The sequence below is a fragment of the Nelumbo nucifera genome, chromosome 3 (assembly GCF_055504915.1).
Source record: "Nelumbo nucifera cultivar China Antique chromosome 3, China Antique-T2T, whole genome shotgun sequence".
NCBI classification, from domain to species: Eukaryota; Viridiplantae; Streptophyta; class Magnoliopsida; order Proteales; family Nelumbonaceae; genus Nelumbo; species Nelumbo nucifera.
Window position 1 is genome coordinate 14,886,838 of NC_142651.1, and position 50,559 is coordinate 14,937,396.

The 50,559-nt window shown below is 38.3% G+C and overlaps 1 protein-coding gene and 1 long non-coding RNA gene across 2 annotated transcripts; one reads left to right on the plus strand and one right to left on the minus strand.

Moving 5' to 3' along the window:
- Positions 1–8,933: 8,933 nt before the first annotated feature.
- LOC104597496 (zinc-finger homeodomain protein 11) lies at positions 8,934–11,012 on the minus strand. The gene has a single exon (XM_010259078.3). It carries the CDS (start codon positions 10,729–10,731, stop codon positions 9,829–9,831), a length of 903 nt encoding a protein of 300 aa, XP_010257380.1. The 5' UTR covers positions 10,732–11,012; the 3' UTR covers positions 8,934–9,828.
- Positions 11,013–37,301: 26,289 nt separating this feature from the next.
- LOC148800969 (uncharacterized) lies at positions 37,302–43,346 on the plus strand. The gene is made up of 2 exons (XR_016083490.1): positions 37,302–41,269; positions 42,996–43,346. It is a non-coding gene; the product is annotated as an uncharacterized LOC148800969 (long non-coding RNA).
- Positions 43,347–50,559: the final 7,213 nt, after the last annotated feature.

Here is a 50,559-nt window from a genome sequence, read left to right on the forward strand (position 1 = left end):
TATAAAAAACTTTAGGGGAGATTTAAGCATTTTACCCTCTTTTCAGTAAGCTTTTGGCTTTGTAAAGTGGGCCCATCAAGATAATTCATACGCAATATTTTGTGAAAAACCCGAAAAAACCCAATTTTGTTGTTGTCAGTCCAAAAGAAGAAGGAAGAAAGGACGATTCAGCCCAGGGTCAGAAATGTGCATTGGGCTTGTTCGTACTTTTTCGAAAGAAAAAAGGGCTTTTTCCTTGAAACTTCTTCGATTGGCCAGACTCTCCAAAGCAGCTCAACCAAAACGAGTAGCAGCAGCAGCATCGTAGTTCACGGCTCCAAACCTAGTTGCATGCATACATGTCCAACCGCAACGAAAGACAAAGAGGAGGAGAGGTTGAAACTTAGCATGTTCCGGTCAGCAAATAGGAAATAGCCAAATACTGATGGTTGATTCTGTAGAGCGGCTCAGAAACCGTCATCTCTAACAAGTTATAACGGGTCTGACTCTCACTGAGCTCTTCTTCTCCCACTGGCGCTATCATTTATCAATACCATGGTTACTGCGCAAACGGATACGGACAGCTAGCAAAGGAGCCAAGTATTTTGCAGAGTTTCAGCCAAGCCCATTAGCCCAAGGCAATCTGAAATTACATCAATTCTCCTGTTCTAGCTGTGTCAGTCCCGCTGGAGCCTGGAGCAGGAGCAGTACTACTGGCCACTGGCATTTGTAGCAACAACACGCCAAAAGGAAAGGAATTATCGGACTTTTGGCAGTAGGGGGGGAGGGGCTTGATATCAAATTTACTTACTTCCATTAAGCTAAATCAGCACCTAGCTAGGTTTAATTAAGAGTGGCCACTAAATTAATTTCCGTCAAAAATGCTGGAGCTGGAGTGGGGGTACGGGTACCCACCACTCCACTTTGATGATATTGATGATCCTACTACACCTACAGCATTTTAATAAATGCCTGAGCGGAGCGGAGAGACCCTGGTTAGGCTAATACTACGATTCTTATTATGTTGTTTTTGTGAACGACTTGACCCAACCCCAATATTTATATATATAATGAACCAAGAAATCTCACCCTAGAGTTCTTTTGCAGATCCTATATATTTAGATTTATAATTGAGCGTCACTATCGTAGCATGCAAGCTGGGAGCCTGGGAGCGTCACCAACGTCACTCCTACCAGGCACCAGCAATTGCTCAATAATGGGTGCCACATCACTAATTTAGAAATCAGTGATTTTTCTTCTATTTGATTGACCCATTATACAGATTTCTGGGAAATCAATAGAAAATTGATCCCTGAAATCAAAGCTGAGCGAGGGATCACCACTTTGGGTGATTTCCGGACTTTCTTCCGATTTCAATTTTTTAGGATGATGTAGCATCATACGTGGCAAGGGAGAGAAGTGATTTGATGCTTCTGGGATTCACAAGTTGAAAACAAAACCCCTAATTCTATAATTCACAACCATAGTCGAAGGTTGGAGAGTACTGAGTGGAGACGCCGCTGCCCAGGAATGTCTCAAACCTGCAGAAACATCACCCATCAGTTTAAATAAATGCCGGTAGCTATGGTTAAAATGACTTTTTGTTGTAGGTTTTTTTTCATCTTTAAATGGGGTGAGACACCACTGCAATGGATGGTCGGCGGCTCCCCCGTTAACAATTTCTGCTATTTTCAGGTTCTGGATTTTTATTAAACGTGACTATTTTGGACAATCCTCCTCCGCCTGTAAGTTTCAATTTTTTTAATCCTTTGCAGTTTGCTGTTATTTTAGTCTTTGAATCATTAGCCCCTGTATTTAGGATTGGATACATGATAGTTGCTGTGAGTTTTCTTCTTTCCAGCTAACACAAGTCTTCATGATATAATGCTGCTGATACAAGTTTTCTCTCTTATAAGAGTCATAGTAAATGCTAGATTTATCATACAATGCTGATGCAAGTTTTATTGAAGAAGTGCATGCTTTAACTTTGTTCAAACTTCAAATACACTTTTAGTTATTTTATTATCAGCATCAAATGCACTTCCATCATAAACCCAGTTCTTTCTATTTCAAATACCCATGTACAATTTTCTCAGCCGCAACTATGTTTATTTGTAAAACTGTATATTCAGATTGAATCAAGCAAAATTCAGATTCAATCTGATTAAAAAACAGATCACACTTTTAAACCAGATCCAATCAGATTATAGTTAAACAAATATCTGAATTCAACTAAAATGAATCAGAATTGAATTTGAATTGGAATAATTCAGATCCATTTGCAGCCCTATTCAAAGTACATCATGATGAAAGATAATGGAGAAAGTGCCAGGAGGAGAGAGTTATTTAGGACACAATAATGAAAAGGAAATACATCAGCAAATATAATTCTAACCTCCTACGCTATTCCTCTTTAGAAGACAGAATTGCTTGAAGTCATTTCAAAAGATTCTCCCAGGGGCATTCTTCCTTGATTGACTTAGAAGGAGTTGTTCCTCAATTGTGGCTGGAATGTGTTGCATTATAACTAGTGGCAGTATTCACCCTGAACAGAAAAATCAAAGAAATAAAAATTAGCCAAAGACCTTACCATCAATATTCTAATCTAATGATGGATTAAAATAAGTGCAGAACCATATAGGACAGCATCATGCAGGTTACCTAAAACAGAAGTTTACAAAAAACAATGAAAGCGACATAGGACCAGAAATGAAATAGGCATCTTGAAAGATAAATTAAGTAAAGTGTGACATGCCAAATGAGCTAGCAAGTCCAGGAGATTTACTGGATTTCACAACTTTAGGCATCCAATAATACATTTCACATACAAATCACATGAAACAAGTCAAAAGAAAACTATAAGAATACACCTAGTAAATAAGCCACAAAACCATACTGCCAGAGCATTTTGGTGAGGTTGTATAGCATGTCTAACATGTCCTTCCTTCCGTCTAACAATCTGTTATGTTCCCATGATCTGAGAATCCTAGCCATACAGTTGAGTGTCCTATGACATCAACATCAATAGCTTGCAACTCCAGTAACTAATTAAATTCTCACAAAGGATTTAATTCAAAGCAAATACAAAAGTAATAATTGCAAATACAAGCTTCTTAAGTTCAATATGGGGTTCTTCAATTTAGTTTCTATCTTTTAACTTGTTCAGCTGCATGCACTATGACACTTCCGTAACAAACCCTTAGAACTACTTCATTCAAAGCAAGAAGTACATATACTACCTTTAACACCAAACAACAACTACTACAACTACAACAAAAATAGTAGAGAATGACTTAGTAAATTAAAGAGGCACACCTTAATCCTTGTCAATATTGTTACAACCACACATATGTAACAAAATATAGCTGAATAGGACAGTCACACATAACTCATATGCTTGGTTCCACCATCATACCTCTTCTTGCAAGCATGCTTGCTGTTAAGCACTTTCCAAGAGTGGCTATCCATCATAAAATGAAAAACCCCATATCTTATTTTTTGTGAACTCACTTGTGAACATAGAATTGATAGGATCTCTTGCTATTGGTTTATCAGCCACGTGGACTTATTTAGAGGAGGAAACATTTATCAAACGGATGATGGAGATGGTGAAGGTTAATAATAGGACTACATTAAGCTTTAACAATGATGGACTCGTATTAGAGACAACTTCAAAAAGGTCCATAATAAGAGTTACACTCATTTGCAATTCAACAACAAATACAATCACTTGCACTAATGTGTGCAACACTACCAAAAAATTTGTTCCCACACCGGTGTCACGATAGACCAACTAATTAAGAAGCCAATTGCCAACGAGGATGTATGCCAAAACATATTCGGCGTAAGTACATCATTGTACCCGATATAGCGTCCATGTTGTATTGGTATGAATCTTGACTGTATGTTAATATATGCAAAAGTACAAGAGGGCAAAGAAGTTTAGGATGAAGAATTACTGGTTTTGGGATGAGTTAGAATATATCTTTGATTGAATACAAGCAACCGGTAGTAGGCACTATTCAGCCATCTAGGACCCTGAATAAGTGCTTGATTCCACCCAACAAACAAATATTGCTCATATTAATTTTCTTGTTGACTATGACACGCCATACATTCGAGAGTCACTAACAAATCCCCAATTTGTTGACCTCAATGATGACACCATACCAACTAAAACCCCCAAGCGTCTAACAAGAGTTGGAAACCTGCCAAACTCCTTAAAGAAAGGAAAAAAACCATTGCATTCATGGCATTGACCATGCCGTTAGTTCATGGGTAGAGTCAAAGAAGTCACGAATAGATGGTGCTATCAAAATCAAAGAGAAGGAAAGGAGCTGCAAAAATAGATGAAGCTGGAGAAAGAATAGAGGGAGATGATTAGGGAGAAGGAGTGAGAGGAGAGGATGGTAGCTAGGGAGAGGGAGAGGGAACAACAAGAGCTTGCAGGTATTCAACGGTGTATTTTGGTTATCAATGAAATTTTCGAAACCTCACAATTCCCTTACTATTGTTATTTCAAAGCAATTGAACTATTCCATGATGTGAAGTGGAGGGAGTCTTTCCTCACAATGACACTGAAACTAAGGCTTGCTTGGTTGCATGCCTTAATGGGCAATAGACCGCCAAGCAATTAGTTTGTGTAGTTGATTTATTCCTCTCCTTTGTTAATTTGCACTACAGTAGTATTGGTTTAGGTCTCTATGTTAAACTTTAATGTTTGATGACTTTAATCATTGGTTTATGTGGCACCACATACTTTGAACGAATTTTAGATTGAGACATCTATGTTAAAGTTAACTTGATAGTTTATTGTTGAATTGTTGCTTTTTTGCATTATATCCATCCAACCATGTTTACAATTGATGATATTTGTATGAATTTATACATGGCCTTACAAATGAGATTAACTTGGATGTTCTTGAAAATGTATATGTATGTTTTAATGCAGAAAAGATGTATTCAAGTGACGATAGTTTTGAAAATTCATCCTTATTGGATGAAGAAATGATGATGTGTTGTGCATTCCCTCTAGTACCAGAGTTATATAGCGCACAGATTACTAAACAACCATGTATGACATCTTCTATAAATGGACACACATATGTTCGAAACCAAGTCCTAAATGGCGTAGGACACGCATATAGATGTTATAATTCATTTAGGATGGAGAGACATGTGTCCAAAAACTTAGTAAATCTTATTAGGCGGAGGGGATATCTAAAAGATACATGAAACACCATAGTTGAGGAGTCCCTTGTATACTTCCTGTTAACAATTAATTAGAATGAAAGAAACTGTATGATAGGTGAGCGTTTCCAACATTCTTATTGGACAACGAACACATATTTGAAGAAGGTTGTTATAGCGATCTGTAAGTTAGGGAGAGAGCTTGTAATTCACCATCATTCACTGAAGTTTCGATATTTATTAGGAGTTCAGAGAGATATTACCCGATGCTTAAGGTAGTTGTCCCATTTGAGATTGATTAACTGGTTCATTATTCAATTTCTTCCATACAATACTACAATTATGTTGGGTTATGGTATTAAGATTGCTTGGGGGCTATGAATGACACACATGTTTCAACTAGTGTGCCGGTTGCAAAGCAAATTCGTTATAGAGGTAGGAAGAAGGATTACACTTCAAATGTATTAGCAATATGTGATTTTGACATGCTATTCACATTTGTATACATGAGTTGGGAAGGCTCAGCACATGACTCTAGGATATTGGCGGAAGCCATTGATAGGCCAAATGTAGGGTTTTTGATGCCTCCACCAAAGTGATTGAAATTAAAAGATTGAGTCATTTTCACATATTCGCTTATTTCATTATTCTCACCACTAGAACAAAATACTAGTAAATATTACCTTGTTGATGTTGGTTTTGCTAGTGCACCTGGTTTCGTCACTCCTTATACCGGTCACAAGTACCATTTATCTGATTTTTGAGGGCACAATAATAGGTCCAAGTCAAAGGAGAATTTGTTTAACAACACACACCCACACACTCGTTATGCAATGTAATCGAGTATTACTTTGGGGACAATGAAAGGAAAATTCCCCATTGTGAATAACATGTTCTTCTATGACCTAGATATGCAATGATACATTAAAAAGAGATGCACATATCGATGCACACATTGACCATTGATGGAGAATAGACATGTCATTATATCGTGAAGCTTTGAGCCAACAATATGTTCCTTCATCTTCCAATTCTAACACAGAGATAAATGCAATCGGATATAGTATTGCGGATGCTTTATGGGAGAGACACTTGAGTCATAATCATTAGATTTGCTGACATTATTGCCAAAGACTTTTGGAAATTTTACATTCCTTCTTGAATTTCATTTCGACACGACATTTCATTATTGCATTATTCTGATATGACAATGATTGAGCAGATATTGTTTTCTACAAAATTCTATTATTTTCTACAATTTTTCAGTATAAAGTCTACTATTTCTCTTCAAAATTCTGGATTTTGTGCATTTTCTTGCTATGTTAAGCAAGCTTTTACAGATTTCTGCAATTTTCTATCAAAATATGCAAATATTTCTTGACAAAAATCTGCAATTCTTCTGCAAGATTCAGGATTTTCTGCAATTTTCTTATATTTAACCAAATTTCTACAATTTTATGTGACATTTTACAAGCTTTTGCAATAAATTTGCAATTGTATGCTATTTTTCTGTTATTTTCTGCCATTTTCTACAATTTTTCATAAAATTTTGTTATTTTCTGCAATATTCCTGCAAAAAAATCTGCTGTTTTCCTTAAAATTGTGGATTTTCTGCATTGTATGCTATTTTCTACAAAATTTTGGATTTTCTGAAATTTCCTACTATTTAACAAAATTTCTACTCTATTTTGCAAAAATCTGCAATTGTATGCCATTTTTATGTTATTTTCTGCAAAAATCTGCAATTATATGCTATGTTTATGTTATTTTCTGCCAATATCTGCAATTTTCACAACATTTTGTTATTTTCTGCTATTTTCCCATATTTTTTTTATTTTCTGCAAAAATTGCTAATTTTGCTATTTGACCAAAATTTTGCAATTTTCTGGAACATTATACAAATTTTTGCAATAAAAATCTAATTTTTATTATTTTCCACAAGGTTTTGTTATTTTCTGCAATTTCCTGTAAAAATCTGCTATTTTTTTTACAAAAAGTCTGAATTTTTCTGTTATTTTCTATATTTATGGAGAACTTTTCTGCAGAAATACTATTATACATAATTTAGACCATTAGATGTGGATCTACCATTTATACCGTTAGATGGTATCTAAATTATGACAGTGTGGCACATGGAATAATCACTCTTAATAATCAATGTCAAACTGAAAAAAAATCAGCTGGCATGGAGGAAATGATACCAAATAATCAAAAAGGGTGCTTTTTTCAAAAATCGCTGATTTTTAAAAAATCAGGTGTGAAGAATCAGCATTGATGCCAAACATCTTGTAAAGAACCCAACAAGGATCAGCACAGGGTCACCTTTTAATGAGCTGCTCCACTATCGTCAAAGTCATCAGTCATCGTCAACATAGTCCAGTCTAGAAGAAATTCGGACTAACTGAACGCCAGTAATAAATTTATAGCCAGCCCCAGTGCCCCACCGTAAAAGATGCGGGTCCAATGCTTTTAAATACTTACGTAGAACCTTATCAGTTATCACAGCCAGCCTTGCTCGTCTAGAAGCACATAAGAGAGGTCCGACTAGAATACGAATTAGTTAAGGCCTGGGACATCCATTCCTTATGGTATTTTTTGTCTGTCCACTCATCTACTGTAGCCCGTCCAAAACCCTAAACAGAGGGTAGGGTCTTTTCAAACGGGAAAAGAAAAAGCAATGCAAACAAACAGTAAATTTTAGGGTAGTAAGAAGTAAAAAGTAAAAACTATGTACCTCTAAGGCGGGACTCATGTATTGGGAACATCTCCCGATGTGAACTCGAGGGAGACAAATACAATACAACCCACTTTGTGGGCCCTGGTCTTCCTAATGCCATATGGACCCCATTCCGGAAGCGGACTGACTGACAGGTCCTAGAAACTTATGAAGGGCAGAAGAAATAGTGGTAAGCCCACTCCCTCCCCAGGCACTGATGGGCCAGGCGCAGGTTGACCATCACCCGAAAGAAAAGGAATCCCATGCTTTCAATTGGTCAGAAAATTAATTTACACAAATAATAAAAAGGTACCGTCGGGATCGAGTTGATACGGCTTTGCCACATGGGCCCCGCCTGTACGGCCAAACAGTATGGAGGATAGCAAAAGTCGTGTCCACAGCGTATTTGTAAACCCATTAATTAAAAAAAAAAAAAAAATGATAGAGTTCGGATTTGTTTCTTCGGTCCCTTCAAGCTACAACTTACACGTGAGTGAGGCGAGCTCTGTGTCTCAGCTTCGGCTAAACACATTTAATTAGCACACAGTTTAACGTGTGATTAAGAGAAGCTTAGAAGTTAGAACCACGTCAACAATGACAACCACAACCCCCACCACCGCAAAGAAAGAAACGAAAAAAATAAAGCAAGACTAAATAATACGAAGGAAATCCAACTCCCAGACCTAACTAAAAGGAGGAAAGGTGTACACTGTTCTTGCTTGCTTCCGTTAAAAGGAAGCGAAGACCAAATCAACTTTGCAGTTTGCAGGAGGAAACTGATGAATTCATTAAATACCACTGTTCATCATCATCAGACAATAAATTTTCAAACAGATTTGAGGGCTCTCCCTTCTTTTCTCCCAAATCTACCTCCACCAACCTCCCATACTCCATTTATCCCGACATGATTGTATAGTATAGTAGAATTGTTGAAAGCACCAAATAGATAGAAACCGGAACAAATTAAAAACACTGTGCACTCAAGGAAAGAAAAAGAGAAATGAAACCAAATAAATGGAGCAAGTTGGATGGGAGTTGACAACATTGATAGAGGTACAGTCTCTCAATTTGGACAGTCGAAAATGATGGCATTGAACAGAGCAAAATAATATCAAATACCAAAGAACATGAGAAAGAAAAACAAAAGAAAATCCAAACTGTAGCAACCAATTGAATTGCTACTAGAAATGGAGGAGAAGAATCAAGGCAGAACAATTTGTAAGGTTACAACGATTGTTAAGCATTCAAGCTTCACCCAATCAAAGTAGATTAAAAATAATTAATAACTCAAGAAAGAAAAATTCTGCTACTAATTTGTGCTCCTCCCTAATAAAGAAAATAAGAGACATAAATTAAACGATTATAAACTTAAATTTGAATCTCTCTCTCTCTCTCTCTCTCTCTCTCGTTCTGTTTGTGTATCTATATGTGTCTCAACTTTTATTTGTTTCAGAAAAGGGAGTTATTAACGATGGAAACAAGAAGAAAATGAACAAAAGAAACGATGAAGTTTCCAAGAACACAACCAATCTTTCACCAAAAATTTCCCACAAAACGCATTTCAAAAAATTCTTCTTTTGTGTAATAAAACGAAGACCAAAATGGGAAATACCAAAAGCCCAGGACATATCCTTATCAAGAATTGAGTTAACAAAACTTGTAAATAAATTGGAATCAATAGAAAACTGAAAATCGAGAAATACCCAACACACCCATCTCATAAATCCAACAGATTTAATAAAACTGAAAAAAAAAAAAAAAGTAAACCACAATTGAATTCCAAAATAAATTCCCTTTTTTTTTTCTGTTTTACTCTTCCCTTCTTCTCTTCTAGAATTGAACAAAAGTATTCAGTAATCACCAAAAGAAAAGAAGGAAAAAAACTAGTCCCTCTCATTCTAATAGTTTCTGGACAATAACAACAAGAAGAAAAAGGAAAAGGTTCAGGATGATGAGGAAGAACCATTAGTGGTAACATGAGCACTACTATCATTGTGGTGACTGTGGTTGTGGTTGGTGTCTGGGCTACTTCTACTTCCATTTGCGTCTCTCTTGCCGAAAGTATGTTTGTTATTATGCATCCATACCTTCAAGACGCCTTTCCCCACCCCAATCTCATTGCAGAACTCCTCCACTACCTCTTCGTCAGTCTTCTGCATCTTCCACCCGAGCCTCTCTGAGAACGCATGCATCTTCTCCTTCTGTTCCTGGCTGAATTTCGTCCGAAACCGCTTTCTTCCATTTGGGTTTGTTGTCGTCATCGTTACCGTCGCGGCTGTTGTTGCTGCCGCAGTGGTGCTCACATGATTTTCCGGCGCACCCGATAAGCCGGTGCTCAGTGCTAGCAACATGTGGGGTGCAGATGGGTAGTACGAAGACAAGAGAGGTGGCGGGGAGGCTGAATTTGGGCTCCTGCCGCGAGCTACTATGGGTTGGTGAGGATGGTGCTGCAGTTGCTGGTGATGATAGTCAACCGTGTGGGTACCCTCATCAGGTTCACGGCGATGAAAGTTGCGGTGGCAACCGCAAGCAGCACATTTTAGGGAAGTTGGGTCGGTTGGGGTGGCAGATGGGGAGGGCATGAACTCTCCGCACCCATCTAAGGCATGGCCTCCTATGCTTGCCGCGTGGTTCTTGAGACATTCCTTGTAACTAACCACCGCCGCAGGGGTGGTCGGGGTGTGATTCTGGTGGTGGTGGCGCTTGAGTACGCCGTTGGAGAAGGATAAAGGCTTGGAAATGTGATGTTCGTTGAGCTTGGCTGGTTGGGTCGGAGATGGTGTCTCGCCGTCGGTTTCCTGGGTTTTCCTTGTGCTGTTGGGGGTTGTATCGGTGGCTAAGTCCATGGTTGGAACATTTAAGCTGGACTTGTAGACGCTTTGAGAGTTAGGGTTTTGGTGGATGGGTAAAGGAGGGCCTTCTCCTTCGTGAGAAACGGTCGGAAGGTAGAGAACAAAGATGGGGAAGGGAGGATGGTGAACAAGAGAGAGAGAGATGTTGATGATGACGACGATGATGATGATCAGTGATGAGTGATGAAAAAATCTGGGCTTTGTGGATGACGGGAATACAGAACACAACTATACAAGTGTCCTTCTTAAACACTAGTTTTCAACCCTGGTTCTAATCTCTGGTTAAGTTTCTCAACCCTTCAAGTTAGATGTGGTGTAAATTTGCAATAAATTCGTGTCTCAGATATTTATTACCTAAACTCGGTCGATTGACTCGTGCATTCGCACGAGTTAATATTGTCACAGCCCTCCATTAAGCCTGCAGAACGAGTTCCCCTCGTTCGATGACCGCGTTGACCCGGTAGTATTATTTAATATTACATGATGTGAGATTAAACATTTAAACCAATAAAATTACTTTTTGTTTTGTAATTAATCGAAGTAGAAATAATCCACCTTCTGCACCCGCATGGTTCTGAATTTGATTTCTTTGATAGCAGTAATAAACAACCGTTTATTTTTTATTTTTCTTTTTTTACTTTTTTAGTTTTATGACCAGAAACTAGCAATTGGTTGTCTGGTTGAGACTTGAGAAGTTGAGAGAGACCTGGGACCCTTCTGTTTTTAGAAAATTTCGACCGGTTTATTTGTTTTCGGACAAATAAAAAAACTTTTGAAAAATGGAGTGGCCTTTTTGTCAATTTGTCACGTCTTGTAAATTTTTTGAAGATGTATGTATCATTCTGATTGTGTATGTTTCGTACAAGTAATCCGTTTTTTATTAGAGTGAAAAATCCGTTTTTTATTAGGACAGAAATGCCCCTAAAAAATAATAATAATTAATCGCGATTTCATATTGACAGGCTAATAAAACAGGCCCACGTGGAACAGCTGCCGTGCTGCCACGTGGTATAAAAAGCGCAGACTGTGTGACACGTGGTAATTCAGCCCATCTTGTTACACATTGCGTGCACTGCTTCCATAAGAGATGAGACTTTTGTTCAGGTTATTTTTGTCGTAATATAATTGGGTGGTGTGTTCGGTCTGGCCTATATTTGCTCGTTAGAGAAGCGATAGAGTACTTTACGCACCACAAAGCTGCTTGACTAGGCTTGGTACGAATACCGTCGAATGCACAGACTACGAAGCAATTCAAACCACAGACTACGAAAACAAAAGCAAAGCTTGGATATCATGCACGGTGAGGATGACATCATCATCATCTCAATCATGCAATGAGCGTAGCTGGGTTGGGGCTTCAAACATCGATATATGTGCATATACACTAGCATTGGAACTCGCACCCTTGTGGTGATACTCTTCTCTACACTCTACTATGATCCACCCATTTGGCATCTATCAGAAAAACCCACCCGTTTGGCACTACCAACCTTCTGAGCGAATTTTTTTATGGATACTTTTTATTATTTTTTTTACTTTTCATTTGCGCTGGTAAATATAAATTCTGATTTATTTTTAATTCTCAAATTTGACTTTATTTGACAGGGAATACCGGCTGAAGCAGGGTAATTTGCAATGTTTTAAAAACCGATCAGGTGGTCGAACCGTTTTTGCCTCGGGGTCGCGTGTCATCGGTTCAACCGTTTGGGTCAAATGGGTCGACCACCCATGTGTATTTAAGGTGTATAATTACTTATATACATACGTACATATATATAAGTATATATTTTATCATTAAATAATATATAAATATGTTTTAAATATGTTATATGTATTTTTGTATTTAAATTATGTTTTTAATCCATTTTTAATTTCTTTTATTTATAAAAAATATTAAAAATTGTAATTTGAGGCCAAAAAGGGGATTTTTTCATGAAAATAACAAGGCAAGGTGCCTATGGCCCCTTGGATGCATAGATTTCAAAAAGTTACTCAATCAAAAAAAATAAAAAACACCCTAATTGGACATTGAAGTGCAAAGTTATGGCCTCTAAAAGTTTGCATGCATTGAGTGTGCAACCCATGACTAGTGACCGGATCGAATAGGTCAACGGTTAAACCGTCTAGGTTGAATAGTTCTTGATCAAGTTAATGGTTTTTAATCATCTGACAGGTCTTGACTGAATCGGGCCCAAAATCATTGTTGGTGACGGTTTGAACGATTTGACCGGCTAGGTCAATAGCGGATTGAAAACACTAATAATTTGTTTGGGAATAATATACAAAGTACAATGAGAATTCCCATTGACCAACTTTCGCCTCCTCTCCAAACCCAAAAAAAGAATGCCCCAAAAGAAAACAAACAAAAAAAAATATTGAATTGGATTGGTTTGAAGACTAGGTAAGGGTGTGGGGGTAGCATTATATGCAAAATGGGATTACCTGCAAACAAAAACTCTTCATAGACTTGCAATTACATATCCCCGTGAATTTAAGATATTTTATATTTATATAGAACTTTTGATTGCAGTATATATATAAGTGTGTGTGTGAGAGAGATTAAAAGTCAAGTTCATTTAGGGTTACCATTGAGGGATTACTCTAGGTGGTCCACAGTTAGATCCTAGTCCTAATCTCCTACAATTTATACTAAGGCGTAATTTATTCATTGATGAAGGGTGATTTGGCATGACCTAGTAAGAAGGGGACATGTAGACGCGATTTGCTCGAAGGGTGACAATTCAGCCAAACGAACCCAGCCCGTAACATTCGGAGCTCGGATGTTCAGCCACCTCGGCGTAGAAACACCTTGACACCCATTCCAATTTGGGACTAAAGAACTAAAGTACCAGTTCGGAGCTAAAGAGTCAAAATTCCACGTAATTGACTCGAAAGGTCTCCCCAACGGACCCCGAATTTCTCGGATCACAACGAGACTCATCCTATCTCCGCCTGAATCGAAGGTAGACGATAAACCTTATCAACACATTGCTCTCCTTCAAAAACAGAACAAATCTTATTCGCACAGCCTGGAGATCCCGGAGCTCTTCCGTAAGGCCCACAACTACTCCATTATATAAGGACATAAAACCCCAAGGCAAAGGTACACGTGATTATTTTACTCACTAGCATTCAAGCACTCAAGTATTCAGCTCGCATCCACAATATAATACTGACTTAAGCATCGGAGCGACCTCGCCGGGTTAGCTACCCCGGGTTCTCTGATCTACTATTTAACAGATCAGTCCAGCTCACTGTGCAATTAGAGTTCGGATTGTCTTCCAGCTAGGAGTATCCAGATCGCGCACCATCAATTGGTGTCGTCTATGGGAAACGATCGAAAGGTCGTCCCAACTTTAGTTGAAATTTTACTTATCCCAATGGACTCTTTCAGCAACACCGGAAAAAGTATCGAGATGAACGTCATCGGGGGGCAAGATCAGCAATCAACCTTCCCTCAAGGTTCTACGGTATGCATTGGTCGTTTTACTATTCCTCTTACAGTGTCAGGAGTCCCATCACTGTCCGTACCGTAGGGCACTATGCAAGTGAGTGTCCCGCTTCCCCCAGTGGGCGCGACTTTCTCCAAGCCATCTGTGGTTCCTCCTAGAATCGGGCACTCCCAATTCCCTGGCCTCGTTCAGTGCGTCTGGACAATACAGATCTAGATGCAACGGGTCCAACAATTCCAATAGTATCAACATTACTATCTGTACCTGCAGTATCGGCAGCAGTTCCCACCACTGCAACCGATTCCACCCCGACACCCAGGGTTGCATCAGGACCAAACCTCGAATCGGCTTGGAAGTACCGATTCCTCCCAAGGGTCAGGTTTCGCCCTGTAGGAGGAGAGACAGTCAGCACACTCCTCCAGTCTCGCAAGGAAATTTTAGAAACTGGTTCGGGGATAGTCAACTCAACAGGGCCAATCCTCCTTGGCACTCCCAGCAAGAAAATGACGGCTCATGAGGAGATAATAGCCAGCCCGGAGTTCAAGGTGCGAACTCAAGGCAGGATCCCTCCGTCCCTTGCGATAACCAGTGCGAACCCCACAACCAAGAGAACCTAGCAAGAAAGAACTAGGATCTACCTCACGATAATGTCTGTAGTGATGCCGAAATACCAGACCAGACCAAAATCAGCAGTACCAACGCCGAGCCGATGAAGAAGCAGTAGCGGCGACATCGCAAGCCACACCGCTCCTCGACCTGAAACAATCCATCGGTGAAGCCAAGTCAGCAAGCAAAGCAAACCAAAGAAAAGGAAGAAGTGAGCTCGGTGGCTACGAAGATTGCGCCTCCATTACTTTTCCGGTCATCTCCTCTGTCTCCCGAGCTCTTAGCAACTCCGATGCTGAAAGATTTCAAGGTGCCCCCGTTAGACAAGTATGATGGGTCGTTTGACCCCAACGATCATGTGGATTCCTTCTAGTCTTAGATGCACCTAGCTGGGGCTGACGAGTCCTACATGTGTGTAGCCTTTTTCACTACGTTTAGGGGGTAGTCAAAACTTGGTATCGGAACCTCGCGCCGGGCTCCATCAAAAGCTGGTCCCAATTTGCCGACCTGTTTACTGTGCACTTCATTACCAGCAAGAGGTGCCCAAAGTCACAAGAAAGCCTTCTGAACGTGGTTTAGAGGGAAGGAGAATCAATTAGAAGCTATATAAAGCGCTTCAACAATACTTGCTTGCAGAGAAAGGAATCACCCATAAAGAGTTCAACTGGCAAGCTAACAAACCGAAAGATATCACCGAATTCCTCAAGTTAGCAGATCAGTTCATCGGTACCGAGGAGGAGATCAACCAAAAGATCGACAATCCACTGCTAGAAAAGGGGAAAAGAGAGAATGAAGGAACGAGAATGGACAATCCACCGCCAAAAAAGAGGAAGAGAGAGAAGTAAGTCAAGAAGTCGGTCCCCCTCGCGCACTCACAAGCCAAGTTGGCGCTCCAGGACCCTACCTGTGGAGAGAACGAGCTATACGCCTTTGAATGCTAAGCGATGAGAGATCTTAATGGCTACTAAGGATTCCTCCTTCGTCAAATGGCCTCCCAGGTTAAGGGGAGACCCGACAACAAGAAACCCGAATGTCTACTGCCATTTCCACCGAGATCGTGGACACAGCACGGAGAATTGTAGGAATCTCCGCAACGAGATCGAGGAACCTATCCGCCACAGGTATCTGAAGAATTACATATTGCGAGAAGAGAGGGGGCAAGCAGACCGACAGGAAGATCAACAGGGGGACCAGAGGAGGAATGGCTCCGAGGTCAGCAGGAAAAATGAGCAACCACCGCGACAGTTGCCAGAGGAAAGACTAGTCCGCGGGGTGATTAACATGATCACCGGCGGGTCCATCATCGCTGGATGTACATTGGCAGATAGGAGGACCTCGGTCCACGAATGGGAGAACGAAGGTGAAAGCCCGCCAAAGTGACATCAGCTCGAAGAACCGATCTACTTCACTGAGGACGATGCATGCGAAATCCAGTACCGTCATGAGGATGCTTTAGTGGTGAAGCTAAGGATTAATGACTTCGAGGTAAAATGCATCTTGGTGGTCTCAAGCAGCTCAACAGACATACTCTTCAAGGAGACCTTTGACAAATTACAATTACAGCAGAGCGACTTGAAACCGGTAAATACGCCTTTGATAGGGTTCAGCGATGAGGAGGTCAAACCTCTTGGTCGAATCACAGTACCCGTGGAAGCCGGCACGTGGCCAAACATTGTGCGATTTGAGCACACATTCTTGGTAGTCACGAATCCCTCCCCCTACAATGCAATAGTAGGTCGGCCTATCACGCATGTTTTACGTGCGATAGTATCCACTTACTACTTAGTGATGAAATTCTCAACTGATTACAGAATGGGATTCGTTAGAGGTGACCAGCTCGAATCCCGCAAGTGCTACGTGGCTGCCTTAAACGGAAAAGCAAAGATGGTAGAGGATGTCGAGCTCGAGTGACCAGTGGAGTATACTGACGAACGAGCTTCCCCGAAAGAAGAGATGGTCCACATACCAGTCTCTGCCGTTGAACCAGCCAAAACTCTTCAGATCGGTGTCTCAATCAACGAACCACTTCGAACCCAACTAGTAAGTTTCTTACTTGAAAATTTAGATATTTTTTCTTGGTCCGCGGCAGAGATGCCTGGGATTGATCCAAAAATTAAAACTCACAAACTTAATACCGACCTTTTAGTTAGGCCAATAAGGCAAAAGAAACACAACCTCGCCCCGGAACGTTGGAGGGTAGTCGATGAAGAGGTGGGGAAGCTCTTCACGGCAGACTTCATCAGGGAAGTCCATTACCCGAGTTGGGTGGCTAACCCTGTTTGGGTGAAAAAAGTCAATGGCAAATGGCGCATGTGCATCGATTACACTGACCTGAACAGAGCCTGCCCAAAAGACTGCTTCTCGTTGCCCAAGATCGATTGCCTAGTGGACGCGACCTCAGGGCATGAGTTGTTGAGCTTCTTGGATGCCTATTCCAGTTACAACCAGATTAGGATGGATTCCGCTGACGAAGACAATACCGCTTTCATAACTGATGGGTTATATTGTTACATGGTCATTCCCTTCGGATTGAAAAATGCTGGGGCAACATTCCAGCGCCTTGTAAATAAAATTTTCGAGCCGTTAATCGGCAATAAAGTAGAATGTTATGTTGATGACATGGTTGTGAAGACCCAGTTTTCAAATTCTTTGTTGAATGATTTAAAAGATGTTTTTCAAATTTTACGAAGATATAACATGAAGTTAAATCCAATAAATGCGTCTTCAGAGTCACTTCGGGTAAATTTCTTGGCTATATAGTCAACCAACGCGACATCGAGGCCAACCTGGACAAAATAAAAGCGATTCTAGATATGAGACCACCTCGTAAAATAAAAGAGGTCTAGAGGCTGGCTAGCCGGATAGCCGCCCTGAGCCGCTTCATCTATAAATCGGCATACCAGTGCCTACCCTTTTTTAAAGCTATAAAAAAGAGCAAGGACTTCGATTGAACTGAAGAATGCCAGCTCGCTTTTGATGAGCCGAAAAGGTACTTAGGTACCGCCCCAATTTTAACTCGACCCGAAGAAGGGGACGTGTTAAAACTATACCTCTCTGCGAGCGATGAAGTGGTTAGTTCGGTACTAATCAAAGAAGTAGGTCGGGTTCAACGACCCACCTACTATGTTAGCAAAATTTTGCAGGATGTAGAAACTAGATATCCGGAGATCGAGAAACTAGCATACACACCGATCATAGCAGCTCAAAATCTTCACCCGTACTTCCTAGCCCATACTATCGTTGTTCTCACCAATAAACCCCTGAGGCAGATTCTGCTCAAACCCGAGGTGTCTGGAAGATTAATGAAGTGGTCTATCGAGCTGAGCGAATACGATATCCGGTATGAGCCTCGACCAGTAGTCAAAGCTCAGGTCTTGGCAGATTTTGTAGCATAGTGCACATTCGGCGTAGTGACCCCCGAGTTGATCGAGCTCGCTCACACGACGGGAGCATCAACCGGTGCAAAGCCAACCCCAGTCAGAGTGGAACCGACCTAGGAGAAGGAGACCTGGATCCTCCACATCAATGGCTCGTCCAACTACTAGGAAAGTGGTGCAAGACTGATACTGTACGGCCCAAGTGAGGTGAAGTTGGAGTATGCTCTCCTGTTCAAATTCGAGGCATCGAACGAAGAAAAATATGAAGCGTTGATCGATGGGCTAACCTTAGCAAGGGAAATGAAAGCAAAGCACTTCATCATATGTAGCAACTCACAACTAGTGGTCGACCAAGTCACTGGTGAGTACGAAGCCCGTGACCCCACTATGGCAACTTACTTGACCAAAGTCAGAGAGATCCTGTGCAGCTTTGTCTCCTGCTTTACCAGACAAATTCCGAGGTCCGAGAACGCTAAGGCCGACGCCTTGTCATGTCTAGCTAGCACGAGCAGTAACACTATACATAGAGGACTTACCTCGGCCTAGCATTCTCGGGGGAGCAGAAGAGGTCGCTCCCGTGTCACAAGCAGAACCAAGCAGGATCGACCCACTTGCGAGTTATCTACTCCACGGGACCCTACCTGCAAAATACAATGCGGCTCGGAGGGTAGAGCGCCATTCAGCCAAGTACATCCTCATAGATGGATAGATGTACAGAAGATCTTTCACACTCCCTTACCTGCGTTGCTTGCGACCCTCAGAAGCTGAGCATGTACTTCGCGACACTCATGAAGGCTTGTGTTGTGGACACTTGGGGGGCAGAGCCCTCACACAGAAAGTGTTAAGGCAAGGCTATTATTGGCCAACAATGAAGGCAAATGCACTCGAGCTCGTCAAAAAGTTTGACAAGTGTCAAAGGCATGCCAACATCCACCACCAACCTGCTGCTGATTTGAAATACCTCACCAACCCATGGCCCTTTGTGCAGTGGGGAATCAACATCCTTGGTCCTTTCTCGCCAGCAACAGGTCAGAGGAGGTTCTTGGTTGTAGCAGTAGATTATTTTACAAGGTGGGTGGAAGTCGAACCCTTGGTAACGATCACAGCCCGCAACATACAGAATTTCTTATAGAAAAACATAGTATGCCGATTCAAACTACCCCAAGTGTTGATATCCGACAATGGGAAGCAGTTCCAAGATGTTAAGTTTCAAAACCGGTGTGCTGAGATGGGAATTCAGCAAAATTTTACCTCGGTAGCATACCCCCAAGCGAACGGACAAGTAGAAGTAACTAACAGGGCGATACTTCATGGACTAAAAGCTCGCTTAACTCGAGCCAAGGGATTGTGGGTAGACGAACTGCCCAATGTCCTTTGGGCCTACCAAACTACTATCAAGACTACGACGGGTGAGACCCCCTTCAACCTCACATATGGCATAGAGGTGGTGATTCCGGCAGAGATCGAGGTACCCACATTACGATTGGAGGCTTATGATAAGGAAACAAATGATGATGAGCTCCATACCAACTTGGACCTGGTAGAGGAGGTGCGAGACCTGGCCTACATTCGGACCACAGCCTACCAGTAGAAAGTAGCTCGGTACTATAATGCCCAGGTCAGAAAGCGACAGTTCCATGTCGGCGACCTGGTTCTTCAAAAATTATGGTACCTGAGCCCGGTGTAGGTAAGATCGGACCAAATTGGGAAGGTCCATACCATGTAAAGCGGGTATTCGGGGATACGAGCTTGAGACTTTGGAAGGGAAGCAGGTACCTCGAGCATGGAATATTGATAACCTAAGAAGGTACTACTTATGAGCCTGTGACTCCAAGGCAAAATTTCTCTATGCGACTACTGGACTGATAAAAAAAGACGATTGACTGGAGAGAGGACTGTGAGTCACTCCCAGAAGCCTAAGGGCTATGGTGCCGAGCTGATAACTACAATAAGTCCTAGTCACCTCTTCGGCATAGGCAGACAAGCCCTATTCTCCTGTTCGGCATAGGCAGACAAGTCCTAGTCGCCTCTTGGGCATAGGCGCAACGATCCCCAATCGCCACCTCGGCTTGGGCAACTATGTCGCTCGTGCATAGACAGGTTGGGTATATACCCTATAGTGTCTATCCACCTCGACGCACAACAAACACAAGGGTTGTTCCTACCTGGAGTCCAGCTCGCTAGACTGGTACTTTGGGATAACCAATTGCCTTTAAGTAGCCTGTGCATAGACTGGTCAGGTGCATACCCTACATTGTCTATCCACCTCGGCGATGCAAGGTTAATCCCACTTGGAGTCTAGCTCATTAGTCTGGCACTTCAGGATAACCAACACTTAGAAAAAAATTTTTTAGAAAGATTTTGCATAAGACTTTTTGAATCATTATATTTCATTAACATAAAGGTTCCGAGTACATGCTTACTAAAACCGGGCTCGGAGGCCCGAGACATACACTATATGGGGGGGGATCCAAGAAAAGAGGCTTGTTTAAACATCAGATCTGCCAAGAATCCCCTCCAGCAGGTAGGTTAGTTTCCATGTGGTCCTCCACATCATCTCGGCCTGCCTCCCCTGACGGTCTCGCCTCGAGAAGTTTGTCATCGCTTTCTCCCATGGAGGAGTCAGGTTCCTTGTCAGCCTCCTTCGCCATCTCAGGAGTAACGGTGGACATGGAGATAGATCCAAAGTCAACGTCGGGAAATTTCTGCCACATCAACCACTTGTAAAGCTTAAAGCCCGACTCGTATGAGCCAGAGCCATACTCAACTTGGAGGTCGTGAAACTCAGGGGACTCCTTGAACTCCTTGATGGCATGATCTCTTTCTTGAATCCTCGCCTCCTAAATGGCAGTTTCGAAGATCTCAGCGCACTCCTTGATTATCGCCTCAAGGTTTTCATTCTCCTGGAGGAGAGCTTCCTTCTCCCCCTTGAGCTTCTTGAGCTTCTTCTTCTCCTCCGTTAGCACTAGGATCAGCCCCTCCTGGCTCCAATCTCCATTCTTGGCTCTAAGAACGTCACCCCGAGCTAAATCCAGCTCGTGATAAAGCTTTCAAGCGTTCTCTTCAGCCTCCCGAGCTCACTTCAAGCGGATCTCAGATTGGTAGACGAGCGAGTGGATAGCGGAGTTCACCTAAAATAATAGAAAGCAAGTGTAAGTGTCATTGACAGAAGAATAAGAAAGTGAATGAAGGGGCAGGTTACTTACTACCATACAGTAGGAGGCTGGCCTCCCTCCGAACTGACTTGTTGGCATGTCAACCCACTCCGCGACCTCCATAGGAAACACGGCATCCTTGCTCTTAAGGAGCCCGTGCCTCGGAGTCATTATACTCTCCTTTGCTGAAGGGGACCGAGGCTTGGGAACCGAAGTACCTTCGGGCTTGCGAGGTGGGGTACCCTCATCCTGATCCTCGTCCAAGTCAACAACCGGGGGTTGGGGACGTACCTCCTCCCCTGGGAGCTTTGTAGAGGGTGGCTCTGGTGCTGCGACCTCGGGATCGGCAGGAACCAAAGAGGTGGCCTCCTCTCGACGGGACCTCTTTGAAGCCTTTCTCTTTTTCCCCCTTTGAACACTCCTCAAAAGGTTAGCGGCGTCAACACCTGTCATAGCTTCTGCAAGAGAGAAGAAAAAGAGTTAGCTGCGAACTGAAGTAAGTGCAGAAAGGAAAAAGGAGAGGTAATGTGTGTGCCGAGGTGGAGGCCTACCAGGAGGACTCAGCCCAGCTCGTGCAAGCTTCTCCTCGGCCAGAAAATCATCCATCTCAAGGTCGAGGTCCCTCCAAGAGTGGATGACCGCCCTAGTCTCTACATCCAGCCTCACCCCGGGGTCCTTAATGGCCACTCGCCAGTGAGTCGGGAATGGCCATCCTTCAGGGTTCCGAACAAAGAAGTACCTCCTCTTCCAGGCCAATATCTTGTTCGGGTTACCGAACAGGACCTTGAACCCGGAGCAAGGTGAGATATAGTAGCTCTGTCGGGTGTCCCCATGCAGGCAAGAAGAGCTCTTTTTAATGGAAAAATCGAGCTAAAGATGTCTAAAGTAAGAGGTCAGTTATATTCGTGGAAAAGTGAGATCGTACCAACAATGGAACAGATGGCGTTCAGGCGTAGCTGGTCAATGGTGACGTTAAAGAACTTAATGATTTCTACAATGAAGGGGTGGAGCGAAAAGCGTAGCCCAGCTACGAGCTACTCCTCAAAAACTGTGAGTTCATAATGATCGTGAACCCAAGGGTACTGACCCAAAGGAATGCTAAAAACAAGAGTGTTAGGGAGACGGTAACGAGCTATCAAGGACAACAGCCTGTCTGAGGTCATCGTGGAAGGGCCGGAGTTGTCCGGATCCCGACCTCAAGTAGAAGACGAGACCCCCTCTCCGGAGGTCAACCGCTCTACCTGAGGTTTGGGTTCCTCAAGCCGAGATGGCCTGACATCAAGTAAAGGCATTTCTCCTAAAAGGTTTAAAGAGGAGCTCTCTAGCGAAGAGCTGGCCTCAACGACGGGAGCTGAGGACTGCACCTCGGCATCCCCGGCCTCGCCAGAGTCACTAAGTAACCTATCTATGCTAGCACTAGACACTTTGTCCAGGAAAAGGAAAAGGGAACAACTAGTGAAAGAAGACAAACTCACCAAAGAAGACGATAACGACCTCGGACACAGGGAAAGAATGGCAAGCTGAAGACGCGATCTTAGGAGAACTCAATTACACGACTTATGGCAAAGCTAATGGGCCCTTCGGCCCCCTATTTATAGTCCACCACATTCAGTAATCATCGATTGAGATCTGTACGATCGGATGGCTCCCATGAAAACCGGCTGCATGCCGAGGACGAAATCGGTTGAGCGTGCCTTTTGGCGTCTGCAGAATTTATAAACAGTGTGACGTCCGCGCGTGACTGAGACGCGACCTGGGTCACTTTGTGGTTGATTCAGATGATTGAACAGGTCCGACCAGCGGTTCGCCCTTCAAGTCGCCTAGACTTCGTGCCAAACCCACCTGGACTCATCATGAACTCCTCGCACCGGGTCAAGACCCTTGGCACAGGGAGTGGGGGGCAATTGATGAAGGGTGATTTGGTACGACCTAGTAAGAAGGGGACACGTAGATGCAATCTGCTCGAGGGGTGACAACTCAGCCAAACGAACCCGGCCCGGAACATTCAGAGCTCGGGTGTTCAGCCACCTCGGCCCAAAAACCACCTCAGGATATAAACACCTTGACACCCAATCCAATTCGGGACTAAAGAACCGAAGTACCAGTTCATGGCTAAAGAGCCGAAACGCCACGTAATTGACTCGAAAGTCCTCCCCAACGGACCCCAAATTTCTCGGATCACGATGAGACTCATTCTAGCTCCGCCTGAATCAGAGGTAGACGATTAACCTTATCAACACGTTGCTCTCCTTCAAAAATGGAGTAGATCTTATCCGCATAGCCCGAAGATCCCGGAGTTCTTTCGTAAGGCCCACGACTACTCCATTATATAAGGATATAAAACCCCAAGGCAAAGGTAAGCGTGACTATTTTACTCACTAGTATTCAAGCACTCAAGTATTATTCTCGCATCCATAGTATAGTACTGACTTAAGCATCAGAGCAACCTCACCGGGTTAGCTACCCCGGGTTCTCTGATCTACTATTTTGCAAATCAGTCCAACTCGCCGCGCAACTGGAGTTCAGATTGTCTTCCAGCTAGGAGTATCTAGATCGTGCACCATCACTCATCACCCACTGGATTTTGATGAATTTTCAATGGTTACTAGCAGGGACCCGTGCAATGCACAGAAAATTTTGAAAGATTTAAGAATTTTATTTTTCATTTAATGTTGATTTATAAAAAATATTTATTGTTAATTGAATATGAACAAATATTTTTTAATAAATATAGTTTTATTAATAATTCATAGTAATTTTAATAATTTTTATAAAGCTAACATTTATATTAATTCCACTAATAATTAACAATTATATAGAAATGACAATGTGGTGGATTCAGGGCAGGGTTACCCCATCCCTTTCCCTGCCCCATAGTCAAGACACTCTACCCCATCCCCCCTTGTTCCCAGTGTCACGCGAATTCAGGGCAAGGCATCCCACTCCTCATCGAGAATGAAAAATCCTCGAATTTTTCTACCCCATCCCCAGTATTGGGCAAATTCAAATAGAATTATAAATTGGATTATGCTAGGTCGACATGACACGACCCACATGTGGCCCACACAAAATGTGAATCGTGGAGTGCGGGTTCAATTGTTATTTTACGCCTTGGTAGGCATAAGTGTTGCTTTACGCCTTATTTTAACTGGCCCAATAAAAGCGAAAACCGTTTAGGTATCAAGAAAAAAAAAAAACTTTTTTTTTGAGAAAAGATTCCTACAACAATGATCGCATGCAATCCCAATAAGATGTAAATATGTTTTAAATCAAATTGATGTAATGTTTTGTTTTTTTTATTCAAACACCGTCATGTTCTCATTTTATAGATGTTCTTTTTTTGGGGTGTGTGAAAAATTCTTCTTCTCAATGATCTCAGATAAGTTGCCAATGTTGTTGGCGATTAGACAGTCTTAGCCTGCGATTGTCTTCGTAAACATTTGTTCCTGTTACACACTGATATGAATTCATTGAGTCCAGATCTCCTGCCCATAATAATTCAATCCACGTTTACCCACAATATACATACCTCCGTGTATTGAGAACATCTCTCCGTGCATAATACTATATAGGAGGATTTCTCCATGTATGTTGTGATGTTATGTGGGTAGAAGTGAATAGAATTCTTGTGAGTAGGAGATTTGGACTCGAATTCATTGGATGAACCCTCAACCCTTTGAGCTCACATCTCATCACAACAAACCATTATGTCCGTACATTATGTACATCTCACCATGAAGGACCAATGGAGATGTTCATGATGAAAGGCTGCAATGGCTTATTGAGACTGTGTTGTTGGGATTAAATCCAGACTCAAAACCTTTAGCATGACGACATGAATGGGTTAAACACAACACTGCATTTTTTAGTATATAATCCCCCCATCCTCGATGTGGGTAGGGATGTCGGAAAAGATTGTACAAGGAAGATCTGGGATTCTGGAGTGTAATTGGGAATATCTCCCTTATCCTTTATGGCAAAATGTTCCGAATTAAGATCTGTTTCTTACAGAGGGCACCTCACAACAACCTCACAAGCACATCCCACCGTATATTGGGAACATCTTTTGTAAATAATAACACACAAACATGATAGATGTTTCCAATACATGATGGGATGTGCCTTTAAGGTCGGTGTGATGTTATTTGTAAGGAGCAGATCCAATCTCAAATGTTCCCAATATGTGGTTGTAATGGTTTGTTGGGACCATATCCACACCCTAACACTTTAGCATACATGAAAGCATTCAACACAAAATTGGTTATTTCCACTCTTCATTTCTTGTACTTAGAGTTTATGGTAGCATGGTTTTCTCACCATTTCGTATTCAAAGCATACTTGGGGGGTGATCAACAATGTCAATAAACATCCTTTAAATTAAATGCACCCAATGGTCTAGTCTAAAAAAAGTTCTTTTTCGCACTTATTTTAAAATATTGTTACTTAAAATTATTTTCCATGGGAGAAAAAACAAAGTTTTAGAACCAAGTTTTTCTAACATTTTCCCAAACCCACTTAACCTACCATAACCCATCACAAGTTGTTTCAAATTTTAACTAAAAATAAATAAATGGTTCTGCCTTACCTAAGTGGACTGATAAGGTTTCAATGCATAAAATTTTGATATTTCATTGTTAGATGAAATAAATTTTTTCAACATCGAAACATTTTATTAAAATGCTAATTATTAATTGTTTATCATATGTAATATGTAATGTATGGTAATATATGTAATTATATTTCTTTTACTTGCACCCTATCATAACATAAACTCCTCTGATTAGTAATACTTTTCCAATAACGATATCAAGAAATTATAAAAAAAAAAATATTTGTATACCTAGTTACCTACTTTATCTTTAAATATTTCATAAATTTTGACTAAAATTTTTAGTTACATAATTGAAATTTCAATGAAATTCCAACTTTCATTCAATTTTCATTGGCATATGAAAACTAGTGAAGACAATTTTGTTCACCGTAAGAAGGGAAAGGTTGAGAAACCTATACAAACCAAACACAGCCTAAATGAAATTGAAACTCACAAAATTAAAAACCTTGGTCAACCCAAAATTTTCAAGGCTTAAGTTTGAGAACTTGCAATCCTGACCCTAAATTGAGCATACTAGAGTTGCGTCTTCTGTTAAGATGCTACAACCATTCATACAGATTGAAGAAGGATGACATTTTACATGGGATATTCTTGGAGGAGGATGTTGGCTTCATAGCAATTAATCAAAATATCAAGGTAATTGCAACTCTGTTGTGTTCATTTAATTTAATATGGACAGCATGCACTTAATTAATAGCTCTCATGAGGGGCACCCTCCTAGTCCTAGCAAGTAGCAACATTAATCTTCAAATTATTGCTTAGGCCTTCCTACCAAAGTCCTATAGGCTCTGAGTACAAAGACTACAACAGTCTTCATTCAAAAATAAAGTTGCATAGGTTAGGTTCGAGTGTTCCATGACTTGAAAAGACAATTGAGACAGCAAAGTTTACAATTTGGTAGGGATGACATCTACCTAAACTTAAAGAGTATGTTTTGAGATATGGCCAACATAAAATGATAAAAATGATGCCATGGGCAGAAAAGAAAGAAAGAAAGATGGAAAGCTCCCCTTACAAGGAAATGACTAGACTAGACTAGACTGCACTGGACTACACCAAAGTCTTTTTTATTTGGCCTCAAAGCCAAACCCCTTTTAGGTAGCACACATAATCATCTATTTCTTCAAACTTATAAAATTGACAGAATTCTTTTCTGGCTGAAATATTTTATTTATAATTCTCCTTTTACAATGAAATTTAATCCTTGTTTCTGTAAAACAATGTTCTCATTGTGAAGGGGACAGAAATATAGCTGGAGCATCTTGTTATTTTGAAGAAGAAAAGAATTTAGTTTATTCAAATTTTCAAATTAAAATTGCCATGAATGATTATCCTTAATAATTATTGATCTATCATCCTTGTGCAGATCCAATTTGGGATCTTCAGTCGCAAAAGTCTAGATATATAGCCTCATCTGGTGTTAGTTATTACAAAGAGCAACTTCTAAATGGTTGTGCCCTCCCTATCCGTCAGTTCTCCTTCAATTCACACTCTCTAGTTATAGTTGAGTTACAAACACCTGCTCAGTTTCTACAGGATTGTACTTATTATTTTATACACACAATGTTTGTATTGTAGAAGAACAACAATGACATGCCATTAACGCCACAGAAGCTAAAATCTGGACAGTCATCAGAGGCCTAAGGAAACTCATTTTGCTGTGAATCAGTAACGCCATGCAAAAGACAATCTATTAAAAGCTAAAGGGAGCCACCGGAAACATTAGATGGAATGAACAGGCACTGTTGGATCATATTAAGTATCTTTTTACCTTTTTTTAATAATATAAACTTACTGTATGTAAATAGGAAGGATGCTAGCACCACCCATACTATAGCAATAAGGGCAAATGTGAATAGGACTCAGTTTTTTGTCTCTCAACCTCTCCCTCAAAGATCTCACTCTTACTTTTGTAACAGAGGTCTCCTTTTGTATCCTTTTTACTGGATCCTTTTGCATAAAAAAAAAAAAAAAAATTATAAACTTCTAAATGGTTGGAAAAGTATAGACTTGTATTCTTCCATCCATCTCTTCTATTGATGGAGAGAATGATAAGTAGTTTACCACCTTCCTTGGAAAAGTATAGACTTGTACTAGTTTACTAGTAGAGTACTGTTTGTCATCGATGCATTTCTTGGAATCTTGGTTGTAGCATTTGTACGTGTGCAAGCATTGTGTTTGTGTGGAGGGGCACTAAAATATAAATACCTTTCTTTCTTTTAATAATGGAAGAAAGGCAAGCGTGCATAATTCTCTCAATCACTGCTTGGCCATGTCACTACTAGTGAATCTACCACTAAGCAACAATTAAATCAACCAAACAATTAACTTCACGTAAAACATGTTTAATTCTAATGATCTTTCCACTTCTTTCAATTAATTATCTTCCTCGTGTCTTAGATAATCATCTCAATATATATATATATATATACTTCATGTGGTGCATCCTTTGAGGTTCGAGGCTTCAAGCCTTCAACAATTATTTTAAGATCTCCTTCCATGATGCTATCATCTTATGCTCAATGTTAAATTAAAGCCATTCTAATAGCATTTTTGGATGTTAATCCTTCTGCCCTTTAGAATTTCACATTTACCTAGCTTATTACTCCTTGAGCCTAGAATTCTGCCAAAGTGGTCTCTTGGCTCTTGCTACCCAACCAGTCATGTTCGTCCCGTTCCAATGGATTTGATCGATGCATCAAAATTTATCTTCAGTTGTCTTTCATCCAGAGGACACCATTTAACACGATGAACTTCTCTTCAACCTGCAACTTGATGAAAAATGTTAGATTGATAAGGAACTTTGGTCCATTGTCGCATGATTGATCACAGTTGAAGGGCAAGGACTATGATTGTTGTAAATTAGATTATTTCTTTATTTCCATACGTTCCAAAGGCTCAGTAACAAATATGTAGAGTGCACAACCTTGTATTTAGTATGTATTTGTACTGTATATATTTGTATTTGTACTCCTTCCAAATTGAGCTAAAAGATCATAATTAGGAGTGAGTATTATTCGGTTAAAACCAAAAAATTGAATCGAAAATCTCGGTTTTGATTTTTTTTGGTTTTTTGTTATTTTGGTTTGATTTTTCAGTTTCATAAAATTTCAGTTTCAGTATCAATTTTCAGGTTTTGAAATTCGTTTAACTGAAAAAACCAAATTAGCCAAACTTTATTTATTTATATATATATATATATATATATATATATATATATATTAACATATAATACATATATAATATGTATAAAATATATTATATTGCATTATATTATGTATTAAAATATATATTATATATTAAAATATATATAGTATTGAAATTCGATTTTAACCAAAAATTTCAGTTTTTCAGTATTTTAGTTTCAATTCGGTTTTTCATTTAAAATTTGAATTTATTCAGTTCGATTTTTTACTGAATAAATCGTTTGCTCACCCCTAGTCATAACTGTATTTCTAATGACACCAATTCTCAAAATCTACTTGTTGAATCTTTCACTTAGGTCTGGGCAGTAACCCATTTGATCCGCAAGTATTTATTTAAACTTGTCTAGCTACCCCGCATTGTATGTATAAACCATAAATGTTGTACTGATTCTGTAGATTCTATGCATAATGGCATTCCGGGTTGATGCCCCATCCTTGGTTTCTCGGTGTAGATTTAGTTGGAGTTTTATTCATGTAAAAATTTTAATTAATTTTAGGCTAAATGTTAACCTTGTGATTAGCCTTTTCAACCTTTCTCTTCATCATGACATGAAAAGCTTGATTTCTTTTTTTTCTTTTTTGAAGGTTTCAATCATGTTTCCTTCATTCAAGAGATTGATACAAAGAGATGTCAACAAGGCCAAGTAAATATCAGAGATATATTTTCAATAAGAACAAAACAAAGAAATGGATTTAGGAGAATCAAAAGAAATTCTACAACCAAAGTAAGATGACTTAACATCACCAACAAAACTGGATAAGTACATCTCCGAACCACCATAATTGACGAACAAACTAACAAGAGGGATTACCAACTAAAACGAAAAGTGACGTAAGAGGTTACATAGCCACAAGCCATGAACCGTAACTTCCAAACACTCCAAAAAAAAACCGCAAAAGACGGCGTCATCTGTAACTACCACCCAGTACACCGAAGAACTACCGACTATGAACTGCCATCCAAAGAACACCAGAAAACTGTAACGTCCATCCACAACGTTGGAGAATTATAACTGCCATCCGAAATGCCGAAGATCTGAAACTAACAACCAGGATGTCGGAGCACTATCATAGCCATCTAGGACACCGAAGATTTGAAACTGCTTTCCAAAACGCTAGAGACGGCAAAACAAGGGGCAAATCCACCGGTGATTTTTGCAGAAAGGAGACTAAAACTGGAACCTCTTATCAAAAAGCCCGCAAAAAAAAATCAACCAAAGAAAAACAAAGAAAAGGGGAGAAACAGAGAGAGAAGGGGGTTGACTCTCGAGAGATCTCAAGAGAAACAGAGATCGAGAGAGAGAGAGAGAGAGGGGAAAAACACAGACGAGGGGATTTTCATGCATGAAGTTGATTTCAATGTGAATTTTCCATTTTTGGTATAAGGCCCATATAATTTTGTCCTCTTGATGATTATCTAGAATGTAAGTATTAATAATAAATTGGATTGCTTCAATTGATAATAAATTCCTAATGTTTCCCAGATTCCAAGTTTCCCCCTGCTAAGTAATCATATGCTTAGGCTCAATTTGGAAGGAGTAAAAATATAAATTTGTAGAATGTAAAACTTTATATTTTATATGTATTTGTACTGTACATATTTATATTTGTATTCTTTCCAAACGGAACGTTAAGTTTTAAATTTAAGTCCACATGGTCCTAACTGTTGAGGTATCAGATTTAGAATTGGACCCACATCAGCCCAATTGGCAATTCAAAACCTAATCTTCTCCCCATTTCCATTCCTCCACTTGATCAGTTCATTTGATAACAAATAACAACACTTGTGATGTAGCAAATTGAAAAGTGAGCATACAGTTAATTAGTTCTAAACTGTCACATTTTAATGTAATGAAATATCTTAATAAAAGTTTAACATATTTGAAATACATATGACCCCTTTTTGGTAAATTGAAGAGATTCATTAACAAACTAAAAGGGAACGCAATTTACAACAGAACCAACCCAACCCAGCTTGCATAGAAACCAGTAACACAACAGTTCCATGTATGCCGTTTCTATTTTTCTGTTTTTTTTGGTTTTCACTTTTTTTTGGTGGTGGTGTTATATATCTATCTATCTATCTCGGAACAGCCAGCCACTAGGGCCGCCACTACTAACAAGCATCAATATTTCTGACCCAGGTCTCAACTCTGTTAAATTGCTAAGTGGAATTCTAACCTAGTCTGATTGAGTTAACCGAGTCCTACGGAGCCATGCAATCCTTGATTTGTTAATGCAATGCATGATATTAATTTGAAGAAGTTGGGAGCTTGAAAATTGAAATTCTCAGAAAGATGAAATATTGGATGCTTTTTCCCTGTAAATATTGATATTTTTTGTTTTTTATTTATTATTTACTAGTATATTAATTTGTCATATTTACAGTGATATTATTTATTTATAGAAAACCAATAAACGGCCATTGATTGCTTGTTTTAATGGATTGGGAAATCAAGACTTGTAGGAATGACTCGCCGCTAGCTCAGCCGAGTCAACTTTTTATTAGGACCGACAGAGTGAAGTAAAATATTGTGGTTTTCGCTACATCCAAATTCCAAATGGATAAATGATTAAATGTAAATTGATAAGATCTGAAGTTAGTCTTGATGGTGGAAGTGGAACCCACAACCCACTTGATGGTGGATCCTGATCTTATGGGTGATGGATCCCTAGCTAGACCAACTTCTTACCTCAAATCTAGACGTTTTTGCCATGGTGCCACTACGGAATAATACCTTTAATTACTATTTAATTTTTGAAAGTCAGCTTAAATCTCTATTCCTAATCACGCGGGTGATTGAACAATACCTCGTAATCATCCTAAACTTATTGACCACGCTTGCCTATTTTGGAAGCTTATGAGGTTTTAGAACATTGCATTCAGGACTTCTAATCCTAGTTATCTCTTGTCTTAATTGCTTTCACACCTCACATTTAATATAATATTCGGAGAATTATGTTGGAAGTTTGACAGTCCGACACCTACCTACCATTCCCAATCAATCACAGTCCCATGGACACTAGGATTTGATTGATATTTGACAAATTCATTGTAGCCTCTGGAAATTACCAATTTTTCCTTTGCTTGATTAATTGTTGAATTAGACGGCATCTCTAATTGTTTAGCTAATTACAAATTCTCAAACTACTTTTTCTACTTTTTAAACATCAAATTTCACTTCACATAGCCCAAAAATTCTACGTTTTCAAAGTTCCTTTGTATTGAAGGCCAAATCAAAGGACAAACAGGATGAGGATGAGAAGAATCCTGAGCTAGAGTTATCTCTTAAAAGAGATAAGCCAGTATCCATTTTTATAACCCATATTTATCTGGGTTGCTTTTCTTTCTTGGCTTTTCCTGGATGGGCGGAACATAATTCATAATTTCGTATGGATCATGGTCAATGCTGCAACTAGCACAACTTTTATGCAATAATGGAGGTTTTCTATGGGTAATGGTGGTATGTATTGCCTACAAACCAGGTGTGGAAGGGGGGGGGGGGGGTCAAATTGGACCAAATTGGGCTGGTTGACAGGGCATAAGGAGGCTGTGTACTAATCTAGTGGGTTGGGCGCCTTTAATCTCTACCGGCTCCCTTTATCATATACAGGTCTCGAAGGGAAAGAACCAGATTCCATGAATGAATCCATGGGCCCCACGCCACTCATAACCCAAAAACCACCGTTTTCCCTCTGACATAGAGATAATACTAGAAAATTTGAATGGATGAGCACTCGCCTAATGCATTTATGCCCTTTATGCATACATGTAAGATAAGGTTAAAGACTGAAGAAACAACTCTATACACTCTTCCAAAAGACGGTGGATAATTTCCATTCAGCCTTTTGTGATGTGCTCTGTTATTTCCCTATTATTATTATTATTAAATCGGGTTGATCCGGGAAAACAACGCATCTTTAGTTAATTGAACTCGGAAGTTCCACAAAAGACCAGACCCGAAAATGACGGGTAGAAGGTGGGGTCGAGAAATTGTGGGATAAAAGTCATATGACCAGATCCACTGTTCCACCGGACACGGGGTCCCCGTCAGCTTGTTCATCCAAATATGCAATTTAGACCATGTCATGGATAAACATGGATGGAACAATGAGAGTGTTGGGCTGCAACTTTATGGGGATGGGCCCTGCCCATTACAGAGGCTGGAGTGGATTTCACCTTCCACGACGCTCCGTCGTTTGCTGTGGAAGGTAATTAAGGTAAGAATAGTATAAAAATAGAAGAGGCAAGCAGGGCCGACATGAGTCCATATCGTTGTTTCAGACATAATAAAAGTGTGGAATGGGCCTACATCTTCGTCAACGACAGCCCACCATGCTCCCCTAAAATGGGTGGTCCACCCAAAGGGTACATCTGTTACCGTCCAGCTGGCGTGGACCATCCCAATGAGCAGTGGCATAAATGCCGGTCGGAAATCGGAATTAAATTTCAAACCAAAAGTGGTTCTTCTTTATACTTGGCTGCTTTTTCGAATTCAATTTCCTTTTGTCAATTCAGACATAAAAGCAAAAAAGCAAGAGCATGTAGGGAGTCGGTTATCAGAAGTTGTTCCTTGAACGAAATAATTAAAATGAAGAGAAACAACAATAATTACAGAGATAGATGCATGGTAATGAGTAGGGGCTTTATATTTTTAGGGTGCGAGAATCCTAAATTCCCAGGCAGAATTATGTGTGGGAAATGAAGATGGTGATGGCCCCCCAGTTTTCTGCTTGCTTCAAATTCAATTATCTCTGCTCAGGATTCCGGCCAGTTTCTGGGTCACTTTCTTTTATTCATTTCCAGTCGTAATGAAGAGTGGAGAGTAGTGATTTTTTCACATGTATTGTTTAATGTCGTTTTCTGGAATTAAGAGGTTTTAGACGTGCCAGCATTACCATATAGTTGGCGCCAAACAAGTCAATTCTCACTCTGAATTATTGGAAACCTGGGTTTTCTTTCTTTTTAGTTTCTGTAAATTTTAGATAAGGTCACTGAAATCATAATTCTAAGGATTTATTTATTTTTTCATCTTATCTATTTTCTTGGTAAATCCTCATTCCTTTTACTATGGCCTGCTGGTGTTTAGAAAAATTTCCCTTGTAATTTGTATTGTTATCCTCTTAATTCTTGTGTTTGAAAAACTGCATCCTCAATTACTTTTTCTTCCCTTATGGCTGTAGTCTTCATATTTATATATAATAATTAATGGAGTTACAATTTAAATTCTTAAGGTTATTTCAAGGATAATATAGTTAGTTATATGCATATTTTTGACAAAAAAAATAAACATTGTTAATTTGTTCTCAAATTTATTTTACATTTCCTATAATATTTTATGTTAAACTTTATGCACAAAACTGGATGCCTTAGATATTACCTAGAAGTAGCAGGATTTGTCTTTTGATATCTGAGCTTTTTTTTTTTTAATAAAAAAATTGTATTCAAATAGCCATTTTTAGTAAACTATTAACATTTTTTTTCAAAATAAAACTTAGACTTCCAAGTATATTTGTAAGGCAAAAAAATAAACCCTTTTCTTATGGATCTAATTTGAATTGAACTACAACATTTCCAGTGATTGCATGACTTCTTCAAGGATCAAAGTTTTCCTATGTACATACTACATAGGCTAATTTTCAAAACCAAACTTTTCTTAATAGGTAATGATTCAAATGGGAGTATAGAGTATTATATTTGCAATGAAAATCACACACACACATAATAGATCAAAAGGCAAAAATATGAATGAAGCAAATAAACCTTTTAGATCACCAGCCAATTGTAGAACACTTCTGGGTGAACCACACAACATCCCCTGGTTTAAACCTTCCTTATCTCTTTGTATATTATATAACTATTTGAAATTGTTTGAACTTATGTTTCAATTCTTTCTCCACAATAAAAGGGGCAAATATATAGCTAAAATTTCCTTAATTCCTGATTTTAGATAGTTCACAAATAAGCTATGATCTGCTAATCAATGCAGTTATTGGTTATTATTTGTCAATTCAATTTAGACTCAGATCAGATTTGAAAACTATTAATGATTAATTAATTAAACTAGAAAATATCAGAATATCTTATATTACTAATGGAATGCACTTGAAATAGTATTGGTATATTATATATCACCGACAAAATAATTTAAAAATAACTTCTATAAGATTTGAACCTCTGAACCATTGGTAAAACTGTAAAAGTACAACGTTTATCCCAACATTATTAATAAATATAAGCTAGTTCTGTATATAAAAATATACATGTATTTTTTTGTTGTCAAATTCAAATTTGATCAGATTGAGATGAATCCATATCTGATCCATCTACAAATGGCGGGATCAATTTTGGATAACCTTAATCAGATCATCAGATATCATATTAAAATTCAGATAAATGTATGCCATTTGCAGCCCTAGTTTAGTTTTTGGTTTTCAAAACATTGTGGGTTATGTCAAGAAGAATAATTGAACCACTTTTGGATTTATCTTCTGTCTAGAATATTCTTTTATTTATCGAAAACATAAAATGAACAAAATAATATGTACAATTTGGTAAGGACTTATTCCATCTTGTAAATAAAGCCCCGCAAGAAGATTTATTTATTAGGTGAAATATCAAAAATTGCAATTGACCTTTTCTCCCATGAAAACAAACTTAAAAAGTCAAAAATTCAAAACGAATTTATATTTGGAATTTAGTATGTGACATACAGGGGCGGAGCCAAATATATTGGTGGGCCCTTGTTCCCCCAAATTTTTTGTTAGATTAATATTTATATATAATTATTAAGTAGAGGTAAGGTAAAAAATGTAATAAAGTGGGTCCTCTGCCCCCCAAAATTTAAACTAAAATGTTGAAGGATCATTCTTTAATGCTACTCCACTTCTCAAAATTAAAAATTTTGTGTATTTTTTCTTTAAAAAAAAATCTATAATAGACCCAAACCTTCTCACCCCATTTCCCTATACAGCCTATCTCTTCTACTCCCACCTCATTTTCTTATTTAACTTGCCCCCTCCCCCCAAACCAAATAAACCAAATTTTTAAAAATCAAACTTATAACATATAAAATGAACCAAAATCGAATTATTAAAAAATTGAAAAAGCTGAAACCAAATTTTATTAATATTATACTAATACATATATTAATATATTTATGTATATGTTAATGTATATTATATACATATTATAATATATTATGTTTTACATATTAATAATACATATTATATTATGTATATAATAAATTTTGATTAATTTGGTTTTTAGGTTAACCAAATATCTAATCTTGAAAACTGAATCCGAAATTGAAATTTTTTAAACCGAATTAATCAAACCAAAAACATCAAATCAAATAAACCCTTACTTTTCATTGCTTTGCTTTAGCAATGCATGGATCCATTTGTTTGCAATTTAACAGAAGACATGGCTTTGAATTATTTTTTTTTTTAAGAGCATAATAATAGAACAAGATTCATCTAACTGAACTAAAATAGTCAGGATTAAGGCTCTGTTAACTCAACAAAGGATTGAAGCTTTTAAATGCTGGCATTTTTTGTCCTTAAAACTTTCACTTCACGTGGATTTATCAGTATCATCTCTCTGCATCGTCCAAGCAGAAGCAGAAGGGGAACACAAAAAACCCCTCGAATCTAATACATTGGAATCAATAATTAAACCGATTTCGTTTTTATTATTATTTTTTTAAGACAATGGGACGTGGCTTTAAAACATTCCAAACATTATTCGTCAGCAGCAACCCTAGCTTGTACGTTGTATCTTTCTCTTGTGTTCTGTGCACGAGAAGCTTACAAAATGAATGCATGTCGTGCTTTTGCATATCCACAAAGCTTCCAAATGTACCCCAAAAAGCTACACCCAAACTCTGTTTTGTCCCTTGTCCCGACGACCTCTTTCTAATTGTAATTTATGGACTAGTTTACTGTTTACCATTAACCACACTGCTTGAAGCCGGTTCAAACTTGACGCCACTCTTCCTCCGAGTTTGGATCGAACACTCTTTGTAACGTGCCTGTAAAGCTGTTGGCTGTTGGCTGTTGGTGTTGGATGGAAAAAGCCCATTTACTGTTTTTTCACCAAACCATTTTTGGGGATGCCTTTGGCTTCTAAAACGCAATAAGCGCTAATGTTAGGTCCCGCCAAACATAGCCTAACTTTCTTTTCCGCTATGTCAGTAAACCGAATCTTACCTTGCTGCAATCAAGCTTCATTGTAAATCAGTTACTGTTTACGTTTCACCGCCATTAATGCCTTCAAGGCCAAATAACATTAACCGATCCAGCAGATGAAGGCCAGTACTGCATCAAGGAGCACTGGAATGAGATTGAGAAATACAAATGTCACAGTGCAGGGTTGAAGACAGGTCATCTTATCGGTCACCAAATCACTATGAGTTGATGATCATTGATATTGGGTTACCTCTTCAACTGTATAAACTATCTAAATCAAATTTCCATTTGTCGTTGCATCATATCCCTTGATGTCCTGTGTGATTATAATCACCAATAATCTACAATTGCTCTCTCCACTCTCCTCCGTCGTCATCATCATCATCAAACTTTTACCTCAATTACATAAATTTCGTTTTGCCGCTCGATCTATTTAATGACGTATCCATTGTTGAACTATGAACATTTAAATCATTTCTTACTATTCCGACCCATATCTTTTCTGGTCTGCCCCTAGTCCTTTTAGCCCCTTCAGCAGTTGAACTCTAATCAATACCTTGTACTAAGTCTCAACTAATTATATTAGAAACTTCGAAATCATGAACCGATTAAATCACGAGTCCGGCGGGAAGAAGAAGATGTAAGGAAACTGTAACGACGAGTGCCAATGATTGGCTTGTTTCTCATTCAATTGCAAGTCGATAACTGCTCAACGACGGGTTTCGAAAACCCAAGTTCATAATTACACATAGCTGTCTCTTCAGAAATCAGCGTGATCTCTCGCTGCCGAAGTTTAAACACGTCGCAACTTAATCTCTGCAAATAGCAATTACAGGGAGTACACCTACCTCTACACTCTTAATTGATCTGTCATAATTTTGTTCATTGCTATACCACCTGTCTTTGTAATACTTAGCTACTATTACGATTCTGTTACTAGTTCTAATAGTTTACTATTTGGTTTCATTCCACTTAGATCTCAACGAATCTTGGCCTTATAATTTGTTTCTCTAGTTTCTTTCTTGAGGATAATTAATTAACATCTTCAATAGACTTAGGATTTATATCCCTTTTAGTTTTTCGATCCTTTCTCTTTTGTCTGTTTTCTTCCTCTTCCTTTTCTTCTGCATCTTCTGAACTTCAGCTTTTCTTCCTTCTCCCTCTCTCTCTCTCTAATCCTTCCTCCCTTTCCTGCGGTACCTCCTTCCCCAATGGACAATTTGGAAGCGCTCAATGAAGCACTCCAACAAATGCTTTAGGGCAATGGAAACGTTGGAGTAGACGTGGTGAACATCCAACATCTCATCCCTCCAGGCATCGGAGAAAACTGGCAGCTTTCTCTCATTTGCCGTCTTTTTCCCCATTTGACTAACCAATTTGATGATATCATTCAAGGTCTATATGAGCTCTGGAATATGGATTCCAGCAGCCTACTCCTAGCACCGTTTAATAGAGGTCACTTCCAATTGAACTTCAGATAAACTAAGGATTTCGATACAGTTAGAACAAATGGTCCTTAGACTCTTAATGAACAATGGATTCTCATGCAACCCTGGGTCCCTGGTCGACCCCAATACGCTTGGAACATTCATGAAATAGAAGTCTGGGTTCAAATTTATGACCTTCCTTTCGAAACCCTACCTGTTGAAGTTGGAAAACCCCTTTTCGAACGTATTGGTCCTACCCGTCTACTCTCAGTTGTTCACAACTATATTCGAGCAAAAGTTACAATTTCTATTAACCGTCCTCTCCAAACTGGGTCCTTCGTAAGTATCCATAATTGGATCACTTACAGGTATGAGGATCTTCCTACAACCTGTTATGTCTGCGGAAGAGTTGGTCATTTATTTCGCCCATCCAGGACCTTGGCTGAGAGCCGAGCAAACGTTACGGCACTCATGGCGCCAACACATCTTCAGTAACTTCGTTAATCTCAATCCTCCTATGCCCCCCACCCAGCTGAAAACCCTCAGGAAGAAGCAAACGCTTCCCCATCAAATCAGTCAACCCACTACAATGAAAACTCACCACCTATTCCCCCAGTTTCCATAAACCAGGCACCCCCCTCAAGTTCTACCCTCCCTCTTCTCTGCGTTTCAGAAGAAACTTTTCAATTAGCAACCTCTACTTAGGAGATTGTGAACCGCCTTTTCAAAGATGAACCTGGTCCTTCTTCTTCGAGAGGTAAAAGACCTCGTATTTACTTTCTGGCAACCTACTCCTGATTTACCCACTTATGATCGACCTGAACCATCAGGTACAGCAGAGCAGAGCAGAAGAAAATTATTTCTACTAACCAAATGATTTTATCTGACACGACCACTGATTCAGAGAACCTTATATACTTATGGGGGATTTCAATGAGGTTGCCTCTATAAATTCTTTAGAACCCTCAACATCTTATAATTCCTCGAGATTAGCATCCATGCAATATAGAAACCTCATTCTTGACCACAACTTACTAGAGTTAAACATACAAGAAGGAGGTATTTCCTAGACAAACAAAAGATATAGGACACATTCAAAGAACCTTGGAAAGAGCAATCATATCTCCAGACCGGTTACCTATATTTCCTCATGCCACCCTCTCCCTAGGCTCCAAATGGGGTTCATATCATCACCCTCTCCTACTAAATGGGTTCATGCCACATTCTTCGAAATGTGGATGTCAGAATCTTCTTGCAAACAAATTATTACAGACAATTAGCATACATCTATCAAAATTAGACATCCTGAAAAAAAATTCAACAAATTATTAAAGACATGCAGCCTATCGTATTACAAAAAAATTAGACATCCTGAAAAAACTCTTAACCAATTGGAGAAAATCAAAATTCATCGATCCAAAAATCAAAATTCAAAAATTAGAAATCAAATTTTTCTTATGGAGCAATCAGGAGTCACAGATCGAGAGAATCTATAAGGAGTTAAATCAGGCAACCAACCAGCTGGAAAGCTATTGGAGACAAATCTTTCGACAAACATGATTGCGATTGGGAGACAAGAATACAAATTTTTTCCATAAGAGTACTCTCTTTAGAAGGAAAAGGAATCAGAGATGATCAAAATGAATGGAAAACGGAGCATGTTGATATCACTAGAATTTTTCTTAATTATTTCTCGGATCTTTACTCCTCCCAACCCAATGACTAATTAGAAGATTTATGTAATTTATTTACTCCAATAATTTCGAAGGAAGAAAATAACATGCTCATAGCTATTCCTTGGGTTAAGGAAATTAAAACAACACTTTTTAGTATTGGGAGTCTAAAATCCCCAGGTCCTGATGGTATGCCTACCATTCTTTTTAAGGAATATTGGGACTTGATGGGACCGGACCTAGTTCTGTTAGTACAAGAATTTTTTCAAAACAAAAGGATGCTTAAAAGACTAAACCACATTTTTATTTGTCTTATTCCGAAAAAAGTGGATTGTTCCAAAGTACACGACCATAGACCTATCAGTCTTTGCAACGTAGCATACAAAATAATTGCTAAAGTTATAGCTGGTAGGCTCAGGAAAGTCTTAGATAAGTGTGTCTCCCCTAATCAAACTGCTTTTATTCCTGAGAAACAAATGTTTGACAATTCAGTCATAACCCATGAGATGTTTCACTTCCTTAAACACAAAAGATGAGAAACATGCTACTTAGGAATAAAATTAGACATGTCAAAAGCCTATGATAGGTTAGAATGGCCTTTCCTCCTTCAAATCCTGTCTCTTTTGGGTTTCACTCCTGACTTCTATCAACTAATTAATGAGTGTATCTCAATCGTGTCCTACTCAATCCTTATTAATGGTGCTTCTGAAGGCCATTTTCATCCTTCTCGGGGTTTAAGACAAGGGGATCCCTTATCCCCATACCTTTTTATCCTAGCAATGGAAGGTCTGTCAAGACTCCTGCACCGAGCCGAACAAGAAGGAAGAATCCAAGGTATCCCCATTTCCCAATCTACTCCAAAAATTTCTCATATTTTCTTTGTAGATGATATTATGATTTTCATTAGAGCAGACAGAGCAGAAATAGATAATCTCATTCAAATCATCAACAAATTTCAATCCCTCTCAGGCCAATTAATCAACATAGAAAAATCTGGAATCTATTGCAGTAAAAACATTCATCCTAGGCTACAAAGATTAATATCCAGACAGCTTAAAATAAAGCCTCTTCACAAAGATTCCAAGTATCTAGGACTACCCATTTTCTGGAACAGAAATAAACATTCCAAATTAACTTTTGTCCTAGATAATTTAAAATCAAAATTAAACTCCTGAAGGGCCTCTGCTATAAGTCAGGCAGGTAAATAAGTCCTAATACAATCTATCCTACAAGCCATCCCAGTTCATGCCATGGCTCTAGTAAAATTCCCTCAAAAAACCATATAGATCAAATGGGAAAAATTATAAAAAATTTCTGGTGGGGAACCTCTCAGTCTAAACCTCACCCTTACCGATGGTGCCACTGGGACAACTTAATGTTACCTAAAACCCAGGGAGGTTTAGGATTCAGGAATCTCCAATTAACCGATAAATCTCTCCTTATGAAAATAGCTTGGAGATTTTTAAATGAACAAAATAAATTATGGGCTCAACTTTGAAGATCAAAATACCTGAAATATCCAAATCTGTTCCCCTACTCCATTACTGATACAAGCTCTTTCTTCTGGAAATCAATAGCTCCAAGTCTAATGGAACTCTCGTCAGAATGTGGAGCCATAGTGAAAGAAAATTCTAACTTTCCAATTACTCAAAGATCTTGGATACAAAACCAAAACCTCTTTTCTTGGATAACTTTGTCGATAGCTCCTCAACTTAGAAATATCAATATTAATCAGCTTATCCACCAAGGTCATTGGAATCGAGACCCTATTCAACTTCTCTTTGACTCTGAAGAAACGTTAAAAATCACAAGTACACCAATTTTCCCAAAGTTTTACTCTAATAATTGGATTTGGACTGACCATAGTTCAGGTAAATTCAATGTAAAGGAAGACTATAAAAAAGCTCTCAGTGTTTTAAATAACCAGATGGACCCCAACTTGGCCTTGTGTTTTAAAAAACTTTGGAAAGTAAAGACAGTTCCGCGTTTTCAACTTTTCTTCTGGCGAATCTTAAATACCTTCATTCCTGTTAAAGACAAAATATTCTAGGATAACCGGCAAAAAATTTGCTCTCTGTGTAATACACAAATCGAAGACATAAATCATTTGTTTATGAATTGCACTTTCATGCAAACAGTCTTATTTGCAAATCCTTTGAATATTCAATTCCATCTTCTTTTTCAAGAATCATGGAATACTTGCCTAAAAACCTTGTATACCCAAATTCAAAATGACTCACAATTCATGAACACCCTCAGCTGGATAACTACAGTTTGCTATTACATGTGGTATACTCGCAATGAAAAGATCTTTAACAAAAGATCCATTTCTCCTACAAATCTCCTTCTCAAGATATATATTTTTTAGATAAGATCTCCTTGAATATATCTTCTTCCGTAGATATTATTATCTTTACTGGTGCTGGTTAAAATATCATATACTTTATATTCTTATAGTGATGTTTTTGTATCAAAAAATTTATCCTATGTCAGAATAATAGGAGGAAGAATAAACGGTCTCACATCTGTGTTACAAGCTGAGTTATATGCTATCTTGCAGGCACTTTCAGAAATCTCTCATTGGGGAGTCAATGATGTTTCAGACGCTCAACAAGTCATCAATGCAATCAATCAGAAGACGCCCATAGCCTGGTCTTGCCATTGGCTTTTGTTGAGGATGAGTTCTCTAATTTTTTTATTAGACATGTTAATATAAGTTATGTAAATAGAAAATATAACTTTCCAGCCCACAAGGTATCCCAGATAGCAAAAAACCATTGTCAATCTTCTTTCTATCTAACAGATTTCCAGGAAGGGATACCTAAAGTGGAAGACTTTGTTTCTTTTGCTTTTGTTTAATATAATGAATCTTTCAAAAAAAGGGGGTCATCCCCCTGCCTTTGGTTGAGAGTTGAGACTGTCAAGTTTTTTCTCTTTCTATTAAGGCTATGTTTGGTTTGAAGGAAAAAATAGGGAAAGGAAGAAAAATATAGAGAAACCTTTACAAATCTTGTATAGATTTTCTTACCTTTCTCTACTATTTCCTTCAAACCAAACATAGCCTAACATCCCTATAGTTTTTCGGTTCCTATCTCCCTCCCTCCATCACTCTTCATCCTTTATTAGCTTCTACCCAACCTCAATTCAACTCAAAACAGTTTATTCTCTCCTTTTTCTACTAAAGCTACATGTGCTACTCATGTGCCACATGACTAGTATTGAGAAACAATTACAAGTTAAAAAGAATTAAGAAAGTTGTATATGTGTACTGGGAATATTGCATCGTTTTCTCATAAAAATGGTGTTGGACATGTGGAGTTGTAAGAAAACAATGCTTATTTTTTTGTTTGGAATCGGTGCTATCACAAGGAATTTTCTGAGAAAACAACATTGGTTTTGTTTGGTACTAGTACTGGCAGCAACGTTTTCAACATTGATCTATATTATCCAACGTCTAGAATGATGCTACATCATTGCACTGCTGGCAACAATGCGCCATTTTCTCAGAAAATATTGAATTTGGCATTGCTCCATACCACACTTTCTCGATTTTCAAGACATGGTCTGAAGCAACGTTTTTTCCTAAAAAATGGTACCAAACAAGAGGGCATTGTTTGAAGTACCGCTTTCTCTAATGTGACATCTACATGCCACTGTTTTCTCAAAAAACGACATTGATACCAAATATCACTTGAATCAATAGTCATACCCCTACTAAGATTGCAAGATAGGCCAAACTGAGATGAAATGACCATATATAGGCCTGTCACATTTTGAAATTAGAGGAATGGACTAGAAGGCAGCTAACCCACCACAGGCCTAATAGGGCCCACAATGACCCCTATCTATGTATGTCATGCATGTCATGTCTATAGTGCACCAATTGTAACTCGGCTGCCTCCAAATTTGCTCTAGAGATTTAAATCATTTAATACATTATTTGGTGTATCAACTTGATCGATCCCTTTTCCTATCCTTTCTTTAAAGTTTAAATTGATGGTGCTGTTTTGTGGGCACTCTAAGAATGGAAATTCTGATTTCGAATAGGGTGAAAACTGAAATCAACTGAATCGAGCCACCCTGACTCGCGATTTTGATGTAATATTCCGACCCCACAGACCCCACCCACAAAACACATATACAGAAAAGGGCAATCACTGCAAGAGGGATTGTATAGACTATAGACACAACGGTGGGTGAATGGTTGCGTGTAGGATATGATTATGAATAACTGCCATCTTGGGCTGAGCGACTTTCGCCACTACGTTTATATCTTGTTGCGTGTAGGATATAATTGTCATCCTCTGCCATAAGTTAAGTTTAGGTTTGGCCTAATTCTGGAATCTGGCTGAAGAGGTACTACAGGTGAAGCCCATTCAATGAATTGGGCTTGGGGTACGGTGAGATCCACCGAAGGCCCAAATGTTGACATTTGCCTGAAAATTCAGTAAAAAAAAAAAAAAACAACTGATAAGTGATAACCACCCTCCCCCCAGCTCTGTCCATAACCCTTGTAGACAGACCATCATGACATCAGGAAAAAAAAAAGGCTGTTATTAATGATGGGCGAAATGGAAGGGGAAGAGCGTTATGGAGGGACTGAGTGAAGGACACAAACAAAGTTGTTTGTGGTAGTACTGCATACACAGGAGGAAGTCAGTCAGTCCTGAGTCCGGACTGCTGTGCTGAGGCTCCTCTTTCAAATGTGACTATTTTGATGGGGCCAAAGATCAACTATATTCTTCAAGGGAAGGGTGTCTAGTCTGTCCCGTCCTTCCTAGGAGCTCAATTTCTTCAATTCTTTATTTCCTTCCCTTTGAAAAAAAAAAAAAATGAAAATCCCTTTGGTAGGTAGTAATGACTAATGAGATTGAATGATTGGCGTGCTGCGCGTGTTTTTGATAATTATACCACTCCAGTCTGATAATGTGTTAAGCATGGAATTTGCGCAGAAATTTCCGACCCCTCCTTACTCCAAAACCACTTTTTATCACTAATGAAAGTTTTGGTCGACTTCTTCTTTCATTCCTACCTTCAAAATCAGGTTCTTCCTCCTTGGGAACTCCTCCCAAGTCCCAAGTGGGTCCAGACTCCAGACTGAAAAATTAACAAAATCCCCATTCTCTTGTCAGATGAGATCTAAACATCCATCAATATTCAGTTCAATGCTTAAGCATTAAACAAATAACGAGTAATTCAAATTTCATTACCCCGCCTTTGTTTGATGGGTTCACTACCTCTCTCAACCCCGCCACTTGTATCACTTTGTAAGAAGTGGTGGGGGCACTGACAACAACTGTTCAACTGCACAATCAGCTGTTTACTGGATTTTCTAAACCCAAAGAATCCTGAACCAAACTTTGAAAACAATATTATATGGTGTCCTTGCTTTTAATTTGTTGTTTTTAACTCCTCCAATGTAAAGTTGGTGGAGAAGTATATGAAAGCCAATATGAAGCTTTATTTTAATGTTCCCCTAATACCATGAAGTTTATTTACTGTTTCAGCCTATGTAATGCTTAATTATGTTTAATGGCGCCTAACTATCAAACAACATTAATATATATATATATCAAGATAAATTTCATATAAAACATTTATTAAATAAACGGTTACAATACCAAACGGACTCCATAGGTTTCAGCAGAAATCTCGTTGCCGAATGCCCATGGCTGGGCTACAGGTTTCATCGGGCAGCGAGAAATACAACCATGATGTTTTAGGTTATATATGGGCCCTTAACGAGAACATGATAGTCTTTAGTCATGGTTAGTTGGGCTACCTGGGTGACCCACAGACCCAGTCTCGTTTCAAACTAACAAGCCATCAAGCCCATGCCGGGTTTCACGAATCTGCTTGGGTCATCTTTACGTCCCATACAGTCAGTCTAGACTCTAGAGGGAGTTGAGATCTTCTACCAATAAAATAAGTTCCAACCCATCTAACATCGCAGATCTTATTATGAGACTGGGACCCACCATAAATGTTGGGCCTGCTATAGATAAGATGTCCGGTGTAAGATGATGTTGATAGAGAATTGGAACATATTTTGTTGACAGGTGATCCAGACTCCTTTAGAGAGGACTATTTATAGATGGCGTCGGCGACATTCCAAGAGTTCATGCGTTTACAACATTACCTGGAAATTTGGCATACTCAGCCAACTCTGAATTTAGGGCTGTAAATCGGGTTGTCCGGCTTGAAGAATTTTAATTACATTGTGCTCAGATTTAGGTTCGGCCCATTGCAAATTTAACAAATCTCAACCCAACCCAGGTTCCACCCCTAGGCCCTAGCCCTGATTGCAAGGTAGTGTGTGGTTTTAAAACAATGGGCCCAATAGGGAATTGGGTGTGATTTTTTTCTGAGCTGAGGAAATGGATCATGAGAAGTAGAACCACATGGTGCAATGGGTTTAATAGATTCTCATCAATGGCTAGCTCAGTCCTTGTATGGGCTTGTTACCTGGCCAATCTATAATGCCTCTTGGGCGTGTAAATGCTAAGAGAACAATTCCTTCCTCATCAAGACTCAAGAGTAGGTTTGAATTAGGGCCTCCAGTTAAAGATTGGCTTGATTCTTAAAGTATATCTTCGTGAGTGTGGTGGGCCTTATTTCAAAAATTATAAGATGTCCACAAACCTTAAAAAGCTAAAATCCAAAATCCAAGTCAAGGATATAAACATCACTACATCAGTGTTGAAGAGTGCATGATCAACGGGCAATGAACCCTTTAAGGCTTTGAAGACGTTACACCATTTTGTCTAGATCAAGTTCGTTATTCAATTAAAAATCAAAACTAGTTTACTTTTATACATCAAGTAAAAAAAAACAGCCTTAAATACTTCAAGAATTACCTCTTCTCTTGGAAAGTGGGTCTCAAATATCGACAAGTAATATACGGGATCAAATTAATTTTTAATTTACTTTTTATCAATAATATATAATATTATCCTTTTGACGTTAATGCATTAATGTGATTTTATTATCCTATGAATTCAATGCATGAGATATGAGATTATATTTGAACTAGTGTCCTTGTCCTCACGTCCTTGTAAGTCAAGATACTCTATTCCATCCCCACTCCAACCCTAGTGGCGGGGTGGGTTCAGGGCGAGGCATTCATTTTTTTTTTTTGGGGATGGGGAATCTCCAAATTTTCTCCACCTTGAGACAACCACCTTAAAAAATCTAATTTGTGGATATTTTACAAATAGAATTATAGGAATTTGTGGGTATTTTAGAAATTGGATTATGATAATTTGGGGGTATTTTATAAATGAAATTATGGTATCCTAGGATTAGAGGTGTCAATTGGACTAGATTTGGTCCAACCCGATCCAGTCCCATGTGAGTCCACTTAGAAATTGACTGGACCCAATACAGTCCAAATCCAATTCAATCCATTAAAATGTAAATGGACTGGATTGGATCCAATCCAACCGAATGAAATATCAAAAATTATAAAAAAAAAAAAGAACATATAAAAAATTACAAAAATATATTAAAATGAATAAAATCTAAAAATTACAAAAAATATACCCTTTTGGCATTGAAAAAGCACTTTGTAAAAGTGCTTTCATAGAAGTGCTTTTATAAAAGTACTTTCAAAAAAGTGCTTGTATTTTTGTTTTAGAAAAAACATATATATATGATGAAAATAATTAAAAAATACTTGTATTTTTGTTTTTACTTTATTTAAATTAGTATATTTTATTTTTCTTTTAATAATTTATTAATTTTATAGAAAACAAGTCAGATCGGATCAGATCCGAAGATCAAACTTACCGATAGGATTCGAATTCAAATAGTCCTATCAGATCCAACATGAACAATGTCGGATCGGATTCAAATTACCCTTATTTGAATTCGATCCAATTTGTTTGCTTCCTAGGTTTGGCCTCATGATCAAATTATTGGAAATTTGGTTAAGGTCCAATTTAGACCAATAAGAATATGGACCAATTTCTTTGGGATTGGCCTAATCCAATAATTTTAAAGGATTGTCCAAATCCAATTTGATAAGGTTTGGACCGGATTGGATCCAATCCAAAACCGGTCAATTGACACCCCTACATAGGATTAAAAGAATATGAGAAAAACTTAGAGATATTTTAAAATTAAAAATTTTAATTTGGGGAATTATATGCAAACCTCACCCCTAATTTGGGGCAAAAACATTTCCCCTATCCCCACCCTATCTCTGCCCCCGTTTAAGATTTAAGAAAACTTGCCCCGTTCGGGGTGGGGCAGGGTAGGGCCCCAATTTTACAGGGAAAATTGCCATCCCTACAATTCTAATAATTTTCTATAACCAATTAACCAATAGTAAATTAAATAACAATAAATTATAATATTTTATAATAATTTCCAAAAAATTATTGAAATTGCTATTGAATAGTAGTAACATATAGTAAATTAATTATTTACAATAACAATATGTTAATGTAAACTATTTGTTTTTTAAGCCTAAATTATTTACTATTAATCAAAGTAAATATAATTATTGTAAATTAATGTAACTATGGTAAATTACATTATTTTTAATCAAAAGTAAATAATTTTTTGTTAATCAATGTAAAACCAAGTATGATCAAAGTCAACTAAGTGGTCTAGATCGGTGTGGATAGACTTAATAATTTTCCTAAATTATTTAATAATCATTTATTGAAATAATAATAATGGATTTTTATTTGAATAATTATAAAGAAATTTATGATAGATTAATTTCCTAATTTTTTTAATAATTATTTAGTTGAATAATAATAATGGATTAATATTTAAATAGTTTTGGAGAATATTTTTTCATAGATTAATTTCTTAATTTTTTAATTACTTATTTAAAAAATAATTATGGATTATTATTTAAAGAGTTTCCCTAACTTATTTGATAATTGTTAATTTTATAGAAATTAGTACATTGCGCTAATTAGTAATATCTTTTATGAATAAACTATTATTGTAAAAATTTAATGAAATTTTATTAAATTACAATGATTGATGTAAATTATGCTAAACGTTGAAATTTTGAATATTTGTTAATAACCAAACTTTATTAATAATGGCTTATTTCTGAAATAATTATTTCATAATTTTTGGTATAATATTTTTCTAGAAAATTTTAATAATGTTCATAACTAATGGATTATTTAACAATAATGGAAGATGACATGAATATATAAGAAACATCGAATCCCCCTTATTCCCCTCTCTTTGCTTGAAATCACGTCTATAGATATAAATATTATTTGATTTGGAAAACCAAAATAAATTATGGTCCTATTTTTATGGGAAAGTGGAGAGAATAAAGGGGAATTAGAGATAGGAAGTGAATGAGAGGATAAAACATATATTGAGCTAACTAAGGAGAGAAGTTAGGTTGTTATAGAAAGTCAAAGACATGATTATGAGTGTTCACGAGAAGTTAGGTTTTTCATTATCAATATATTTTCAATAATTGTGTATTTTTGCTATAAATTTTCAATACTTATTGGAAATTAAATTATTGTTATTTATCAGAGACGAGACTATTAATTTAGCTAAAATTATGAGTGTTCATGAGTTGGTTTGGTTCGGTCATAGGATAGCTATTTGGCCAACCAAATTGACCTGGTCAGGTTGGAGAGTTGGTCAGCTGAAACCAATTGACCTTTTGTGAAAACTGACCCACTTAAGTTGTATCGTTTTGGGTCGATTTTTTGGTTTGGTCAATTGGTTCAAAAGATTTAATTTTAAAAATTATAGTGCAATTATTAAAAAATAAATTTAAAAATTAGGTTTATGATATAAAACATTTTAGACTAAGAAATATGAGAAATTTCCCACTTTTCCATGCTAAAAAATATATTTAAAATATAAGATATTAATATGTATCCATGGTTAGGTCATTCGATTTTGATTGGTTTACAAATGGCCAAAGTGAAATTGATCAAACTTGGTCGAATTGGGAAATTTTTGAACCAAAGCCGACCTAAAATACTAGAGAACCGACCAACTTGGGTCGAGTTAATCAGGTTGGTCGGTTTCATTAGTTTGATGAATAAACCTAACTAAAATTAATTATTGTTATTTTGTATTATAAAAAATTTATTAAAAGTAGCATATATAACATGAATAATTATTAA

Excerpts from the sequence above, each read along its gene's own strand:
- LOC104597496 (XM_010259078.3), bottom strand. The coding sequence starts at position 10,731 with ATGGACTTAGCCACCGATACAACCCCCAACAGCACAAGGAAAACCCAG.